Below are 72,089 nucleotides of genomic sequence, written 5' to 3'. Positions count from 1 at the left end.
CGACACATTTTTGCTTGCAGGGCATCACCTGTGAAATTTCATTTGAAAAATATCCACATATGAAACCTAATGTGAAATATAAATCACATGTAAAGTGTTCTAAAACCACATGGTTTAATATATGATTTCACATATGCAAGATTATGTGATCACGTGAAACTTCATGTGAAATATCATCATGTGAAGTTTTACAAAACCATATGGTTTCACATGATTTGCAAAACATGCACATGAAAAAGATCATGTGATTTTCCACATGTGAAATCATTTGGCTTTTCCTTAAGGGATAGATTTTGGTAGAGACACAAGCTACATGGACATACTTCAGAGGTGGCTTTCGCTTGTTCATGCATCCCTCAAAAACAAAGCCTGCCTTTTTTAAATTGACCCCAATGGGTCTTCAGCAGCTCAGTCAGACCAAAATCAAACTGATTTAGCCTACACATTTATTTAAATGAAATGATCCTGACCTTGCACATTTTTGTTTCATAATCTTGACCCATAAACATGCCTTTTTTCGTCATGTCATATTTGTTCTAATAACTGTTATTTTACCTTTTTGTTTTAATTTCTATGTAATTCTTCTGTGGAAAAAACAGGTGCAAATTTTGAAATTAGATCTAACTCTTAGAAAATCAGACCTGTAGTATTTCAACTTCGTTGGCTGTGGGGCTATAGGTGATGGAACCAACAGCATGTAATGCAACACAGTAAATAAGACAGAAACAGGACTATGAAAGGGGAGTAGTGGAATATGGAGTGTCTGGATGATGGCTGTGAAAGTGTGAAGGAAGGCCTGCCATGCTGCTGTGGGCTTTGGGAGCAGTGGGCCGGCCGGTGTGGCTCGTCTCTGGCTGCAGACAGCTGCAGCTCACACATAGAGATCTGTGCCAGTCACACCTCTACTGCATTTGTGTGGAAGATAGAATAGCCAACAGCTGCACCAGAAGCTGAACTGCTTTATTGAAGTTATGTGTGACAGCCAATGATACAGTAATGATGTGTGTGTGTGTGTGTGTGTGTGTGTGTGTGTGTGTGTGTGTGTGTGTGTGTGTGTGTGTGTGTGTGTGTGTGTGTGTGTGTGTGTGTGTGTGTGTGTGTGTGTGTGTGTGTGTGTGTGTGTGTGTGTGTGTGTGTGTGTGTGTGTGTGTTTGGTGCGTGTGTGTGTGTGTCTGTTTGTGTAGTCTGTGTGCATGTGCGGTGCGTGTGTGTGTAGTCCGTGTGTGTGTGGTGCGTGTATGTGTGCGTAACCTTGAATGAAACAAATCAGAGTGTGGACGTAACAATGTCACACTGAATACATTTTCCTCACAACCTATTGAGACAGAATGGCTTCTTATACAGCAAGAGAGAGATAGAGAAAATAAAGAGTCTAGTGTTAGAATCAAGGTTTCTCATGTTGTCTGTGTATGTTACTGTAAGTAGCATAGCTGTGTTATATACTGTAAGCATGAGGTCTACTTTAAGTAGCATCCCACTGGGCACAGACATCAGTTCAACATCTAGTTTTGATTTACATTTCATTGAGTTGTCAACTAACAGTGAATTCAACAACAAATGTCACCATGTCATTGGATTTTAGGTTAAAAGTTGGTTGAAATAAAGACAAAATGCCCTTACGTTGATGAATTTTTGCAAATCCAATCAGTTTTCCATGTTGATTCAATTTTATCACATTGAATTTGTTGGATGAAATGATATGGAAACAACGTTGATTCAACCACTTTTCACCCAGTGGGATGGCTGTGTTATAAGATTCCCCAGTACTTGATCACTAGGGGAATGAATGAGTCAGTGGGAAGAAGCAGTCTGTCCCACCTGGTGTTCTGCTGAGATCAATAGAGATGAAAGGGCTCTCCGACTTGACAATTATCACCTACGACCACTGGGGACTATCAGGAGAAATTACCCATATGCTCCTCTCAGCCTCTCACAGAGCTGCTATCAGGCCTCTGGTACTCCCCCATGACATAATTTTCCAATGACATCCTCACAAAGTGAGGTGAGAAAAGAGGAGGAGGGTGAGATGGACCACAGAGAGAAAGAGAGAGAGATGGATGATGGAGAGAGAGAGGGTGAAAATAGAGAACGGGAGAGACAGCGGAAGTGAGTGCTGTGAGAACAAATTATTAAGTCAATGAGGGAGGGACGGAGGGAAAGAAACCAGGGTCCCAGCTACTAGACCAGGGACAGGAATGGGGAATGGGGTGGGGGAGGCAGCAAGGTTCCCATGCCCCGGGGGCCCCAGGGGAGTAGCGGTGGCAGATGTGACGTCTGGGGCCCAGCTCAGGTCTCTTGCACTGGGGATGACAGTCTGCAGTCTGGGCTGAGACCAGAGGCTCTCATCCATCACCCTCAGACGACCAAGGGCCTTTCTGTATAAATAGATAGAAAGAAGACCCAGAACAGCCTCTTATTGGACTCCACTTAGGGCTAGCCTTGGGCCTCCTCCAATCACAGTTGGGCATCTTGTCTCTGCTACGTAAAAAAATATATATATATATTATTACCAAGAGCCCATCACAAATCCCAGGTCAAGAAGTCATCTAGTTTGTTGATGTTTCATCTTATTTTGGGTAGCTTAAGAAAAATAACGAAATATCTCAATCTTGCCTAAAGTGTCCGCATGCTTCCCAGCTATAACAGTTCGGAAGAGTTTGTGCATATACATTATACATGTATGAGCTTATACATTATACATGTATTGAGGACACCTCTTCAAATTCATGGATTCAGCTATTTCAACCACACCCGTTGCTGACAGGTGTGTAAATCGCAGCCATGCAATCTCCATAGACAAACATTGGAAGTAGAATGGTCTTACTGAAGAGCTCAGTGACATTCAACGTGGCACCGTCATAGGATGCCACCTTTCCAACAAGTCAGTTCTTCAAATTTCTCCCCTGCTAGAGCTGCCCCGGTCAACTGTAAGTGCTGTTATTGTGAAGTGGAAACGTCAAGGAGCAACCATGGCTCAGCCCTGAAGTGGTAGTCCACACAAGCTCACAGAAAGGGACCGGCGAGTGCTGAAGCGCGTAAAAATCGTCTGGCCTCGGTTGCAACACTCAATACTGAGTTCCAAACTGCCTCTGGAAGCAATGTCAGCACAATAACTGTTCGTTGGGAGCTTAATGAAATGGGTTTCCATGGCCGAGCAGCCGCACACAAGCCTAAGATCACCATGCGCAATGCCAAGCGTCGGCTGGAGTGGTGTAAAGCTCCCCGCCATTGAACTCTGGAGCAGTGGAAACACGTTGTCTGGAGTGAGGAATCGCGCTTCGCCATCTGGCAGCCCAATGGACAAATCTGGGTTTGGTGGATGCCAGGAGAACGCTACCTGCCCGAATGGATAGTGCCAACTGTAAAGTTTGATGGCGGAAAAATAATGGGCTGGGGCTGTTTTTCATGGTTCAGGCTAGGCCCCTTAGTTCAAGTGAAGGGAAATCTTAACGCTACAGCATACAATAACATTCTAGACGATTCTGTCCTTCCAACTTTGTGGCAACAGTTTGGGGAAGGACCTTTTCTGTTTCAGCATGACAATGCCCCCGTGGACAAAGCGAGGTGCATACAGAAATGGTTTGTCGAGATCGGTATGGAAGAACTTGACTGGCCTGCACACAGCCCTGACCACAACCCCATCAAACACCTTTGGATGAATTGGAACGCCGACTTCAAGCCAGGCCTAATCGCCCAACATCAGAACCCGTCCTCACTAATGCTCTTGTGGCTGAATGGAAGCAAGTCCCCTCAGCAATGTTCCAACATCTTGTGGAAAGTCTTCCCAGGACAGTGGATACTGACTATTTAATACTGACTATTTTAACCGAAGGTCTTTTAAGGGAGTATGCGAGCACACTCGTTTGTTTCGGCTAGCCGAGTTCGACAAGGCGCCAGCCGAACTGAAGCATGCTGACGCCTTAAAACCAGCTCAATGGTCAGTAAGAAGCCAGGAGTCAGAGCTGAGGGATGGAAGGAGGGACAGAGAGAGGAGGAAGGAGCCTCCCAGAGCCGTTTTCCAGGAGGCTGTCAGCGTGAGACAGCTGTGAGGAGAGGCCTTTATCTCCTAATGCACTGTATTACAGAGTCCTTGGAAAAAGCCTTGTCTCTGTGAGGGTGGATGAAAAAGATTCGGATCGGATCCCGACTTTAAATAGATTAGGACTGCAAGCAGTCACACATCTGTAGCCGCCATTATCCCCCTTTGAAGCCCCATGAGTGGCTGTCGACACCCATCAAACATGGCGAGGGGTGCAGCCGTGCCGGCTGCCGCTGTGCCAGGGGAATCATGGGGGTTTGTCTTTAAGGTCTCTTCTCAAGCTCCTGATGATTTTAAATAAACATCTGTAAGCCCTGATAAGTACAACGCTTGGTTTATTCCTTGGGAATGACAAAAAAGGAGGTGAGGAAAACATAACAAATTAAGCAAGGACTTCCTGAATGAATCCGAGTAAACAACCGTGGGTTATTCAAAGACGATAGGATCAGGAATAGCACCACAGGAAATGACCTCAGAGGCCTAGAATAATGTCTGGAGAATTCAGTTGAATTCCATCAGAAAATCTATTTTATGTGGTTTATGTTATCTGTAGAAATCTAGATATGTCTACAAGGTTCAGAGTTGATCCAGATTGTGTGATCTGACCAGGATTGCTGACCAGACAAAATTCTGGATCTTAGGGTCAGGTCACAGCCTATTGCTATAATGTGTATTATTAACTTCACCATCTGCCCCATTGACTCTGAACTTTATTAACTGAATCATGTTTTGACCCACCTGTAAGGATGAATGTGAAAATGAAAGAGTGAGGTCTTACCTATTGGCCCTCTTCCTAGAGTAGACTGTGCTTCATTCACACTACTGGGATCCAGGTGAATATGTATCTCTGAGGGAGGACAACAAACCTGTTGGGAATCTGAGATTAATCAGACTGAATAAGTATTTATTTTTCCACTCCACTGGTCTTATCAATGAGCTGTGAAATAGTCAGATACAGTAAATGAGGAAGATGATTGCATTATTAACAATTTGACACGTATAGCGGCACATATTTACTTGGCTGTAAAGAACCAGAGCCGGCATTAACCTATGAAGTCAATCTACACTACTGTTGTTTTTTAAACAAAACCAATCCCACAGGAGACATTTTAGAAGTTAGATGATTCTGGGTGTGTGTTGTTAATGTGTCTATTGTGTTTCCAGAAAGCGCTCTATCCTTTCTATTTAAAGGCAAGACATTAAACCCTGTACTGTTCAGTAGAACTTCCATCTCTATGGATCCTTGGGGAGGACACATCCCTAAAGCACCTGTGACGAGAGCGAGAGAGAGACCTCCCTCCAACTAACCAACTGTCCACATAACACAATACAGATAACAATAACTCTGAAACACAACACAGGGACACAAGTCAAAACATTAACAACCCATCTATCTCCCAGTGGACCAACCAACCTGATAACATTATTGATACCTTTTATTATTTCTTATTTTTGCTGCATTGTCGAGAAGGAGCCTGCAAGTAAGCATTTTGTTTGACGGTGGATACCATGGGTATCCTGTACATACAACTAATAAACTTGAAACTTGTTAGGTTGGGTGTGGTAATGTACTCTTCACACCCACTCCCACACAAAGCTGTGCAAGTGCGATCTCCAGGCACAGCTGGAGTACAGGGCACTGACTGAGACAAAGGGCATCTTTCCACCACTGTTTGTCTTCCTCTAAATCCACCTAGGCTAGAGGATAGGGTTTTCCCCTCACACACTGACACTGACAAGTAACTCTGCTGGCAGACTAGCCTGAACAGAGGAGCTATACAGGCATCGTTTGAAAACCCTGATCTGGACTATTGTTGTGAAGCATCAATGTTTTGTTTGCTTCATGTTTTTTGTTTCATACTGTATGTTTGCTTTGTAAGGGTGATATCTGGCTACTAGAGTCTGTCAATTGACTTCACACACGTCATGCTGCCCGCTGGTCAATAGTGTAGGGAAAGGCATCCTCAGTAATAGCACCACTGCCCCCTACTGGGGAGAATAGCACATATTAGGACTGCCTCAAGCAGGTAAACAACAGTACATGTGTAGACTGAAGCAGATAGACTGAATAACTGTAAAAGTGGACCAAGGAGCATATTAGCTCTGGTAGCAGTGCATATGCTGAATGTAACAGGGGAAGATCACAGCACAACATTCTTATTGGTTCATTATTCATGTGACAAAGTCAGTTTCCATCCTCAACTAACAAGTTTAACATTATTTTCTTAATCTGGGTTCTCAGTTATTGTAGAATGGAGGCACTGGGGGTTTCGTTTTTAAGGTTGCTGGCTACAATTAGGAATCAATACCTGATACACTAAAAAACATTAGTTTTTCTCTTTTTCTATGTAACTCAGAAATAAAACAGTGGCTTGTACAATAGGCTTGTTTGCTTTTAGTGCTCTGGCCTACAAAGTATAAACATCTCTCTCACATTTACTATAAAAACATCATTACCTTTCAATTGTTTTCACACATTACTTGGCTGAGATTCTTTCCACAGTGAGTGTTGTGCCCTGTGAAGCGAGCTGGCAAGCACATGGTGAATCCTTTTCTCTGAGTAGGCTACACACTCACTCTGCCTGCCTGCCTGCCTGCCTGCAGCTGTGTCAACAACACAGTGAGTTGGGCGACTCCCTGACTGCAGACAGATAACTCATATCTATCTGCAAATACAGTCTCAGAGAAACATTATGATAACAAACATAGTTGTACCACATTTGTATAACCTATACCTTTTCATAACTCCTAACATTAATTACCTGATTTGATTTAATTATCCCTTCATTCCTGGTCATCCCAGCTGGTCATCTTCTCTTTGCTCTAGTGATCAAAGAGAAGAGACGTTTAATTATGAAACGGTGCGCTCCACTAAAACCTTGCCTGTAAGTCACCATATGGAATTCATCTCTTCAGCTCTTATTAAAGCGTCTGGCCACAGCAGAGCAGGGGTCAAAGGTGGCTGGAGGTCGGCAGGGTCCCATCACTGTGACCGCAGTCGGAGCCTATAGGCTGTTGAACAAACAAACGTCTGAGGTCATCACATCAATGGGCTTCAAGGCCGTACTTTAAAATGTAGGTTTGTGTGGGACTATTTTGGCCAAGCTAGCTACGTTAAAGTTGACCACATTCTAATCTCAACATTTACTTTTTTGTTGTAAATGGTAATATGAAATGACAAGATGGCCATTCTAATATCCATAAGTGCATGTTCGTATATAAAGGTACCCATTCTCTTTTTTCCACTAACATACTTTAAATGTGTTCTAAACCATATGATTTTAACAGGCTTCCCTGTTGTATGAGTGCTTTGGGCTACTGGTGCGTAATATTTACTTTTTTTCAAGTTGCTAAGCACCATGGGAGTCATGGGTCAAAGGTTAGCTCAATAATAGTTGAGCTTCTTAATCTAAGGTGCCAAAAGGGTCCACTTTAACTCCCTATACTTCCCTACTCCTCTTACCTCCACTCTAAACATACTTCACCTTAGGGAGTCAAATTATTTGTGTGTTTGCCTGTGTGCATGAAATTAATAACCATTACAGCTGATCATGAACTCACCTTCAGTTTGAATTAAAGCATGTTAATTTGATTGCTATAATTTATTCAAGCTTTGCAAATCCAATATATCCTAGCTGATGATGATTGCATAAGGACCGCTTGGTCAGGCCATAGGTCTGAGGTAAAAAACTGAGCCCTCTGATTGGACCAGTGGGAGGACACAATAGACCCAGCGGTATCACACTACTACCACATCCCCTCTCCATTTACCACTTCCTGCCTGGGAATCAGGGCTTTACATCCCTCACGGAATTCCACCGTTTGTTTCTTTCCCAAGACTTCCAACTGCAACAAACAAAGGGAGGTAGGAGAGAGAGGACAAACACAAAGGGAAATATTCTGCAACAGACCAGAGCACACGTTCCAATAGCAAGGTCATCCCCACTACTGGGGCTGAGGACAGTGGGGAGATGCAATGGACAGAAGGGCGAGAGCAGTAGAGGAAGGTATGGTTATTGGTGTTGGTGTTGGTGTTTCTAGAATACTCTCAAAGTCATGCTATTAAAGCTATTCAATATAACAGTGCTATAAAGGAAAAATCCAAATGTATATAATAAAAATATTAACTATATTCTTGTATGAACACACATCTGTTTGTTTTGCTTATGTCAAAAGAAAGCCTCGCACATGCACTGTGTAATCTGTAGATCTGAACTGTAACATCTCTCTCTTTCTCTTTCCCCTCTCTTTCTAATAACAGAAAGTGCAGGCACAGGCACCTGAAAGGCAGCAGCAGTGTTTGTGTGTGTGCATGCGTGCTGTCGTCACGGCTGCTTGTGGCAGTTCGGTCGGCCTAGTGTCCTAGACTCTAATCTGCTGGAGATGCTATCATGTGTGATTAGTGTACAGGGTGTTTACTGGCACATGCTCTCTCTGATTGCAGTTAAGCTGCTACCACAGTTACACAGTTACACACACAAACACACACACACACACACAATATACCCCTAAGGAGAGAGGCCTGCACCTGCTCCTCTTTTTGCCCAGTGTAAACAGAGCAGGGGTAAAGCTAGAGGGAGGAGGGGAATGGGAGGATGGAGAATGGGATGAAGCATTAATAAAGGCATGTTCAAGTTGAGGTTCCCTCTGATTCCATTATCTTAGCACTAAATGCTAAATAGGTAGGATTTGAGGTAGGAGTATTTACCAAGCAAAGTTTAGGTATTGGTGAGTGTGGTTGTTGGTGGGTTTAGGTGTTGGGGTGTTGGTTTGTTGGTTTGTTTTGGTGTTGGTGTTGGTGTTGGTGTTGGTGAGTTTGGGTGTTAGTATCTTTGGGTGTTAGTGTGCTTGGGTGTTGGTGTGCTTGGGTGTTGGTGTTGGTGTTGGTGAGTTTGGGTGTTAGTATCTTTGGGTGTTGGTGTGCTTGGGTGTTGGTATGCTTGGTTGTTTGGGTGTTGGTGAGTTTGGGTGTTGGTGAGTTTGGGTGTTGGTGAGTTTGGGTGTTTAGATGTTTAGATGTTTGGGTGCTAGTGAGTTGGGGTGTTAGTATCTTTGGGTGCTAGTGAGTTGGGGTGTTAGTATCTTTGGGTGCTAGTGAGTTGGGGTGTTAGTATCTTTGGGTGCTAGTGAGTTGGGGTGTTAGTATCTTTGGGTGCTAGTGAGTTGGGGTGTTAGTATCTTTGGGTGCTAGTGAGTTGGGGTGTTAGTATCTTTGGGTGCTAGTGAGTTGGGGTGTTAGTATCTTTGGGTGTTAGTGTGCTTGGGTGTTGGTGTTGGTGAGTTGGGGTGTTGGTAGGTTTGGGTGTTAGTATCTTTGGGATTTGGTGTGCTTGGGTGTTGGTGTGCTTAGATGTTTGGGTGTTGGTGAGTTGGGGTGTTAGTATCTTTGGGTGTTGGTGTGCTTGGGTGTTGGTGTGCTTGGGTGTTGGTGTGCTTGGGTGTTGTTGTGCTTGGGTGTTGGTGTGCTTGGGTGTTGGTGTTGGTGAGTTGGGGTGTTGGTAGGTTTGGGTGTTAGTATCTTTGGGTGTTGGTGTGCTTGGGTGTTGGTGTGCTTGGGTGTTGGTGTTGGTGAGTTGGGGTGTTGGTAGGTTTGGGTGTTAGTATTTTTGGGTGTTGGTGTGCTTGGGTGTTGGTGTTGGTGAGTTGGGGTGTTGGTAGGTTTGGGTGTTAGTATCTTTGGGTGTTGGTGTGCTTGGGTGTTGGTGTGCTTAGATGTTTGGGTGTTGATGATTTGGGGTGTTGGTAGGTTTGGGTCTTAGTATCTTTGGGTGTTGGTAAGTTAAGGTGTTGGTGAGTTTGGGTGTTGGTGAGCTTGGGTGTTGTTGAGTTTGGATGTTGGTGTGTTGGTGAGTTGGGATGTTGGTAGGTTTGGGTGTTGGTGGGTTTAGGTATTGATGAGTTTGGGTGTTGGTGAGTGTAGGTGTTGGTGTTGGTGAGTGTAGGTGTTTGGGTGTTGGTGAGTTTGGGTGTTGGTAAGTTTGGGTGTTGATGAGTTTAGGTGTTGAGCAATGTTTATGCCCTGGGGACCTGTAGACCTGGAACATTCCTAACTCAAATTGAGAATGGGAGCATAGATAAATCAAATCAAATCAAATCAAATGTTATTTGTCACATACACATGGTTAGCAGATGTTAATGCGAGTGTAGCGAAATGCTTGTGCTTCTAGTTCCGACAAGATATGAAGCAAACAGGGGATCCGAGTGGATTACACACAGCATGTTTGAGCAAAAACCTCCTCTCTAGGGAGATATGCCACAGTGATTGAGTGTAGGGATCTCTAACCCGTTCTTCCACAAGACCATTCACTTCCCTAAAGACGACAGCACATAGTACACATTGCATGACATTTCTTTCTCCAATAAACTTCCAATAAGCAATGATGTTGTTTTTCCCCATGTTTTGACCCTCTGTTTGGTGATATAAATGACAAACTTCCTTGCTCACTCGATATGTATGCACAGACATGGCTCAACACTCATAAAAAAACACAATCAGCAAAACTATTGCTTAATGAAAATACGATGGTTTCTGGATATGGATACAAACAAAATGAACATGCTGGGCTGTACTTTGAATAACGGTTGTCTTTTTTTTGGTTCTGCTTGGTAAGGCAGTGTTTGCTGACGCAGAGATATAAATGAGGCATGCAGAGTTCTCACTGTTTTGAAAATGAATACCTTAGAAGTGATGAAGAGACATCTCCAGTAACTGACACTCATATCTATGCGAAGGGGACACTGGGTATTTCAAAACTACTGGCACATATTTGTTGCGACATCGCTACCTGTATAGCAACTGTCCCTTTGGGTTTATCAAAACGTAAATACATTTCCATTCAAACAGTGCTCATACAGTGCTCATATATTTTACAAAAATATTTTACAATTCATAGTTGACTACAAAAATATTGCCAGTGCTGGTCCATTGTCAAGATAATTATGAATTACACCTTTTCAGTCTTTTAAAGACAGTTTTTTCAACTTATGTGCAGTGATTTTCAGGTCTCTAGGAATAGAGCATTAGAAGGAGAGGAAATGTAGACTCTGCCAAAAAATAAGGAAAGAAGGGCTCTTGATGCTGATATTCCCCCTCAGGTCAAAGGACAATGAACGACAAATGCCTTTGATCTCCATTCATACACACACAGAAAATATCAATGTCTCCCTCTGACCCTACCTAATCACGTCTGTGCTGCATTACTGTTGTGCTATGGGGTTTTAGCAACTCTGGCCCTTAATGAGGTTTATGTGTTATGTTTTGTCCCCCCTCCTCCTACTCAGCTGTACAACACACTGAGTAAGAGGGAGAGTTATTTATGATGGCTGGGCTTTAGCTACATCAAACCTTCTGCACTCCTACACCAAGCTAATTATCCTCTCCCCACACATGAATCATTGCACTGCACCACCTAAAGAAAGAAAGAGATTAATTTCTCTCTCTTTGAGCGCATAATTCAACATTAACCTCCTTCATTAGTGTAAATTGGAGTGTGTGTGTTGGTCGGCAGGAATGAATGCCCTTGATGTCGATAATCCGGTTTTCACACAGGGTTTGGCTGCTGTTTTCATCCACTGGGCTTAACAATATTGTTCTAATGTTGTAGTACAATAGTTTTTGTCTGACCATGTGACCTGAGCTGACTTTTTCCGGTCAGGGAGGGAATAATGTAGGTAGTAAAGATCATCAATACACACACTTCCGTTAGGACAACTGACACCTCTTTTCCCTGAAATTTGAACTGGTCACAAGGTAAATATCAATCAACAACATCCCCTCTGGACATCGTAAGATGCTCGATTCACAAGGGTATACCTTGCAAAGGTAATTCCAAAGCTATGTGGTTAGACAGGTTCGATTTCATAGGTTTGATTGATTTCAGTGGTTCTGTCAATATGTGTAGTCTACATAATGTCACATTACAGGTGTCATATTTGTTTTGAACACCATTCATGTAGGTTACTCTCAACATTGGGTTTCTTTTGGAAAAGCCTATATGTCTGACTACTAATATCACACTGTCCAAGGTCATACAGTAAGTATTACATGACTCAGAAGAGTGTCTCTTTACTTCTGACCAAAGCACAGCCAGTCTCAACACTCCAACTCCATTATAACATTTCATTTCTTATCTCTGATAAAACAATACGTCTGGGTCCCAGTCCCACACTGGTCCGGAGTTATTAAGCATATGTCTCATTTTCCATTTCAGTTCACTGATACTATAAGAAGTGCACACAAAAGCACTATTTTCACTTCTATTCTAAAAGTCTAATGAGGGGATCAAATATAACTGACACTCAGAGAAGACAAAGAGAGCGTGGCCCTCTGTGCATGATGGGGAGAACAATGCAAGGGGAATGTGCCGTGGCTGCAGAGGTAGGAACACTGAATGCAGATTGGCCTGTAATGAGGGATTAAGGTGGTATTATGGGCCTTTATTAAGATGTTTCTGATCCTCATTAGACAATCTCATATCAGCACATTGATTCCCGCTCGCTCGCTCTACACTCTCTCCCTCTCTCTCTCTCGCTACTGCACTGCTGTACAGCATGTACAATATAGAAGTTAAATGAAAAACGTTGTCCTTTTCTTGTGGAATGTAGTGTGTGGCAGCTAGTGTGAGTGTGTTTGTGTGTGTGTGTGTTTGTGTGTGTGAGACCACTGATGCATTACTGCGCTGCTCTGTTATTGTTTTCATAATGAGAAATGGGAAAAAAGGAAATGTACAGTCTGGAAAAGATAGAAGAAGACATCAAGTGACCGAAGTCAATATTTAGACTGCATGGCAACTTTGAATAGGAGTCAATCAAATATTGCTGATGTTAGCATCAACAGCATTTGGTTGACTCCTATTCAAAGTTGCCAAATAATATATTCCAATATTTATAGAAGTCAGCACAAGTTTACAACATGACACTACAGACACAATGTTTAAAATTACAATTAGTAATTTTACAACTTTCTCTGAACCATGGTTCCTGACAAAAATATGACTCCAAAATCTATGAAAAATCTACACTATGATTCAAAGAATGGATCCACAGTTCCAATGTTATATGAGGGAAGGTGGATCAGCTGTCTCTTGGTGAGAGGAGATCTGTATCTGCAGGTATACTAGAACAGAAGATTAAGACAATGGAAAAGCCATTCCGTGAGCAGGCCCTGATAACTTTTCCATTGTTAAACTTGATAGGTATCCCTTGAGCTTTCAGATCCTTTTCATTCCCACGCCTGACCACCCTGTACTCCTGTTGCAACATGCAGCTGCCAGTTTCACCAAGGCTCTCTCTCTATGTGGCAGCTCTATAAAATGTGTCTGGAGCAATGGGAGAGAGAGGCAGGTCTGAACACAGTCCTGTTTGGGATTCAGAGTGGAGACGTTTGGGTCCACAGCAACAGGCTATGTGTAGGTGGTATTCTCAGACATGGCTGAACTTTGCAAAGGGGTAAATCCATTTGAATTCAATCACTTTTTGACAGCACCTCTTTTGATTAGAACAAATCCTTCCATACATATTTGCCCACTGTAGAAGTGCTCAGAATGTGATTTTTGGACCTGTATGCCAAAATGTTCAAGAGATAAAAGGTGCTCAAAGTTGTCCTATTTTACATACCCCACCATACCATGAGATATCCATGTCTTCATCACTGGAAAAGATCAACGGTTGAGATTGATATAATTTAATCGTTTTCAAACAGGGTTGTCAAACTATTCTATAATTTCTGGGAGAAAACATATATACACTGAACAAAAATATAAAATGCAACAATTTCAAAGATTTTACTGAGTTACAGTTCATATAAGGAAATCAGTCAATTGAAATACAATCATTAGGACCTAATCTATGGATTTCACATAACTGGGAATACAGATATGCATCTGTTGGTCACAGATCGCTTTAAAAAAAAAAATAGGGGCGTGGATCAGAAAACCAGTCAGTATCTGGTGTGACCACTACTTTCCTCATGTAGCGTGACACATCTACTTCACATAGAATTGATCAGGCTGTTGATTGTGGCCTGTGGAATGTTGTCCCATTACTCTTCAATGGCTGTGTGAAGTTGCTGGATATTGGCGGGAACTGGAAAACGCTGTCGTACACGTCGATCCAGAGCATCCCAAACTTGCTCAATGGGCGACATGTCTGGTGAGTATGCAGGCCATGGAAGAACAGGGACATTTTCAGCTTCCAGGAATTGTGTACAGATCCTTGCGACATGAGGCTGTGCATTATCATGCTGAAACATTAGGTGATGGCAGCGGATGAATGGCACGACACAACGGTATCTCTGTGCATTCAAATTGCCATCGATAAAATGCAATTGTGTTTGTTGTCCGTAGCTTATGCCTGCCCATACCATAACCCCACCGCCACCATGGGGCACTCTGTTCATCTCATTCCCTGAGATGTTGTCTGACAGTTTGTGCAGAAGTTCTTCAGTTGTGCAAACCCACAGTTTCATCAGCTGTCCGGATGACTCAGGCAGATAAATTAGCCGGATGTGGAGGTCCTGGGCTGGCATGGTTACACATGGTCGGCAGCTGTGAGGCCGGTTGGACGAACTGCTAAAACAACGTTGGAGGCAGCTTGTCAGGTGGATGGATTATCAGGTACCGTATATATATATATATATATATATGTATTTATTTATTTTTAAATATTTTTTTTACCTTTAACGTCAATAATCAAAAAATGTGTAAACTCAGATTTTTTAATTTTCACATATGTTGCAGCTTAGACCCTACTTACATCATCAAAGGTTTTTGTGTTATGCCCACCCTCAGTTGAGACAACATTCTCTTGAATACAGGGTGGAATAAAATAGAGATGTAACGATTGTCTATTTCGTCCTCCTCATCGGACGAGGAGAGGCGAGAAGGATCGGACCAATATGCAGAGTGGTAAGTGCTCATGATGATTTATTAAAACCGAACTGAACACTGAAATACAAAAACAATAAACGATGTGCAGAAAACCGAAACAGTACCGTGTGGTGAAAAAACACTAACACGGCAACAAACACCCACAAAACACACGTGAAACCCAGGCTGCCTAAGTATGATTCTCAATCAGGGACAACGATTGACAGCTGCCTCTGATTGAGAATCATACCAGGCCGAACACAAAATCCCAACATAGAAAATCACACATAGACAACCCACCCAACTCACGCCCTGACCATACTAAATAAATACAAAACAAGGGAAAACAGGTCAGGAACGTGACAAGAGATGTCAACTTTCAAATGGTACGACAAAGATGGTTAGAGGTCCACACATCAGAGAATATTGACTTGAATGGGAATATCTGTTGTTTCAAGTTATACTGTCAATCCTCCATAGGAAACATATTGAAATCATAGAAATATAGATAATATAAATGACCATTTAAGTTGAAATTCGATGATGGGTGGACTGACGGTCAACTTTGTGTTAGTTATTACAATTGAACATTTCAATACAATTTCCATTTCAATGGTGCACCAGCTAAATTGTAGTGGTCTGAAGTGATATAAATATAATTCATAGAATGGACTTATGATTGAAATGACACCCACCCTGTATTCAAGACCATGTTCTCTCTCAAATGATGGCGGCACAACACAAAACCTGAGATGATATGAAATAGGGTCGAAGCTACAACATTTGCGAATATGAAAAAATCTTAGTTTACCCATTTTTAGGTAATTGACGTTAAAGATTTAGTTTGAAAACACTGTTTGTAGGCTATTAAATTACATCAAACTCAAACGTTTATCTTTTCCAGTGATGAAGACATGGATGTCTCATGGTATGGTTAAGGGTATACAAAATGGATCAACTTTGAGCACCTTTATCTCCTGAATGTTTTGCCATTCAGGTCCAAAAAGTGACTTTCTGACCACTTCTTCCATGGGCAAACATGTATGGAAAGTTTTGTTTTAAACAAATGGGATGCTTTCAAAAAGTTATTGAATTCAAATGGATTTACCAAAGGATCATTCTCAATAGCAGAGATGAGGAAGCCTGGTCCCCCAGATCATTAGTGTCTACTGTACATAATTAGCTCTGGTATAGACGCTTCAGAGTTTATAATCATTTAGTGACATCATTGGGAGGCTTTTTCAAATCAAATCAAATTGTATTGGTCACATACACATGGTTAGCAGATGTTGTTGCGAGTGTAGCGAAATGCTTATGCGTCTAGATCTGACAGTGCAACAGCATCTAACAGGTAATATCTAACAACTCCACAACAAAACCTAATACACACAATCTAGTAAAGGAATGGGATGAGAATATATAAGTATACAACATATGGATGAGCAGTGACAGAGCGACTAAGATGCAATAGGTAGTAAAGAATAGATAGTGAAGGATACAGTATATACATATGAGATGAGTAATGCGAGATATGTAAACATTATTAAAGTGGCATGATTAAAGTGACTAGTGTTCCATTTATTAAAGTGGCCAATGATTCAAGTCTGTATGTAGGCAGCAGCCTCTCTGTGCTAGTGATGGCTGTTTAACAGTCTGATGGCCTTGAGATAGAATCTGTTTTTCAGTCTCTCTGTCCCAGCTCTGATGCACCTGTACTGACCTCGCCTTCTGGATGGAAGCGGGGTGAACAGGTAGTGGCTCGGGTGGTTATTGTCCTTGATGATCTTTTTGGCCTTCCTGTGACATCGGGTGTTGTAGGTGTCCTAGAGGGCAGGTAGTTTGCCCCTGGTGATGTGTTGTGCAGACCGCACCACCCTCTGGAGAGCCCTGCGGTTGTGGGCGGTGCAGTTGCCTGTAAAAGATAGTGAGGGTTTTAGGTGACAAGCCACATTTTTTCAGCCTCCTGAGGTTGAAGAGGTGCTGTTGTGCCTTCTTCACCACGCTGTCTGTGTGCGTGGACCATTTCACTTTGTCAGTGATATGTACACAGAGGAACTTAAAACTTTCCACCTTCACTGCTGTCCCGTCGATGTGGATAGGGGGGTGCTCCCTTTGCTGTTTCCTGAAGTCCATTATCATCTCTTTAGTTTTGCTGACATTGAGTGAGAGGTTATTTTCCTGACACCACACTCCGAGGGCCTTCACCTCCTCCCTGTAGGCTGTCTCGTTGTTGTTGGTAATCAAGCCTACCACTGTAGTGTCGTCTGCAAACTTGATGATTGAGTTGGAGGCATGCTTGGCCACGCAGTCATGGGTGAACAGGGAGTACAGGAGAGGGCTGTGGGGCCCTTGTGGGGCCCAAGTGTTGAGGATCAGCGAAGAGGAGATGTTGTTTCCTACCTTCACCACCTGTTGGCGGCCGGTCAGGAAGTCCAGGACCCAGTTGCACAGGGCGGGGTCGAGACCCAGGGTCTCAAGCTCAATGATGAGATTGGAGGGTACTATGGTGTTGAATGCTAAGCTGTAGTCAAAGAACAGCATTTTTAATCTTACAGCGATGAAAGAACAATAGAATAATTTAATAAGATTTATATGGAAAGAACAGTGTTTACTGTGCACAGATGTCCTAGATTATGGAACCCACTATTGTCAAGATTCTCAGAATCTCTCTACCTTAGCCATCTCGCTTTCAGCTGTGAGAGGGAACCATGAAATGCAACGATACCAAATAGGAGCAGAGTTGCATGAAACTTCCATCTGCTCTTTGCCAGGGTGTGACTCACTGTCAGAGAGTTTGCCCACCCACAGATAAAGCACTGTAATTCACTGGAGAACACTTCTGTGCTGCAGCATCATTGAATGAGAGCCAGTAAACATCTTAAACATGAGTGAACACAGGAACATAACAGTTATCAAACACCTCAGATAATGTTATGTGTATTTACTCTGGGTAAACAGCCTCGTTGACCTATGGTGAGGCATCACATTGTAGATGTAAAAGCCAATAATTGAGTTGAATCAGATGTATTTCATATTTTATTGTGAATCAAGCAGGCACACTTGATGCACTTACATAGCCCTATAATGACACCTTCTGGTTAAAAGTGTGTGTGTGTGTGTGTGTGTGTGTGTGTGTGTGTGTGTGTGTGTGTGTGTGTGTGTGTGTGTGTGTGTGTGTGTGTGTGTGTGTGTGTGTGTGTGTGTAAAACAGACAGACAAGTATATTTTGTAAATCATCACAGTTGATATACCTTACTTACTAATACTGTAAGGAGGTACATAGAGGATACATTACACACGCACTGTTTTGTATGTGGCTGTGAGTCAGAACAGTTTCAGTATATTACACACAAACAAATTACAATGTCTTTTTATGGTGGAATAAAGGCCTCGGGATTCTAAACAAAAATCACTCCTGCATTCAGAATGTTCAAACTAAAACATGTTGAGCTTATCACAAGCTCTCAAAATCCAAGGCTTATACTCACTCTAACCCACTATAGTAACTCCACACCTTGAAACCACCCCAAAATAGCTCACTAAACTAAAGGGTTTGCCTATGTTAATAGCCTTATTATTACCATAACTACCACTACTGCATTTGTAGTAGGGGGCGCTACAAGTACAATGCAAGCAGCATGTGTTTTCTCGGTAACAAAACTGCTGTCAAGCGTTACTAAGGAAGTGGAAAGTTTGCTTAGCGTTCGGAGCTAACCAGCTAAGCTAAAGATAGCTAGCTAGCTACCTCAATAACGATGTATTCTCACAACCCTGCAATGGACGAAACTTGATTTTGCTTTCCCCCAGGTATCTAACGATAATCATTTGATTAAATGAAGCGTCATGTCTAATGCATTTGTCTTTCCCAGACTGCCAGGTTCCTAGCTAACTAGCGTTCTGCTGTCATAGATTAGCTAGCACACAGCTAACATTAGTTACGTTTCTCAAGCTAGATTGGACGCATAGTAAGCATTAGCTAGCTATCTCTGCTAGCAGAACCCATAACTAGGAGCATAACATGTTAACGATGACGTAGCTATCTAGTTAGCTAGCCTTAAAAGTGATCAGCTAACGTTAGCTTAGCTAGCTAGTAAATGTAGCACCCAGTTAACGTTAGCTAGCTGCCAACAGAGCTGCCACTTTCAGGCAGTAATTTAGCTAGCTAGCTAGCTACCTACCGATAATGAGTCAACCATATGTGCAGTTTACTAGCTAACGTTAGCTAACTAGTTAGTTAATCAAATTAATCGTGCCTAATGATGTAATACCTATCTTAACGTTATACCTTGTGTGAGATCAGTAACAGGGCAACATATGGAGCTAATGTGAAGTATGAGTTAAGGAATAGAATTGAGCAATCAAAGATAATTATACATATTATCAATCAATTCTCAATAATAGTAGCTAAAGTAATTGTTTTCTAGATTATCTCCTTCTAAGCAAATGGAGTCCCCATGCACCTAGAAGGTGCAGCCTGCTATGAGGATGACTGAGAATGGGGAGGACAGCAGCCCCTCTCAGCCCGTTGGTGGAGTGTTACCTGGTGGAGTTCCTGGTGGGAAGGATCCAGGAGGAGTAAGTGGTGACAATAGGCCGGTGAACCCCACTACAGAGGACAACAAAACCACAAAGCTCCTCAACAACACCATGAAATTCCCTCAGGATGTACGAGACCAAAGCAGCAAGACCAGTCCCTACCAGCCCCGACCACCCCTGCTGCCAAAGCCCCCTGCACTGTCAAAGGGAGGGAACAGTGATTCGGTGGAGGAGAAGGTGAGAAGCATGAGACTGAAGAACAGCCAGGAGAGTCTGACCGACCCAGCTGAGACCGGTTCCTCCACAGAATCTCTTAAGGAGGACTCAACAGTTACAGGTGTGTTCACCTTGAGCGGTGCTGCCACCTTGAGGAACGGACAGGGCTCTGTCGTTGGACCCCAATCGGCTCCATCAGGGTCCCCCGTCTTCAGAGCCAGGGGCAAGAGCCTTTCAGAGTACGAGCGGGGGCCCCACGACCACCACAGTGACCCTGCAGAGCAGCGGGTGAGGTCCTCCAAGGTACGCCTCTCTCCCTTACAGCCCTCGGGTCCATTTCCTGCTCTGGAGCAGAGCTTGGCTTCCGCATCCTTAAGGACGGCTAATCGGATTGACAGGGATTGCGTGGATTATGGCATTGTGCCGGGGAGAGCTGGGCCGGAGAGGCTGCAACTGCACAGGAACCTGAGCGACAGCCGGCTTCTGGATAACATGGTGTCGGACAACATCTCTGTCAACTCCATGAAGTCCACCTTCAGCGTGTTGAACCCCATCAGACCCAGGGATGTCAGGAACAGGTATTTCAACAATACTCTCATTCAGGATATCCTCTCCAGATTACTGACCAGATACCTACTGCAGGAGCCTTCTCTACCTGTATTGGATCATTGACTCATACTGGTATCAGAGTGCTATTAGAAGTCTTCATGGCTTTGATGCTGTATTAGATTAACATTCTGTATCTAAATACAGTGTATATAGTATCCTTTGAATGTTTGATGCACCTCTAAAATGAAGATAGCCATGCTTCGGTGATATTCCATTGCATTGATAACGTAATGCACTTCCTGTGATGTGGCACATGACATCCCATGATAAGAATTGATGTGGGCCTTGAGTTAAATATGCCTGTATTCTGCATGAAATACAGACCGGCATTTGAGCTATTGTAACCTACTGTGAACAGTCTCACAGTCACCATCAGCTTTGAATCGTAACCAAGAAGACTATGCTGCAGGCTAAGGCTAATTATTACCATGGCACATCTGCAGTTGGTCCCGTGTGGCTCAGTTGGTAGAGCATGGCGCTTGCAACGCCAGGGTTGTGGGTTCATTCCCCACGGGGGGACCAGGATGAATATGTATGAACTTTCCAATTTGTAAGTCGCTCTGGATAAGAGCGTCTGCTAAATGACTTAAATGTAAAATGTAAATGCAGTTAGAGCATTAGCATTGATGTGTGCTCTCGCAACACTGGTGTCAGCTATACTTTAATGAAGGCCTCAGAGGCTTATGCTATGTAAGTGCTCATTCAGATAGAGGAAAGTGTCAAGTGAATCAGCATAGCTTTTGCCACCATTCAGGGAGCAAAGATGGGTCTCAGTACGCTACACACATCATGCCTCAGCAAGGAGCTGTTAAAGGAATCGGGGGATTTATCTGAAATGTTTCAGTGCGATATCAGCTATGGAAGAAGCCTAGCCTATGTTTTGAAATGTGATTCAGCGCCAATAATATGCAGCCTTCTTTAAATTGTGTGTGTGTGCATGATACTGACATTTTATAATGTAGTCTACCAGACATTTTAAATGGGTTTGGTTCAAAGTAGCCAATAATATTTCCAATCAGGAAAAAACTATCTATACCTCCCGTTATTAGCCTAAGTGTTCATTTCCTCATTGTGTTCCAGGAGTTTTCTGGAGGGCAGTGTGCTGGGTAGTGGTGCCCTGCTGGGGGCTGAGGAGCTGGACCGCTACTTCCCAGAGAGGAGAGTTGGCATCTACATAGCCACATGGAACATGCAGGGAGAAAAGGTGGGGCCGATCCTACTGTTTACCATTAGGCCTAGAGCATGAACGTATGTTTCTACACATTCTACACTCACTCTTTGATAAGGTGTGTCCTGGTATTCTGTTATGAAGGAAAATGACCGCTTCCATATGCTTTTCAGGGACTTCCAAACAACCTAGACGATCTGTTGCTCCCGACGGACTCTGAATTTGCTCAAGACTTTTACATCATCGGAGTCCAGGAGGGATGTCCAGACCGGTATGAGATGACTCTGTATGAGTGCATAATAAAATTATATCAATGAAGTCTTCAGTACTCTATGCTGATGTGTGTCTGTGTCACAGGAGGGAATGGGAGATCCGTCTTCAGGAGACTCTGGGGCCGTACTACGTCATGCTCTACGCAGCCTCCCACGGGGTTCTCTACCTCACTGTGTTTGTCAGGAGGGACCTCATTTGGTTCTGCTCAGGTCTGTCCTAAATGGCTCACGACATTTTCAGAGGAAAATGAATCAGTCCTTTACCATCAACAAATCTCAGAATGTTGTCCCTTATTGAAATGTTGTAAGAGAGGCAATGTTATAAGGTGATCTCTGGCTACCTACTGAATATTTTGTGTACAGTACATTATGTGATTTGGTCCCTCTCTGTACCCTGTAATTATCGGATCTCCTAACAGAAGTGGAGCATGCCACGGTCACAACACGCATCATGTCTCAGATCAAAACCAAAGGAGCTGTGGGGATCGGCTTCACCTTCTTTGGCACTTCCTTCCTCTTCATCACCTCCCATTTTACCTGTGAGTGACACGTCTGTTGTTCAGGAAGTGATGTCAATACATGACGTGAATGTAAACAGGAAGTGGAAAGCCTTTGGATACAGTCTCACTACTAACTAGGGGTGTATTCATTATGCCAATGTTTAGTCTGTTGCTAAATGTTTTGCAACAGAACCCGTTTACTCCAAATGGAAAATGTTTTGCAACTAAAACAAGTTTTTATTGGACAAATTCTGGTAGGCCCCTCCCAGTTTCATTCTGTTTGCTCTGTTTACTTCTGTTTGGTTTTTAAAATATAAATGGTTTCCATTGCAAGACGTAATGAATACACCCTAGGTCATTTAATGTCCTTGTTTTCTAGCTGGAGATTCCAAAGTGTACGAGAGGATTCTGGACTACAACAAAATCATTGAAGCACTTGCTCTTCCTAATGGTCTTCCAGACCCTTACCGCTCCACATCCTGTAAGTACTCCTCAAGACAATAGTTGTTCATTGCAGTATTGCTGTTACATCTAGAAGAGCATGCTTATTGTGTGATGAGAAATGATGGTATTTCCTTCATGTAAGTGAATAAAAACACCAGTGTAAATGTACTTATCATTTCTGTTTCATATCTTTCAGCGGATGTGACAACACGGTTTGATGAGGTTTTCTGGTTTGGGGACTTTAACTTCCGTCTGAGTAAAGATCGTGTGGGGGTAGAGGCCATTCTAAACCAGAACCCGAGTGTGGACATGGGCCCTCTGCTCCACCATGACCAACTCTCCAAGGAAATGAAGGATGGTATGTCTACATGGAACAAAACAATATTAACACGAAGAACCAGACAGGTTTAGGCAAATATTACATGTATTAGATTGTGAATGATATCTCAAAATGTATTGTTACCACGCTCACTGTGACAGATATTTCAAAATATAATACAAATGTATTATGCTCTGTTCTAGGTTCCATCTTTAAAGGCTTCCAGGAAGCACCAATTCAGTTCTTCCCCACCTACAAATATGATGTCGGCTGTGACATGTACGACACCACCTCCAAGCAGAGAACTCCCTCATACACAGTATGTGTCAGCATCAGTCATATCCTGTGCCATTCGTTCAAGCAAGCCTCTTTTTTTTATGATGGTTTGTTTTAAACACACAAAATAACATTTATATTTGACTGTTCCTCTGTGTGCTATAGGACAGAATACTGTTCAGGAACAGGCAGGTGGATGACATCAAAGTGATAAAGTACACCAGCTGTTCAACGATAAAGACGTCAGACCACCGGCCTGTCATCGCCATGTTCCAGGTCAAACTGCGTCCCGGGAGAGACAAGTAAGTCCCACCCCTTCCTCTCAGCTGTTCCAGCAGCAAGCTTTTTTACACCTCTCATGTACACTGTAGTACAATTATTAGTAGTAATAGGTGTCCAAAAGTGCAGTCAATGAAAATCTGAGTTTATCTAGAACAGTTTGTTAATCCTGACTTTTATTTGTTGTTCTCTGTCTGGTGTGTTTCCCAGTATTCCTCTGGGAGCAGGCCAGTTTGACAGGAGTCTGTACCTGGAGGGCATCAGGAGGAGGATCACCAGAGAGCTGAAGAAGAGAGAAGCCATGAAGAACCAGGGCAGCAGCACCATCTGCTCAATCTCCTGAACCTGGACCGGACTTGACTGGACCGGTCCTCCCTCCAGAATCACTCTGACACAGTCGTGAGGGACAAAAGGGAACCAGTCTTTTGTTGCCACTTCCAGCCCAGTCTGTGTGTGGGTCATGGAAGTCACAGAAACTGATCTGTGAGCACCCCCTACTGAGAGCTGTTGGAACTGTCACTCATGGTTTATGGGGGGCTGAGGTTGTAGCTGTGGGGCTGTTCTTGAGGGCAGGGACCTTGAATTAATGACAGATACCAGCCTGCAGACTCAGCAGTTAACTGGTCTATTTATACAGCCCTTCCACAAACAAGACTGAGCTGAGGAACGTGCCATTGAAGATGACCTTTTAGTTAGTCAGTCACATCTCCATCTGTGCGCTGGCTGGCTGAAGCGAATGCTTTATGTAAACTGTACTTTAAACATTTTTTTCTAATTGTTTTATTTAACAAGCCAGGTTGATATGGGCTATGTAATGTCACCTTTTTTTACTTGGTGTAACAGTATTCAAAGGCCTTGTAAATGCATTTTCATCAAACAGTTCTTACAGATGTTTAATAGTATACATCACTTTCGGTTGATATACCAAAGCTCAATTCACTCCAAAACTTTTGTGTTTTTCGTGGATTTACTCAAAGAAAAAACGAACCAATGTGATTTCACAGAAATTGACTTGTTATTCGTATCAACTTTATAGGAAATGTCAGTGCTTTTGGTGTTGCTTTGATGCAAATGCATTCCCTGCAAGTACGGTACTTATTGAAATAACTTAATACATGGTCTTTTCTGGCATTGTATAATACCAGATGTATGAATAATATCTTTCAAATATTTAACTTATTTACATATTGTATAATATCTCACATAATAGATACAGAATCATATTTTGCAATGGTGATGTTGATCGTGTTGGAGGGGTTTGTTTGACTGTACTCTGGTTCATTGCCTTAATGTCATCTGTCTTGACTAAATGAAATACACTGTCATGTAACTTATTCAAAAATTACTTTCCATACTTTATTGTGCTAACGAAGGGAAGATAATTAATTTTATTCTTGCATGAAGATCAATGGTTCTGGTGTAATGGTGAATCATGAGTTGTCATTACGCGCTCATGGCAAGTGCCTGTGATCTTGTTTGTGATTTCCTCAGGACTCCATATCTGTGCATCTTTTATAACACATGCTTTGTGATGTAACATCACATAAAAAAATGTTTGGTATATTTGTTATTGGTTTGTTTTATTTCAAAAATGTAGCCTTTGTCATCTGAAACAACACCTCCTCTTCGCTGATCCACAACACTGGGGCCCCACAAGGGTGCGTGCACAGCCCCCTCCTGTACTCCCTGTTGACCCATGACTGCGTGGCCAAGCACGCCTCCAACTCAATCATCAAGTTTGCAGACGACACTACAGTAGTAGGCTTGATTACCAACAATGATGAGACAGCCTACAGGGAGGAGGTGAGGGCTCTGGGAGTGTGGTGCCTGGAAAATAACCTCTCACTCAACGTCAACAAAACTAAGGAGATGATTGTGGACTTCAGGAAACAGCAGAGGGAGCACCCCCCTATCCAGATCGATGGAACCGCAGTGGAGAAGGTGGAAAGCTTCAAGTTTCTCGGCGTACACATCACTGACAAACTGAAATGGTCCACCCACATAGACAGTGTGGTGAAGCACTGCCAACAACGGCAAAGCTTTCCAGAGGGTGGTGCGGTCTGCCCAACACATTACCGGGGGCAAACTTCCTGCCCTCCTGGACACCTACAGCACCCGATGCCATAGGAAGGCCAAAAAGATCATCAAGGACATCAACCACCCGAGCCACTGCCTGTTCACCCCGCTATCATCCAGAATGCAAGGTCAGTACAGGTGCATCAAAGCTGGGACCGAGAGACTGAAAAACAGCTATCTCGAGGCCATCAGACTGTTAAACAGCCACCACTAGCACATCAGAGGCGGCTGCCTATAGACATAGATTAGGAATCACTGGCCACTTTTAGAAATGGATCACTAGCCACTTTAATAATGTTCCGTATCCAACATTACTCATCTCAAATGTATAAACTGCACTCCACACTATTCTACGGTATCATAGTCCCTTTTAAATTGTGTTTACATATTGCATCACCTATTTCACATGTATATACTGTATTGCATTCCATACTACACCACTGACTGTTAAACAGCCATCTCCAGCACATCAGAGGCTGCTGCCTATAGACATAGATTAAGAATCACTGGCCACTTTAAGGAAATTAAACACTAGCCACTTTAATAATGTCTCCGTATCTTGCATTACCCATCTCATATGTGTAAACTGTACTCTATACTATTTTACGGTATCTTAGTCACTAATTGTTTGTAAATATTGCATCACCCATCTCATATGTACAGTTGAAGTCGGAAGTTTAGATACACTTAAGTTGGAGTCATTAAAACTCGTTTTTCAACCACTCCACAAATTTCTTGTTAACGAACTAGAGTTTTGGCATGTTGGTTAGGACATCTACTTTGTGCATGACACAAGTAATTTTTCCAACAATTGTTTACAGACAGATTATTTCACTTAAAATTCACTGTAGCACAATTCCAGTAGGTCAGAAGTTTATATAGACTAAGTTGACTGTGTCTTTAAACAGCTTGGAAAATTCCAGAAAATGATGTCATGGCTTTAGAAGCTTCTGATAGGCTAATTGACATAATTTGAGTCAATTGGAGGTGTACCTTCAAACTCAGTGCCTCTTTGCTTGACATCATGGGAAAATCAAAAGAAATCAGCCAAGACCTCAGAAAAAACATTATTACTTGGGAGCAATTTGGGAGCAATTTCCAAATGCCTGAAGGTACCACGTTCATCTGTACAAACAATAGTACTCAAGTCTAAACACCATGGGACCACGCAGCCGTCATACCGTTCAGGAAGGAGACTCGTTCTGTCTCCTAGAGCTGAATGTACTTTAGTGCGAAAAGTGCAAATCAATCCCAGAACAACCGCAAATGACCTTGTGAAGATGCTGGAGGAAACAGGTACAAAAGTATCTATATCCACAGTAAAACGAGTCCTATATCGACATAACCCGAAAGGCCACTCAGCAAGGAAGAAGCCACTGATCCAAAATCGCCATAAAAAAGCCAGACTACGGTTTGCAACTGCACATGGGGACAAAGACCGTACTTTTTGGAGAAATGTCCTCTGATCTGATGAAACAAAAAGAGAACTGTTTGGCCATAATGACCATCGTTATGTTTGGAGGAAAAAGGGGGATGCTTGCAAGCCGAAGAACACCATCCCAAACGTTAAGCACGGGGTGGCAGCATCATGTTGTGGGGGTGCTTTGCTGCAGGAGGGACTGCTGCACTTCACAAAATAGATGGCATCATGAGGCAGGAAAATTGTGTGGTTATATTGAAGCAACATCTCAAGACATCAGTCAGGAAGTTAAAGCTTGGTCGCAAATGGTTCTTCCAAATGGACAATGACCCCAAGCATACTTCCAAAGTTGTGGCAAAATGGCTTAAGGACAACAAAGTCAAGGTATTGTAGTGGCCATCAGAAAGCCCTGACCTCAATCCCATAGAAAATTTGTGGGCAGAACTGAAAAAGTGTGTGTGAGCAAGGAGGCCTACAAACCTGACTCAATTACAGCAGCTCTGTCAGGAGGAATGGGCCAAAATTCACCCAACTTATTGTGGGAAGGTTGTGGAAGGCTATCCATATATGTTTAATCCAAGTTAAACAATTTAAAGGCAATGCTACCAAATACTAATTGAGTGTATGTAAACTTCTGACCCACTGGGAATGTGATGAAATAAATAAAAGTTTAAATAAATTCTCTACTATTATTCTGACATTTCACATTCTTAAAATAAAGTGGTGATCCTAACTGACCTAAAACAGGGAATTTTTACTCAGATTAAATGTCAGGAATTGTGAAAAACTGAGTTTCAATGTATTTGGCTAAGGTGTATGTAAACTTCCGACTTCAACTGTATATACTGTACTAGAGGTCGACCGATTATGATTTTTCAACGCCGATACCGATTATTGGAGGACCAAAAAAAGCCGATACCGATTAATCAGACTTTTAAAAAATATATATATTTTTTTAAATTATTTATTCATTTGTAATTATGACATTTACAACAATACTGAATGAACACTTTTATTTTAACTTAATATAATACATCAAAATCAATTTAGCCTCAAATAAATAAACATGTTCAATTTGGTTTAAATAATGCAAAAATATACTGTTGGAGAAGAAAGTAAAAGTGCAATATGTGCCTTGTAAAAAAGCTAACGTTTAAGTTCCTTGCTCAGAACATGAGAACATATGAAAGCTGTTTTTTCCTTTTAACATGAGTCTTCAATATTCCCAGGTAAGAAGTTTTAGGTTGTAGTTATTATAGGAAGTATAGGACTATTTCTCTCTATACCATTTGTATTTCATATACCTTTGACTATTGGATGTTCTTATAGGCACTTTAGTATTGCCAGTGTAACAGTATAGCTTCCATCCCTCCCTGGGCTCGAACCAGGAACACATCGACAACAGCCACTCTCGAAGCATCGTTACCCATCGCTCCAAAAAAGCCGCGGCCCTTGCAGAGCAAGGGGAACAACTACTTCAAGGTCTCAGAGCGAGTGACGTCACCGATTGAAACGCTATTAGCGCGCACCCCGCTAACTAGCTAGCCATTTCACATCGGTTACACCAGCCTAATCTAGGGAGTTGATAGGCTTGAAGTCATAAACAGCTCAATGCTTGAAGCATTGCGAAGAGCTGCTGGCAAACGCACATAGTGCTGTTTGAATGAATGCTTACGAGCCTGCTGCTGCCCTACCACCGCTCAGTCAGACTGCTCTATCAAATCATAGACTTAATTATAACATAATAACACACAGAAATACGAGCCTTAGGTCATTAATATGGTCAAATCCGGAAACGATCATTTAGAAAATAAAACGTTTATTCTTTCAGTGAAATACGGAACCGTTCCGTATTTTATCTAACGGGTGGCATCCATAAGTCTAAATATTCCTGTTACATTGCACAACCTTCCATGTTATGTCATAATTACGTAACATTCTGGCAAATTAGTTCGCAATGAGCCAGGCGGCCCAAACTGTTGCATATACCCTGACTCTGCATGCAATGAACGCAAGAGGAGTGACACAATTTCCCTAGTTTAATATTGCCTGCTAACCTGGATTTCTTTGAACTAAATATGCAGGTTTAAAAAATATATACTTCTGTGTATTGATTTTAAGAAAGGCATTGATGTTTATGGTTAGGTACATTCGTGCAACGATTGTGCTTTTTTCGCAAATGCGCTTTTGTTAAATCATCCCCGTTTGGCGAAGTTGCAACGAGCTAGGCGGCCCAAACTGCTGCATATACCCTGACTCTGTTGTACAGAACGCAAGAGAAGTGACACAATTTCCCTAGTTAAAATAAATTCATGTTAGCAGGCAATATTAACTAAATATGTAGGTTTAAAAATATATACTTGTGTATTGATTTTAAGAAAGGCGTTGATGTTTATGGTTAGGTACACATTGGTGCAACGACGGTGCTTTTTTCGCGAATGCGCTTGTTAAATCACCCGTTTGGCGAAGTAGGCTATGATTCAATGATAAATTAACAGGCACCCGCATCGATTATATGAAATCAGGACAAGCTAGATAAACTAGTAATATCATCAACCATGTGTAGTTAACTAGTGATTATGTTAAGATTGTTTTTTTATAAGATACTCCTTGCTGCACTCTCATAACAGGTAGTCAGCCTGCCACGCAGTCTCCTCCTGGAGTGCAATGTAATCGGCCACAATGGGTGTCCAAAAATGCCGATTACCGATTGTTATGAAAACTTGAAATCGGCCATTCCGATTAATCGGTCGACCTCTATAGTGTACTCTATACTATGCCACTGTATCTTAGTCCAATGCCGCTCGGACATATGCATATATATGTTCTTAATCCATTCCTTAGAATTACATGTATATGTTGTGAAACTGGTAGATATTACTTCACTGTCAGAGCTAGAAGCACAAGCATTTCACACCACCCGCAATAACATCTGCTAAACACGTGTATGTGACCAATAACATTTGATTTGAAGTGGACATTGAATATCCCTCAAAGACAGAGTATCAACTTCAGACCTTAAATCATTGGCAGTCCAAACATAAGACTTAAATATTTTATGGCAATATTAACATTTATTTACCGGAAACAAATTGGGCTGAATATAGATACACATGTGTGTCTTCACATTCAATAGGTTCACTTTCTCTCCAGGACCCAGAGAAATCTTGGTTTGAAATAAAATAGTGGCAGTATCCTGATATGAAGTGTCTTGATGAAACACAAATAGTGAAAAAGCTGTGGATACATTATTACAATATAGTTTTGCAACGGAGGAGAAACAAATGTTAAGATTTTCTGGCACCTGAGAGGATATCAGTACACACATACAGTACTACTTACATACAGCGGTCAAAACTGTGTTGGAATGGGTTGAATGAAAAAAATGGAGCGCAAGCAGAACACTGAGAATACTAAAACTAACTACACAACACTATCTTATTTCAGTCTGGTTAAGTGGAGATCAATGTGTATCTATCTACAAGAAACAACAGTCGCATGATTGGTGACACCAATCCAAGCATTGCCCAATGTGATTTTATCATCGCATTATCTCCTGTGCGGTAGAGGTGACCAACTCAACTATGTGTGTGAGAAGGGACATTGACAGAAGTGCTAGCAGTTAGTCGGAAGAGTCTCTTATAGATTTAAGTCACCCTCTGCTGAAGATGACAAGGCCTTAGGTGAGACTTCAGCCTGTGAAATCTGATAAAAGTGTATGTAACATTGAAGGAAGTACCTGTATCAACTGTGAAAACAGCGTAGTAGGACATTGCAAGGCCTGTTTGCTATCCTAAATGCTAGAGAACAGAATCACGACCCTTAAGGTCATTTGTAGGTCACCCTGCAGATCAAGCAATGCAGCACTCGAGCCATATTCACCCACACTCATTCAAACATACTTGGAATTAAACCCAAAAGCATGCCAACCGTCCCAGCCAACGTGGGTCTGGTAAGACACTGAACAACAGGAAATGAAACTTCCTCTGGCAATAAAATGTAACTCTCCAAATACGCAGGGAGGGGTATTTCCTGACTGAATAAAATGTAGTTAAAACCACCACTCTCTCAGTACTTTTCTTTTGCAGTTGAGGTCCAAACATTAGTCCTCTCCCAGAGCTTAGCACAGCTCCATTGCCAGACCACTAGTGTAGGCCAGTGTCCGGTATATACAGTGATGCCTGGGTAAACAAACGCGAGGGGGTCTATCGGAAGAGGCGGTACATGCGAGGCAGGTGTCCATCCTTGCTGGACAGGGCAGCTTGGATGTGCTCATAGGAGGGCATCTCTGTCAGGTCTCCTAGGGCTGCTACTGCTGGCTTGCTGCACAGCATCTTTGTTGTGACCCGCTTGATGTCACTCGCTGTAACGTTACCTGGAAAGAGTGAAAAGTCAGCATACAGAAGTACTGATTTGTCACGACAGTTATGTTTAGCCTACTCCCTGAAGATTATTTTGACAAATGTTTCATTCTGGGCTCGCTGATATCAATATCCGCTATTATGATCGAGGGCACTAGTACTCACTGATGAGGTCACACAGCTCGTGTGGCAGCTTCCTCTTCCCTGTGGCTAGAACCTGTCGGCCGACATCCTCAAAGATAACCGGCCGCGACTCCAGGTTCATCATCAGCATGGACTTGAGCTGCGTTTTCGCTCTCTCCAACTCCATCTGAGTACGGAAAGAGATGCAAAGTTTTGAAGTCCCAAGAAAGAGAGTTTAAAGTTCAGAAAGCTTTCTCGCTTTTGTGACATAATTTCCCCTCGCAGCCTTACCTCTCCTGCTGTCCCAGCCATCTGAATGAACTCTCTGGTTAAAATCTCCACCATTTCCCGAACCTTGATAAACGCAAGATGTTGTAATCAACAACTTTGGAATGGCAGCAGGACTTTCACAACTTCAGAGAACACGCATACAAAGTAAAATATTATTTTTCTTTTGAACAGTTCACCTGATGTTATTCTCTAAGCATATGTCAGCTTTGTATTAGCCCTTCATCTACAGTATAAAGTCCTGCCTTTGCATGGCTCTCCCAAATCCCCTCTCCCTACCTGTCTAGGGTCTGCGCTGGCATGGATACACAGCAGGCCAGTGTCCTCATAACTGTGATGGTATGAGGTGGCATTGTACATCCAATGATGCCTGTAGAAAAGAAAGAAAATCAATAAACAGAATCCACAAAATACAATCTTAAGTACTTTAATTAGAATTGTGAATGTTGCATCATGCTTACCTGTTGAGCACATTCAGGTAAAGTCTAGTGAACATGCCTTTCCCAGGACCCCCGGCTGAGAAGGACCCACCTCCACCCATCATCATATTGAGGACGGCAAAGGGGATAAAGTCATCCTCCTGTAACACAAAACATGCATATATTATACATAGAACATCCAGCTACAGGATAGCATAGAGCCTGCAACAGATCCTCCACACCAACCAATCAAAGTGGGCACCCACCAGGAAGGAGCAGCTCTCCAGGCCAATCATGATATGTGTGAGCTCAGGGATGGGGGTGGGGCCAAGGCTCACATCTGACATGTCCTTATCCATCTGAGAGGATCAAAAACAAAGGTTTACATTCTGATTTAGTAAAGAAAATATTTTTAAAAGAAAGGAAAAAGCAAGCAAAGGGAAAAATACTTACCCTTACGATTCCACCAGTATACTGTGCCACAGACAAGTCGACATTGGTAGGAGTACAGGCACCCCATACTGGCTTTACATTTAGCAGATATTTCCTGGCACAGGCCACCAGTTGTTCATGTTCGATGCCCACTCCAGCTAGCACCATACGCTCTGGGCAGTAGTAGCTCTGCAGGTACATGTGTAGCAGTTTCTTGTCGATCTTCTCCATGCTCTCTACTGGGCAGAAGCGAGGCAACCCAACGGTGTTCCCCCGATATGCTGCCTTGTTCACAGAGTAAGTGTTGTGAAACATTATGTATCGCCATAGAAATGTGTCAACAAATGGCGCAATTGATTATCTATGCACACTGCAGAGGTGGGGGGCCAAAGTCAATTAGAAACAGTGCAACAATGGATTTCATGCAGCTCAAGAGTGTTGTAATTTTCTGTCACTTAAATGGATCAACCAGTCACATGACTCACTGCATGGATCATCTCTGTCAGTAAAGGTTCAGGGTCAGGCCTCATGCTCAGATCCTCCAGCTCAAAGCGCACAGCCATCCTAGTCATCTCAATCTCCTCATCTAGTAACCCAAAGCAGAGCAATCCTTGATGAAAATATACTCCCACAAAAACATTTACCAGTCTGTTACTTTGTAGACAATTCAATTAAGTAGTAGTAGTCATTAAGGGAAGCATCATTAAACATGACAGATCTGTCACTCAGTGTTGACTCACCTAGTAGGCGTGGCTGCAATACAGCGTCAGAGAGCAGGCTGACTACCGTGTCCAGTCCCTTCACCTCGGCAGAGACTGCATACATGGTTGTGTCTCTGTGAATAGAACCTTTGGCGTCACACAAACTGACTGAATATCTTCATCCCCTTCCACAAAGCAGTACTGAGATAATTTATACAGTACCTTCAGAAAGTATTCAGACCCCTTGACTTTTCCCACATTTTGATACGCTACGCCCTTATTTTAAAATGTATTAAATATGAATTTCTTTATCAGCAATGTACACACAATACCCCAGAATGACAAAGTGAAAACAGGTCTAGACATCTTTGCAAATTTATTACAAATAAAAAACAGAAATACCTTATTTAAATAAGTATTCAGACCCTTTGCTATGAGACTCAAAATTGAGCTCAGGTGCATCCTGTTTCCATTGACCATCCTTGAGATGTTTCTAAAACTTGAGTGGAGTCCACCTGTGGTAAATTCAATTGATTGGACATGATTTGGAAAGGCATACACCTGTCTATATAAGGTCTCACAGTTGACAGTGCATGTCAGAGCAAAAACCAAGCTATGAGGTCGAAGGAATTGTCCGTAGAGCTCTGAGAAAGGATTGTGCCAAGGCACAGATCTGGGGAAAGATACCAAAACAATTCTGCAGCATTGAAGGTCCCCAAGAACACAGTTGCCTCATTCTTAAATGGAAGAAGTTTGGAACCACCAAGACTGTTCCAAGAGCTGGCCGCCCAGCCAAACTGAGCAATCGGGGGAGAAGGGCCTTGGTCAGGGAGGTGACCAAGAACCCGATGGTCACTCTGACAGAGCTTCAGAGTTCATCTGTGGAGATGGGAGAACCTCCCAGAAGGACAACCATCTCTGCAGCACTCCACAAATCAGGCCTTTATGGTAGAGTGGCCAGCCACTCCTTAGTAAAAAGGCACACGACAGCCCACTTGGAGTTTGCCAAAAGGCACCTAAAGGACTCTTAGACCATGAGAAACAAGATTCTCTGGTCTGATGAAACCAAGATTGAACTCTTTGGCCTGAATGTCAAGCGTCACTGGAGGAAACCTGGCACCATCCCTACGGTGAAGCACGGTGGTGACAGCATCATGCTTTGGGGATGTTTTTCAGCGACAGGGACTGGGAGAATAGTCAGGATGGAGGCAAAGACGAACGGAGCAAAGTACAGAGATCCTTGATGAAAACCTGCTTCAGAGCGCTCAGGACCTCAGACTGGCACAAAGGTTCACCTTCCAACAGGACAACGACCCTAAGCACACAGCCAAGACAATGCAGGAGTGGCTTCAGGACAAGTCTCTGAATATCCCTGAGTGGCCCAGCCAGAGCCCGGACTTGAACCCGATCGAACATCTCTGGAGAGACCTGAAAATAGCTGCGCAGCAACGCTCCTCATCCAACCTGACAGAGATTGAGAGAATTTGATGAGAGGAATGGGAGAAACTCCCCAAATACAGGTGTGCCAAGCTCGTAGCGTCATACCCAAGAAGACTTGAGGCTGTAATCGCTGCCAAAGGTGCCTCAAAGTACTGAGTAACAGGTCTGAATATTTATGTCAATGTGATATCAGTTTTATATTTTTAATACTTTTGCTATAAAAAACGTTTTGATTTGTCATGATGGGTATTGTGTGTAGATTGAGGGATTTTTTTGTTTATACATTTTTGAATAAGGCTGTAAGGTAACAAAATGTGGAGAAAGTAAAGGGGTCTGAATACTTTCCGAATGCACTGTACATGCCAACTACGTACTGTATCTACAACATCAAAAGGGATAAAGAGTACCATGACTCTACACTAGGGTTGCACATTTTGGGGAATATTCAGAGGCGGAAACTTTCCGTGGGAATTAACGGGAATATATGTAAATATGTAAATTAATACAATTTAAATGTAGATGTTTTTTGCATTGGATATATTTACCATATCATATGGAGATAGTAACAAACATTTTACCTTATCATAAGTAGACAATTGCAAATGATTAAATCCTTCCAATAGAAATAAAAAACGATTTAGTTACGAATTGAACATTAATTAAATGAGTTGACTCTTCACATGGGATGACTTCAATGAACAACAAAAGGGAATATTGAATGATCCATCGCATCCCCCAAAAATCTGCAAAATGATAGTCTAGAAACTAAAGCTTTGGTTGTCTTCCTCTCAGGTTTCCATGTCTTCTCCCTGGACATCCTCAATGTCCACCTCCTTGAACACCAGACTCTGAGGCCTCATCTTCACTGTCACTTTCCAACCTTCTTGAGGATGGCTCTTTGTCAGACTAAAAAAGCCTCAAATTTGCCTGGATGCCACCAATTTTTCAACCCTTGTATTGGTCAGCCTGTTGTGTGCTTTGGTGTGTGTGTTCCCAAACAAGGACCAGTTGCGCTCTGAGGCAGCTGATGTTGGTGGGATTTGGAGGATGATGGAGGCAACAGGGGAAAGAGCCACAGATCCAAAGTCCCTTCCATCAGGTGGCTGTTGAGATATGTTGGCACGACTGCCATATGGCAGCTCCATCCCAAAGCCCTTGCTTGGAAGTGTACTTCGCCAGACTGCCAAGAACCTTGCCCTCATCCAGGCCAAGGTGGCGAGACAGGGTAGTGATGACACCATAGGCCTCGTTGATCTCTGCACCAGACAGGATGCTCTTGCCAGCATACTTGGGGTCCAACATGTACGCTGCGGCGTATATTTGCTTCAGGCAGAAGTCTTCACGCTTTTTTATGTATTTCAGAACTGCAGTTTCCTCTGCTTGGAGCAACAGTGAAGTGGGCAGGGCAGTATGGATTTCTTCTCTTACATCTGCAAGCAGAGCCTGAACACAGACAGGATGGCATTGTCTCCATCAATACGTGCAATGGCTAGTGCTATAGGTTTCAGGAGTTTCACGCTGCTTACCACTCTCTCCCAAAATACATCATCCAGGAGGATCCTCTTGATGGGGCTGTCCATATCGGCAGACTGTGATATGGCCATTTCTTGGAGACTCCTTCCCCTCCAGGAGACTGTCAAACATGATGACAACACCACCCAACGGGTGTTGCTGGGCAGCTTTAATGTGGTGCTCTTATTCTTCTCACTTTGCTTGGTGAGGTAGATTGCTGCTATAACTTGATGACCCTTCACATACCTAACCATTTCCATGGCTCTCTTGTAGAGTGTATCCATTGTTTTCAGTGCCATGATGTCCTTGAGGAGCAGATTCAATGCATGAGCAGCATAGCCAATGGGTGTGATGTGAGGGTAGGACTCCACTTTAGACCAAGCAGCCTTCATGTACGCAGCATTGTCTGTCACCAGTGCAAATACCTTCTGTGGTCCAAGGTCATTGATGACTGCCTTCAGCTCATCAGCAATGTAGAGACCGGTGTGTCTGTTGTCCCTTGTGTCTGTGCTCTTGTAGAATACTGGTTGAGGGGTGGAGATGATGTAGTAAATTATTCCTTGCCTACGAACATTCGACCACACATCAGAGATGATTGCAATACATTCTGCTTTCTCTGATTTGCTTGACCTTCACTTGAACTCTGCATCCAGCAAATTAGTAGATAAAGCATGTCTGGTTGAGGGTGTATGCTGGGCGAAGAACATTCAGAAATCTCTTCCAATACACATTGCATGTGAGCATCAGAGGTGAACCAGTTGCATACACAGCTCGAGCAAGACATTCATCAACATTTCTCAGACTACGTTCCTCCATTGAGTCAAAAAAAACTTCAGATTCCAGGATGACCATGAGCTGTTGCTATCGATAAGGTGTCTGATTCATCATTTTCACATTGAATAGAAGTAGAGGGACTTTTGTCAGAGGTTGCTTGTTGTGAGCGCTGAGGGAACTTTATGCACTTGGCCAGATGATTCTGCATCTTTGTTGCATTCTTCACATATGATTTGGCACATTTACACAGCTTTTCCTTCTACATTAGCTGCAGTGAAATGTCTCCACACATCAGATAGTGCCCGTGGCATTTTCCTGTAAAGATTAGAAAAAATGAGGAAAAAAATATATATAATAATATTCCATGTACAGATAATTAGTTAAGCAGTTAGATTAAATAACTGCTTTGTAAGATAAATGTTTTAAAATGAAACATGTATGGAAACAGGTGAATTAACACTCAGTTAGCAGGCTCAAGCGAGCTAAAAACCCACATGGTAGCAAAAACTAACTAGCAGAAATGTTTAACAAGTTAGAAATGATTTAAACACACTTTGCTGTAGGCTACTATTTACTAGTTAACAAAAAAAATCAGGTATGTCATATATTCACCCAGTATTGTAATCAAAACTTACCAGAAAGCATGTAGTCCTTGGCTCAAACAGTGTAGTTGTGTGGGCTCAATAGGATCTCATTAGTGTGCAAGATCTTGAGAATCAGCTGTACATGTGATAGAAGAATGCACTGTGCATGCAGAGGGTTGCAAATCCATTGAATTGGGGAGTTTAACCAAAATATGCCACAAGACCTAGAATTGCCTTATGTGTATCCCACAAAAAAAAGTTCACTGTTATAAGCAAACTTTTTGATGATTTTAAGCAAAATTCCCCAAATTCCCAGGCTTAACTTCCCATGGAAAATTTACCGGAAAGTTTCTGACCCTTAGCAATAGAGGTCGACCGATTATGATTTTTCAACGCCGATACCGATACCAATTATCGGAGGACCAAAAAAAGCCGATACCAATTAATCGGCCGATTTGTTTTCATTTTAAATTTGTAATAATGACAATTACAACAATAGTGAATGAATCATCAATAAAATACATTTAGCCTCAAATAAATAATGAAACATGTTAAATTTGGTTTAAATAATGCCAAAACAAAGTGTTGGAGAAGAAAGTAAAAGTGCAATATGTGCCATGTAAGAAAGCTAACGTTTAAGTTCCTTTCTCAGAACATGAGAACATATGAAAGCTGGTGGTTCCTTTTAACATGAGTCTTCAATATTCCCAGGTAAGAAGTTTTAGGTTGTAGTTATTATAGGAATTATAGGACTATTTCTCTCTATACGATTTGTATTTCATATACCTTTGACTATTGGATGTTCTTATAGGCACTTTAGTATTGCCAGTGTAACAGTATAGCTTCCATCCCTCTCCTCGCCTCTACCTGGGCTCGAACCAGGAACACATCGACAACAGCCACCCTCGAAGCAGCGTTAACCATGCAGAGCAAGGGGAACAACTACTCCAAGTCTCAGAGCGAGTGACGTTTGAAATGCTATTAGCGCACACCCCGCTAACTAGCTAGCCATTTCACATCGGTTACACCAGCCTAATCTCGGGAGTTGATAGGCTTGAAGTCATAAACAGCGCAATGCTTGAAACATTGCGAAGAGCTGCTGGCAAAACGCACGAAAGTGCTGTTTGAATGAATGCTTACGAGCCTGCTGCTGCCTACCATCGCTCAGTCAGACTGCTCTATCAAATCATAGACTTAATTATAACATAATAACACAGAAATACGAGCCTTAGGTCATTAATATGGTCAAATCCGGAAACGATCATTTCGAAAATAAAACGTTTATTCTTTCAGTGAAATACGGAACCGTTCCGTATTTTATCTAACGGGTGGCATCCATAAGTCTAAATATTCCTGTTACATTGCACAACCTTCAATGTTATGTCATAATTACGTAAAATTCTGGCAAATTAGTTCGCAATGAGCCAGGCGGCCCAAACTGTTGCATACACCCTGACTCTGCATGCAATGAACGTAAGAGAAGTGACACAATTTCACCTGGTTAATATTGCTTGCTAACCTGGATTTCTTTTAGCTAAATATGCAGGTTTAAAAATATACTTCTGTGTATTGATTTTAAGAAAGGCATTGATGTTTATGGTTAGGTTCACGTTGGAGCAACGACAGTCCTTTTTCGCGAATGCGCACCGCATCGATTATATGCAACGCAGGACACGCTAGATAAACTAGTAATATCATCAACCATGTGTAGTTAACTAGTGATTATGATTGATTGATTGTTTTTTATAAGATAAGTTTAATGCTAGCTAGCAACTTACCTTGGCTTCTTACTGCATTCGCGTAACAGGCAGGCTCCTCGTGAGGCAGGTGGTTAGAGCGTTGGACTAGTTAACCGTAAGGTTGCAAGATTGAATCCCTGAGCTGACAAGGTAAAAATCTGTTGTTCTGCCCCTGAACAAGGCAGTTAACCCACCGTTCCTAGGCCGTCATTGAACTTAAGAATGTGTTCTTAACTGACTTGCCTAGTTAAATAAAGGTGTAAAAAAAAGAAAAAAAGGCAAAATCGGCATCCAAAATTACCGATTTCCGATTGTTATGAAAACGTGAAATCGGCCCTAATTAATCGGCCATTCCGATTAATCGGTCGACCTCTACTTAGCAACTCTACTCTACACTACACCTTTCCATCAGTCAGAGAGAAAACATACTGTGCCTGGACATTTAAAGCCAAATCAATTATTCATACCTGGATGTTTGGCAGTCACAGATCCCTCCATGTTTTTCGAGTGTGAGAAGAATTTCATCTTTACTGCCATACTGGGCTGTGGACTGAAGATGCAGAAGGTGTTGTCATCATTTGCCAAAAACATAGCAATCAATTTGCTTATGCTACAAAATGACAACATAATGAATGAAAAAAACGGTGGAACATATTTTGTACAAGGTGTTTGTTGACTAGCAAGACGTCTCAAAACAGGTGACACTTACAGAAAAGGCAAGTTTCTCCAAAAAGTGTGCAATTCCACTGGGGTATTTTGTCTCATGTCTAGAGCCTGAATTTACTAAAACTGGAAGGAGAGAGAAACCAAATTAATATTCAGTCATACTTTATTGATTATGCGACAAGAGACGGTCTGAAATAGAATGATAAAGAAAGATCAGCTCTATTCAAAATCTGTAGCAACTTACTTCCAACTGTGCAGAACTGACCAAACTTGTTTTGAGATGCTACTTTAAGGCCATTTTCCAAAGTAGTGATTTTAGTCTCGCATTGTTCATGGCTGTCCACTGCCGCAAACACTGGTTTGGGGATCCCTGGTAACGGTGCAGAGAGTGAGATATTGGGATATCCACTGCCACTGCTGCACTTTCTATACGCTGCAATTCCAAACCTGTAAATGCAAAAATGTAGGTTAGTTTATGGATTGCTGCAAACAACAAGTCTTAACAGGTGAACTGAACTCTCACAAATGAGTACCAGATTCACCTACCCACATGATACAGCTAGCACCAGATGCTAACCACTGATGATGCCAAAGTGTGCTTGTCCAGAAATCCAAGTTGCCAGTGTCAGTGTACGCTAACGTTTGGGATGTTGAACATTCAGGCTACTCCTCAGACTATGGAGGCTTTAGTCTAGAGCAGGGTTTCCCAATATCTTTGGTTTGGTACTGTTGATTTAAATCATACGCGCCTGTCCATCGCAGGATTTAGAACGCAGTTGATCATTTTCAAACTCAATGGCAAGGAAAAAAAATCAAGGTGCTCTATTTATAATAGCAGCACCCACCCGTAGCACGCGCTCCAGCAGGTATATTTCACTGGTCACCCCCAAAGCCAATTCCTCCTTTGGCCGCCTTTCCTTCCAGTTCTCTGCTGCCAATGACAGGAACGAATTGCAAGAATCACTGAAGATGGAGACTCATATCTCCCTCACTAACTTTAAGCATCAGCTGTCAGAGCAGCTCACAGATCATTGCACTTGTACATAGCCCATCCAACTACCTCATCCCCATAGTTATTTTTTTTGCTCCCTTGCACCCCAGTATCTCGACTTGTACATTCATCTTCTGCACATCTATCACTCCAGTGTTAATTGCTAAATTGTAATTACTTCACCATTATGGCCTATTTATTGCCTTACCTCCCTAATCTTACCTCATTTGCACACACTGTATATAGATTTTTTCTATTGTGTTATTGGCTGTACGTTTGTTTATTCCATATGTAACTCTGTGTTGTTGTTTGTGTCGCACTGCTTTGCTTTATCTTGGCCAGGTCGCAGTTGTAAATAAGAACTTGTTCTCAACTGGCCTACCTGGTTAAATAAAGGTGAAATAAAATAAAAGTCGCTGGCCACAAAGACATTCACGGATTTGACAGTCATGCCATCACTCCCGCCGTAACTGGATCCTGGACTTCAACACATCTACCATGCTGACCCTCAATGCAGGGGCCACTCAGGGGTGCGTGCTTAGTCCCCTCCTGTACTCCCTGTTCACCCACGACTGCGTGGCTGCGTATGACTCCAACACCCTTATTAAGTTTGCTGACCACACAACAGTGGTAAGCCTGATCACCGAACACGATGAGACAGCCTATAGGGAGGAGGTGAGAGACCTGGCAGTGTTGTGCCAGGTCAACAACCAATTTGACAGAACTTGAAGAATTGTTTTAAGAATAATCCAGGTGTGAAAAGCTCTAAGAGAAACTTACACAGAAAGACTCACAGCTGTAATCACTGACAAAGGTGATTCTAACATGTATTGACTCAGGGGGTTGAATACTTATCTAATCAATATATGTTTTATTTTTCATAAATTCTTTGCAAATGTTTGAATTTTTATTCCACTTTGACATTAAGAGTACTTTGTAAAATGTGAATACTTTCTGAAGGCACTGTATCTACCTTAAATACCTCGTACCCCTGCACATGGACTCGGTACTGGTACCTGTATAGCCAGGTTATCATTACTCATTGTGCAATTATGTGTTATTCCTTTTCTAATGTTTCTCCAATTTCTTTCTCTGCATTGTTGGGAATTGCCCGTAAGTAAGCATTTCACTGTTAGTTGTTGTTTACGAAGCATTTGACGAATAACATTTGATTTGATCAACTGAAAGCCAACCCGTCACTATGTAGAACCACCAGTGAGGTGATGATTTGTTTAAATTATACTGTCAAAAAAAGTGTTGCTTTAACTTTTTCGTATTGGCCATCTACTGTATGCATTGTGGCACAAGGAGATGAAATGATAAATGTCTACTGAACTTTTTTATTTTGCATACGCTGTTATTCAGAACGACTTACAGGAGCAATTAAGGTTAACTGCCTTGGTCAAGGGCATGGACAGATTTCTCACCCAGTCGGCTCGAGATTTGAACCAGCAAGTTAATTGGTCTTGTACACAGTTTTGCGGACGTTATAGCGGCTGCAGCGAAATGCTTATATTACTAGCTAGCGTCTAACAATGCAGTAAAATGTCAACAAATACAAATACAAATCTAAATCATTTTCAACTTGTGCTTTAGGAATATAAATTATAATTAACATTATTTTTCTATAGGATTCTACTAATCGCGAAAAAAACTACTGAATGAGCCCAAAATGTGCTTTGATTGGCTTCTAAACAACTTCTACCCCGCCCAAGCCATGAGACTAATGAACATCTAATTAAATGGCTACCCAGACTACGTTACTGTCAATAATGCTATTCGGTTTGAGACGACTATAGATACAAAAATATCTAGTTTTCCACAACATTGTTTTGTTTGACTTTGATTGTCCTTAGCTCCACGACGAGCAACGTTACTAGCTTGTTTGCATGCTAGCTAGCTAGCTAGGCTATACTTGGCCAGCTAGCTTACCACGAAAGGGTACATACATATTTCAGTAAAGTCAGTGCAATCACAGATGCAACTGTTTTAAGATGGACGTGAACATTACCTCTGAACGCGGCCCCAAGTTCTGCACCTCGACATGTGCGTTGCCATATTGAATTATCTGAGACCACTAATTCACCCGGATGATGCTGCAAAACACTTCCTCTTTCGACTATTGCCTAGCAACGTCAAACCAATTTCCAACCAGAGAAACTTTTGAGGAGATGGGAAACTCCATTGGAATCGTATTAAGTACCATTGTGTACGTTGCCCATGCTACGTCAATGGGTCGCGCGGTTCATTCTGGGCAATTCTGGCACAAGGAGAGCTCTCCTTCAAGGAGGGAATGGGAGTCAATTTGGCGCTAGTTCTAAACCCCAACATTAGCATCAACAAGTACAACATTACAAATATTTTCCAAAATGTGAGATCATTAACTTGCTCTCTGTAATATTGTATAGCTTTGGAATTGTGACATTACGTACTTTCGAGGAAAATACGCACGTTTGTCGACTAATGTGCCACGTTCAAAACAACTGGGAACTCGGAAATCTCCGACTTCCGAGCGTTCAAAACAACTGGCAGCATGACCGCGATTGGTCAACAGTCTGTTGGGTGTGGCGTTATAGACCCTTTTCCAGTAAACGACACACTGACGTAATGCAAAGATGCGCGAGACTCTTGGCGGCAGTAATAAATCATCTCCATCTCTGCCCATTCAACATAGTCTACATTTACTTTTTTATTACTTCTAAACAAAATCACCTTTTTTTGGGTTTCTCATATGCTTACAATGTTTTGAATCTTGCTTGAACAGTCACTATATTTGGTTGTGATCTTTGCAAAATAACTACTTTGGATGCAGCCGTTGTTAACTAGAATGCTAACGCTCATTGACATAGGCTGTAGCAAAAGCTAACCAAAGAGCCATTTTACTGGTTGAAGTTTAAGTGTTTTTTTAAAAGTATAATGCAGTTCACTTGTGATGATGACACACACATTATATTAAACAGGACATTCATAATCTAAAAGTAATGTGAAATTCACTCATATGCTAAATGTAAATAGAGGATTTTTTTGATGGCGTACTATAAGAACTCCCCTTTGTTCTGCCACCAACTTGCGAGCATCACACACATGCGGCAATGCTTGTAACCACAGAAAGGGGTCTAGTCTATACAGTCCTCCTTTTTGTCAATCGGATTCCCATCTCCTTTATCTAATATCTCTGGTCCAACCTTTGTCGTCGTCACTAGTTACCACACACACAAAGTCATAAACCCCGCCTATTTCTACAATTTCTCTTCTTAAATTCAGATTTTAAACCCAACTCTAAATTTAACCCTAACCTTAATCCCACTGCTAATCTTGTGCAAAAAAAGCATTGCTTTTTTTCACTATATAGCCACATACTTTGTAACTAGTGACAACCAACTTTTGTCAGCTAATTGTGAACGTCAGCAGAGGAGGAGGTGAAGCGAGAGGGATAACTGGACCCAAAATCTGTCTTCTCCAGCAGGTGTCGTTTTTCGTTTTTTTTCCGCTCACCAAGCCCGAAGTTTTATTTATTTTACTATGCAAGTTGTCCTTGATTACCAACATTTTTTGATGACTTATTTGTTACCAGTGGCGTATTTGATCAAATAGAAGTTTCGTAATGTTTAGGTTAAGTAGGACACGTGACATTCCGGCAACTTTGAGAAACCCCATTCGGAGTTGTCCTGTCGTTTACTTTCGTATCTGCCCTCTCATTGGCTAGAATGGTCCTGATCATTTCTCCTCGACTGCCTTCCATTTTTAAATAAATTGATTTTCATTGTTAGAGCAACCACATGGTTATCTGGTCAATACAATGGATAAAACAGTTATCGCTCAGCCCAGTCAAAACGGTTCGCTGCTCTGGCACCCCAATGGTGGAACAAACTCCCTCACGACGCCAGGTCAGCGGAGTCAATCACCACCTTCCGGAGACACCTGAAACCCCACCTCTTTAAGGAATACCTAGGATAGGATAAAGTAATCCTTCTAACCCCCCCCCCCCCCCCCCCCCCCTTAAAAGATTTAGATGCACTATTGTAAAGTGGCTGTTCCACTGGATATCATAAGGTGAATGCACCAATTTGTAAGTCGCTCTGGATAAGAGCGTCTGCTAAATGACTTAAATGTAAATGTATCTGTGACCTCAGTCATTGCTTTGAAATGCAACCCCCCAAAACGCAAATGTATTGAGCCCTGGATGTGACATTAATAACTGAGATTTTTTTTTAAACAAGCTCACAAATTATAAAACGTGCTCATGATTTATAAAACGAGCTCATGAATTATAAAACATGCTCACAAATTACTAAAACATGTGCATGAATTGATATAAAACATGCTCATGATTTATGAAACAAGCCCACAAATTGTAAAACGTCCCCAAATGTCTAGGGAGACAATATCAACCACCCATTCAGACCCCTTGACTTTTCCCACAATTTATTACAATAGAGCCTTATATCCCATAATGACAAAGTGAAAACAGGTTTTTAAAACAGATACCTTATTTACATACGTTTTCAGACCCTTTGCTATGAGACTCGAAATTGAGCTCAGGTGCATCCTGTTGCCATTGACCATCCTTGAGATGTTTCTACAACTTGACTGGAGTCCACGTGTGGTAAATTCAATTGATTGGACATGATTTGGAAAGGCACAGACCTGTCTATATAAGGTCACATAATTGACCGTGCATGTCAGAGCAAAAACCAAGCCATGAGGTCAAAGGAATTGTCCGTAGAGCTCCAAGACAGGATTTTGTCGAGGCACAGATCTGGGGAAGGGTACAAAAAAATGTCTGCAGTATTGAGGGTCCCCAAGAACACAGTGGCCTTCATCATTCTTAAATGGAAGACGTTTCGAACCACCAAGACTTAAATTAGGTGGTCAAAACACACCTGCTCCATGAACAGCTTCCGTTTCTGACAGTTATTGTGGCATCCCCTTACCAAACATAAAATGCCTGTTTTGCGTGAATCCATGTTTGGGAAGTTGTGAGAAGTGATAGTGAGCTAGTTAACTAGCTAGCTGCGAGCTATTGGCCGGAAGTGCTTTACTGGAAGTCCCCCACAAATAAACCTAAACAGACCCCCTCCATATTTCCCTTGAAAATGAGGTGAATACAACCAGCGGGTTTTACAGTTCATCGAGCAGATAGGATGGTGCTCTCTCTGGCAAGAACAAAGGCAGAGGGACCTGCTTTATGACCAATAACAAGTGATGCGACAGGGGACACGTACAGGAACTTACGAGCTTCTCCTCTCCCAACTTGGAATACTTACTCATCAAATTTTTACTTTCTGAGAGAGTTCTCAGGGATTATCGCCATGGCTGTGTACATCCCTCCCCAAGCCGCCACCAAAAATGCTCATAAAGATCTGCATTGTACCCTGAACAAACTGGAGACTGCATACCTGGAGGCAGCGTTCATTATCACGGGGGACTTTAACAAAAGTAATTTGAGAACCGTGCTCGCAAATTACTATCAACACATTGACTGTCCAACTTGCGGAGATTCTATGCTGGGCCCCTGCTACACGCCTTTTCGACACGAGAGTAAGGCCATCTCCCGTTCTCCTTTTGGCAAATCTGGCCATGACTCCATTTTGCTCCTCCCGACCGACAAACAAAGACTCAAGAGGGAAGTTCCAGTGGTCAGGTCTGTACAACGCTGGTCAGACCAATCAGAATCCATTCTCCAAGACTGTTTTGATCACTTGGACTGGAATATGTTCCGGGTCATTTCTGGGGATAACATCAATGATGTCTTCTCTGGGGATAACATCAACGTACCGAGGGCCCTCACAGTGTTCTAAAGTAGCACCATCAGGATGTAACGACTGTCTAATTCCTCCTCCTCGGATGAGGAGAAGGAGTAAGGGTCGGACCAAAACGCAGCGTTGTATGCAGACATAAAGATTTATTTACAGAACGACGAAACACGAAAACTCTTAAACAAACTACAAAACAATAAACGACGTAGACAGACCTGAACATGAGAACTTACATAGACACGAAGAACGCACGAACAGGTAAGACTAGCCAAACGAACTAACAAACGAAACAGTCCCGTGTGGTGCAACAGACACAGACACAGGAACAATCACCCACAAACAAACAGTGAGAACAGCCTACCTTAATATGGTTCTCAATCAGAGGAAACGTCAAACACCTGCCTCTAATTGAGAACCATATCAGGCAACACATTTAACCCCACATAGAAACACATAACATAGACTACCCACCCAGCTCACGTCCTGACCAACTAAACAAAGTTAAACAAAGGAAAATAAGGTCAGGAATGTGACACAGGAGCATACTGCTGGGCTGCATCACAGCCTGGTATGGCAACTCCACCGCCGCTGACCGCAAGACACTACAGAGGGTGGTACGCTCAGCTGAACACACCATTGAGTGCACACTGCCTGCCCTCCAGGACACCTACAACACCAGGTGTCACAGGAAGGCTAAAAATATAATTAGATCACAGCCACCCGAGCCACGGCCTGTTCTCCCCTCTTCCATCGCTCAGACGCAGGCATTGCAGGAGCATCATTGCTAAAACTAACATACTACCAAATAGCTTCTACCCCCAGACCATCAGGCTGCTGAATAGCCACTTGCCCCCTTCCTGACCCCCCGGACTTCCTACCTCCCCCGCTGCGCCCCCTTTGGACATCCTCCCTCCACAGACAACGATCTTGCCCCCACCCCAATGGACATTTATCATACGAATAGCTACCACAACTACTACCCCCCGCTGCTCCCCCTATGGACATTGAATATCCCCACCACCCCCCCTATGGACATTGAACATCCCCCCTCACCCCCCCTCAATATTACCCTGCCCACACCCCAATGGACATTTATACAATGAACAAAAATATACATGCAACAATTTCAAAGATTTTACTGAGTTACAGTTCATATAAGGAAATCATTAAATTGAAATAAATTCATTAGGCACTAATCTATGGATTCCACATGACTTGGAATACAGATAAGTATCTGTTGGTCATAAGATAGCTTAAAAAAAAGGTAGGGCCGTGGATCAGAAAACCAGTCAGTATCTGGTGTGACCAACATTTGCCTCATGCAGTGCGACAGATTTCCTCAAATCAAATCAAATTATATTGGTCACATATAGATGGTTAGCAGATGTTATTGCGAGTGTAACAAAATGCTTGTACTTCTAGTTCCAACAGTGCAGCAATATCTAACAAGTAAAATCTAACAATTCCACAACAAATACCTAATACACACAAATCTAAGTAAGGAATGAAATAAGAATATATAAATATATGGATGAGCAAATGTCAGAGTGGCATAGGCTAAGATACAGTACAATATAATAGAATATAGTGCAATAGATATTATAGAATACAGTATATACATATGAGATGGCTAATGCAAAATATGTAAACATTATTAAAGTGGCATTAAAGTGACTGGTGTTCCATTTATTAAAGTGGCCAATGATTCAAGTCTGTATGTAGGCAGCAGCCTCTCTGTGCTAGTGATGGCTGTTTAACAGTCTGATGGCCTTAAGATATAAGCAGTTTTTCAGTCTTTCTATCCCAGCTTTGATGCACCTGTAATGACCTCGCCTTCTGGATGGTAGTGGGGTGAACAGGCAGTGGCTCGGGTGGGTATTGTCCTTGATGATCTTTTTGGCCCTCCTGTGACATCGGGTGCTGTAGGTGTCCTGGAGGGCAGGTAGTTTTCCCCCGGTGATGTGTTGTGCAGACCGCACTACCCTCTGGAGAGCCCTGCGGTTGTGGGCGGTGCAGTTGCCGTACCAGGTGGCGATAGAGCCAACAGGAACCTCTCAGTTGTGCATCTGTAAAAGTTTGTGAGGGTTTTAGGTGACAAGCCAAATTTCTTCAGCCTCCTGAGTTTGAAGAGGCGCTTATGCGCCTTCTTCACCACACTGTCTGTGTGGGTGGATCATTTCAGTTTGTCAGTGATATGTACGCCAAGGAACTTAAAACTTTCCACCTTCTCCACTGCTGTCCCGTTGATGTGGATGGGGGGTGCTCCCTCTGCTGTTTCCTGAAGTCCAAGATCAACTCCTTTGTTTTGTTGACGTTGAGGTTATTTTCCTGACACCATACTCCGAGAGCCATCACCTGCACCCTGTAAGCTGTCTCGTTGTTGTTGGTAATCAAGCCTACTACTCTTTTGTTGTCTGCAAACTTGATGATTGAGTTGGAGGCGTGCATGGCCACACAGTCACGGGTGAACAGGCAGTACAGGAGAGGGCTGAGCACGCACCCTTGTGGGGCCCCAGTGTTGAGGATCAGCGAAGTGGAGATGTGGTTTCCTACCTTTAGGACCCAATTGCACATGGCGGGGTTGAGTCCCAGGGTCTCAAGCTTAATGATGAGCTTGGAGGGTACTATGGTGTTGAATGCTGAGCTATAGTCAATGAACAGCATTCTTACATAGGTATTCCTCTTGTCCAGATGGGATAGGGCAGTGTGCAGTGTGATGGCGATTGCATCGTCTGTGGACCTATTGGGGCGGTAAGCAAATTGTGGGTCTAGGGTGACAGGTAAGGTGGAGGTGATAGGATCTTTGTCTAGTCTCTCAAAGCACTTCATGATGACAGAAGTGAGTGCTATGGGACAAGAGTCATTTAGTTCAGTTACCTTTGCATTCTTGGGTACAGGAACAATGGTGGCCATCTTGAAGCATGTGGGGACAGCAGACTGGGATAGGGAGAGATTGAATATGTCTGTAAACACACCAGCCAGCTGGTCTACGCATGCTCTGAGGACGCGGCTATGGATGCCGTCTGGGCCGGCAGCTTTGCTAGGGTTAACACGTTTAAATGTCTTACTCACGTCGGCCACGGAGAATGAAAGCCTACAGTCTTTGGTAGCGGGCCGCATCAGTGGCTCTGTATTAGCCTCGAAGCTGGCAAAGGTGTTAAGTTTGTCTCGAAGCAAGACGTTGGTGTCCGCGACGTGGCTGGTTTTCCTTTTGTAGTCCGTGATTGTCTGTAGACCCTGCCACATATGTCTCATGTCTGAGCCATTGAATCTATACTGATATTTTGCTTGTTTGATTGCCTTGCGGAGGGAATGAGTACTCTGTTTGTATTCTGCCATATTCCCAGTCGCCTTGCCATCCCAGTCCATGTGATCAAAACAATCTTGAGGCGTTGAATAGTCCTTAACACAGGTACTTCCTGTTTGAGTTTCTGCCTATAAGAAGGAAGGAGCAAAATGGAGTCGTGGTCAGATTTGCCGAAAGGAGGGCGGGGGAGGGCCTTGTAAGCATCGCGGAAGTTAGAGTAGCAATGGTCCCGTGTTTTTCCAGCGCGAGTGCTACAGTCGATATGCTGATAGAATTTAGGTAGTCTTTTTCTCAAATGTGCTTTGTTAAAATCCCCAGCTACAATAAATGCAGAAATATGGTTTCCAGTCTGCATAAAGTCCTGTGAAGTTCCTTGTGGGCCGTTGTGGTATCGGCTTGGGGGGGGGGGGGAAATTCTCTTGGGAGATAATACAGTCGGCATTTGACTGAGGAATTCTAGGTCTGGTGAAGAAAAGGACTTGAGTTCCTGTATATTGTTACAATTACACCATGAGTCATTAATCATGAAACATACACCCGAGAAACAGAGTATGTTGCAATCCCTGATGTCTCTCTGGAAGCAACCCTTGCATAGAGTTGATCAGGCTGTTGATTGTGGCCTGTGGAATGTTGTCCCACTACTCTTCAATGGCTGTGCGAAGTTGCTGCACATTGGCCGATACTGGAACACTATGTCGTATATGCCAATCCAGAGCATCCTAAACATGCTCAATGGTTGACATGTCTGCTGAGTATGCAGGCCATGGAAGAACTGGGACATTTTCAGCTTCCAGGAATTGTGTACAAATCCTTGTGACATGGGGTTGTGCATATCATGCTGAAACATGAGGGGATGGAGGGGAATAAATGGCACGACAATGGACCTCAGGATCTCATCACGGTGTCTCCTTGCATTCAAATTGCCATTGATAAAATGCAATTGTGTTTGTTTTCCGTAGCTTATGCCTGCTCATACCCCACCGACACTATGGGGCACTCTTTTTCACCCTGGTGAGGAAGACGAGCGCGCAGATGAGTTTCCCTGAGACGGTTTCTGACAGTTTGTGCAGAAATTAATTGTTTGTGCAAACCCACAGTTTCATCAGCTGTCCGGGTGGCTGATCCCACATGTGAAGAAGCCGTATGTGGAGGTCCTGGGCTTGCGTGTTTACACGTGTTGTGCGGTTTCAATTGGACATACTGCCAAATTCTCTAAAACGACTCGAGGTGGTTGAGAAATTAACATTACATTCTCTGGCAACAGCTCTGATGGACTACAACATAGCTATCTTCATCACTGTGATGCTGGTCAGGAAACTGGTGTTGACCATAGTGTCAGAGGTACTACACTTTCTATCTCTCTCTATCACTACAAAAAAGCTATTCAATTATTGCCAGATAATACATTTTGGACTAGTCATTAATGGGCTAGTCATTGTCCACTCCTGGTTTAAGTATGTCCTGTCATCTTTTTAACTGGCAGTATTCTTCCATCACATTCCTCTCTCTCCACTCCCTTTCTCTCTCTCTACCCCATCTCTTGTTCCCAGGGGGACTAGTTGTGTTGTTGCTAATGAGAAAGACCTTGCAAAGACCATCCAGACCCATCTCATTCCTCAACCTGTTGTTCCCACTGGTAGTACCCCTGTCCACCCTCCCCTCCTGGCAGGGGGAGATTCACGTCTGGGCCCTAGTCAGTTGTACAACTGAATGCATTCAACTGAAATGTGTCTTCCGTATTTAACCCAACCCCTCTGAATCAGAGAGGTGCGGGGGGGCTGCCTTAATCGACATCCACATCATCAGCGCCTGGGAAACAGGTTAACTCAGTGGCAGAACGACAGATTTTTACCTTGTCAGCTCAGGGATTTGATCCAGCAACCTTTCGGGTTACTGGCCCAACGTTCCTACCCGCCAGGCTACCTGCCGCCCCATGAACATGGTGGTGTATGTGGGAGACAGCAGCAAGGGGCATGGTACGACCAGGACACAATGACACCACCTATTTGTTCTCAACATTTAATTCCCTTTAGTAAAAAAAATAAATATTCAGCATTAAAATGTATTGTTGCTATGGATTTATAAACTGAAGGATGCCTAATGGCATGCGCATGTTTGTGTTAGTGCACACGTGCATGCGTGTGTGTGTCCATGTCCATTTTCTATGATTCAGTTTATTTTGAGGGAAAACACACTCCACCAGTGATCTAGTTTGTTATGATGTCAGAGCAGAAGTGTAATGATGACACTGAATGAAGTGATGAAAACATGAGGGTGATGTCTCTGGCAGCCCCTGAAGTACTGGCTCAGAAACCCTACAGCAAGGCAGTGAACTGCTGGTCCATCGGAGTCATCAAGATGTTGAGGCCGCTGGATGACTATAGGGTTACCACCACAGGGTCCTGTTGATATTATGTACTGTGGGTGTCTGTCTGTACTACAACCCACCCAGAGACGTGGAGGTGGCAGGATGACTGTAAGGGTACCACCACATGGTCCTTTACATGTTGACGTACTGAATGAACAGTGCCACCAGCAGGTAGAGGAAGAGCAGAAACGCAAACAGCAGGCTGCTGTCCAATGGGTTCCAGTGTAATGGGGTTAAGGTGTGTGAGGGTGTGTATGTGTGTGGTGTGATGAAATGAGGGGCGAGATGGGCTGGGCCACGAGGAATGTGTGTTAAAGTGTGTGTGTGAGAGAGAGAGTGTGCAAAAGAGCATGTTGTGGCAAGAACAGAACAGTGGAAGAAATCTCTCCTCCTCTGTGCCACACCTTCTTGCCCCTCTGGAAATATTTCAGACAAGGTAAAGTATGTAAAGTATGTCTATATCTGTCTATACCTTTACTCCCGTCAGTTACATCACTGATTTATTTGACTAACCTAACTGCTATTATGTTAAAGAGAAAATGGGAGAGAGGATTAAAATGACAGGAAGAAAGAAGATATGACCGTCTAATTTCTTCTCAAAAGGGGGTTGGATCAAATGGAATGAGCCTTGTGTAAATAAGCAACGTGTGTGTGCATGTGTGTGTGTTTGGGGAGGGGATGTTAAGCATGCTTGTTGTAGTACAGTTCTGTACCCTGTCCGTGTGTGTGTGTATGTCTATATCTGTGTGTCGTCCCCAGTCATCCATTCCTCACCTGTTCTTTGGTCCGTTGCTGAGCCTGCCTCCTACCAGTGTCTGTAGGGAGGGCAGAGCAGAGCGGCTCAGCTGCTATCTAACTCGGTCATCGCCTGCCACCGGCATCATCTCAACACCCACAGCCACTCCTCCACTGCAGACTCCTCCTGCCTCTGCCTCTCTGCATAGTACAGCACCTAGAGCCCACAACCACCACCTCACAGCCCAGCCCAACACAGCCAGGCCACTAGTAGTCTGTCAATACAACAGACCACTACAGAGATGGACAGAGAAGATGTCAATAAAGTAATGTTCATAAGGCACAACACGAAAGAAACTGCAATGAAATGGGGAGGTAGAATACTATCTGAACTTGTGCAATATCAAATGCTTGTTTTTGTATATTTCGTTGCAACACGTTGTTTATGGTGTGTACTCTAATGAGCATAACCTAGCTCCAATAAAGAACATGTTCAAATCAATAGTGGACAGCATCAACAGGGTTGAATTCAGGTGTGCAACAATGTACACGTTGAGTGTTTGTGTGTTTTTGGGTGAATGAATGAATTGACAATGGATGAGAATCCTAGGCTGGATGCCTGGCTGGACATAATGTAAAGTTTGCGGGAACAGTACATGCACAAAGCCTCTCGATTAAGTGGACACAACGCAAATGAGTTAGTGAGAGCTACACAACGGACACAACCACAAAACAAAGCCAGGTAGCTAACTAGTATGCCCAGGCCTATACCTTAGGGAGGGTGTGCAATTTATTTAACAGTAGAAGGGGAGGGTCATGTGAAAATACGTTTAACGTTGGGGAGGGCGGGGGCATTTCTTTTCATAACATCTTGAGTTACCCCTCCAAAAATAGCACATGGCTAGCATCACATTTGCTACCAATTTAACTAGGCTAGCTAACTAGGTTGCCGGCCCTTAGCTAATCTAGCTAACATTAGCTAATGTTGGTGATTATGTCAATCTGAAATAAAAACCTTAACTGCTTTCGGAAATGAAGTCTTTCAATCATTAGATGGAAAGTTCAATGTAATAGCCTACAGCACCTAGAGCCTACAGCACCTGTCCACTTGTGAACAGGCATTATGATTCAGCTGGTGCTGTCTGGGCAAAGCTAGTAGGGTTCGGTGTGGACAGCAATGGGTACACCAGGCGGGCCTGTACACACTGGCTGTATGGGTATCAGGGGGTGAGGCATATCTGAACCAATCAGCAGCAGAGGTTGAGCTTGGGCTACCCATGGCAAAGGCAGCTTAATGAGGTGGTTGTATCATCTTTGGTGAGCTGCTACTGGGCAGGAGTGTTTGGAAAGGCCTAGGTTGTCTGTGGTGAATGCCTGACGTATCCCATACTTCTTGAAAGGTTTGAGCAGGGGGGGACACATCAACGATAACTGAGGCACCTTGCTGTTGCACAATGTCTTGTCGAACTGTCCTGAGGGTGAGGGTCTCAGGCTCAGAAGTGAGGTTTAGTTGTTGAAAAGCCTGTGGAAGGATGATGCTACGAGCCATCGTCAAGCACGGTGTATGTCTCCAGGGCTCGGTCTCTTGTAAAGTAAGACTTTCACGACCTTAAGCATTACTTTGCCAATTGGTTGGGTCTGTCCAGGTACACCTTGGTCGTAGGGACACAAGCTTTTCCATGAAGGCACGGTGGTCTTTCTTGAATGGCTCAGGCATATCACCTTGATAGAGGGCTGCGGCTCTGCTTGATATGCGCTTAGCCCAGGACTTCTTCTGCAACCAGGCTGCCAAGTCATGTAGGGTGTACGTCTGGTCTGTGCCAGTCCAGAGGATGCTGCGATCGGAGCAGTACTCAATGAATTCATCCCGGTAGCTTTGTGGCATCTTGCTCAAGAGCCGGTCGACGTGGGAACCACATCTGAGCTCATAGCCGTTCTGCCCCTCAAGTGTCCTGAGCATGCCTACCAGTGAGTGGATAGACAGGGCAAGGTGTAGAAGGCTTCTCAGAACCTGACGGCTGGGGAGTTTAGGATGTTAGCTAGCTCACACTGGATGAGTTGGAGGAGCTGAACTTACTTGTCCTGCATGGCTTGTAAGGCAGCAGTGTTAAGGTCTTGGGTCGTGCACGTAGGCCTTAGCGAGCTTGACTGCACTCTGTAGTTTCACATGGGCCACGAGCACTTGATACTTATACTGCTCATTTAGGTGTCTGTGACTGCCCATCAGGTCATTTAGGGCCATCTTGAGGGCAAAGTAATACTTTCTACCGCTCTCAAAGTAGGGCAACAACGGCTTCGGAATGCAGTATAATTAGGCAATCAGCTGATCCATGCCAGGTGGTGGAGCAGGCTCCTGGTAGGGTGCCATCTGCCCCGGGGAAGGATATGCTGCTGCTGGATTGGGATAGGGCATGCCTAAGCCTGGATGGAAACCTAGTGCTGCTGGAGCTGAATAAGGGATGCTTTGTCCTGCAGGTAAGTAGGGTTTACCTGGAACAGGGTATGGTGTAAATCCTGGTGCAGGTTGTGGCACTGCAGATGCCTGCGGCTATGGAACCCTGACCTGTCCACCGGACGTGCTACCTGTCCCAGACCTGCTGTTTTCAACTCTCTAGAGACCACAGGAGCGGTAGAGATACTCTTAATGATCGGCTATGAAAAGCCAACTGACATTTACTCCTGAGGTGCTGACTTGCTACACCCTCGATAACTACTGTGATTATTATTATTTGACCATGCTGGTCATTTATGAACATTTGAACATCTTGGCCATGTTCTCTTATAATCTCCACCCGGCACAGCCAGAAGAGGACTGGCCACCCCTCATAGCCTGGTTCCTCTCTAGGTTTCTTCCTAGGTTTTGGCCTTTCTAGGGAGTTTTTCCTAGCCACCGTGCTTCTACCCCTGCATTGCTTGATGTTTGGGGTTTTAGGCTGGGTTTCTGTACAGCACTTCGAGATATTAGCTGATGTACGAAGGGCTATATAAAATAAACTTGATTTGATTTGATTTGGTCCAGGGTATGGAGCTGCAGGTGCTGGTCCAGGTATGGAGCCTCATGTGCTGGTATGGGGTATGAAGCCGCATGTGCTGGTTCGGGGTATGGAGCCACAGGTGCTGGAGCTGGGTGAGGAACCACGGGAGCTGGAGCTCGGTGCAGAACCACAGGCGCTGGAGCAGGGTACAGAACCACGGGAGCTGGACCAGGGTGCGGAACCACGAGAGCTGGAGCAGGGTGCGGAACCACGAGAGCTGGAGCAGGGTGCGGAACCACGAGAGCTGGAGCAGGGTGCGGAACCACGAGAGCTGGAGCAGGGTGCGGAACCACAAGAGCTGGAGCAGGGTGCGGAACCACGGGAGCTGGTTCTCCTACCTTGGCGTGTTGTTGTTTTCAACTCTCTAGAGACAGCAGGAGCGGTAGAGATACTCTCAATGATCGGCTATGAAAAGCCAACTGACATTTACTCCTGAGGTGCTGACTTGTTGCACCCTTCGACAACTACTGTGATTATTATTATTTGACCATGCTGGTCATTTATGAACATTTGAACATCTTGGCCATGTTCTGTTATAATCTCCCCCCGGCACAGCCAGAAGAGGACTGGCCAGCCCTCATAGACTGGTTCCTCTCTAGGTTTCTTCCTAGGTTTTGGCCTTTCGAGGGAGTTTTTCCTAGCCATCGTGATTCTACACCTGCATTGCTTGCTGTTTGGGGTTTTAGGCTGGGTTTCTGTACAGCACTTTGAGATATCAGCTGATGTAAGAAGGGCTGATTTTTTTTTTTGATTTGAAAAGTGCCTTGGGTAGGCAGGGAGAAGACGATGTGAGTCTTCATTGTCTCTGCCTCTTTCTCCTAGGTTGGCGTGTTGTGGTTGTGTCAGTGGGACAAAGCTGCCACATGATTCATCAGATAGTGCTGGTGAGGGGCTCCTCTGCTCTTACTGAATTATCTGGGTTCTGGCTGCATCAACACTATCCTTTTATTTAAGAAAGGATGTCACAAGCTTGGCTAGCTCTAGCTCATTAGCTACCTTCTGTAAATGCTGCTGCCTGTTCAGTTGTGTAGCTATTGCTTCTCGGTCCTGGTGAACTTTCTCCTGTCGACGCTGCGCTTCTTCCTGTTGTCGCTGAGCTTCTCTGGCTTCGCTGCTATGCGTTGACACTCTGTTGACGTTGTGATCTTGCTCTAGCTGACGTTGTAGGTTATTAAATTCCATGAGCTTCATTCTTTCCTCTAACATAACTGTTTGGAGGTCGGATAGGTCTGGGATGCGACTCACCGATGAGTGGGCACTATATCTGGAGCTGGTAACACTCCTCTCTGAACGGATGTCTGCTCGACTACTCCTTTGTCCTAATGAGGGGGGTGCCTGGTTGGCTACTTTGAATAATCTCAAATATAAAATATATTTTCATTTGTTTAACACTTTTTTGGTTACTACATGATTACATATGTGTTACTTCATAGTCTTCACTATTATTCTACAATGTAGAAAATAGTCAAAGTGAAGAAAAACCCTTGAATGAGTAGGTGTATCCAAACTTTTGTATGTTAAAGCATTTGTTTCATTAATAGGGCCTTAATATGTTGAAATGGAACCAAATGGTCTATTTTTGTCTTCAGTCCTTTTTAAATAGGATAGATGGGCGATATGGGCTATGGTATAGGTCGAATGTGATAGTCTGCCTATAACCAGCCTGAGTTGGCCTTTAACTTAAATCCTATTCTATTCAGACTTTAATCAAATTGGAAATTAGCTATTATCAGGCTGGTTCTCGAGTGTGGGAAAAATCCACCCGCACTAGACACCCCCCCACCTATTCAGCCAGTCAGGAGCCAATACTTCTTTTTACTAAACGTATGTGATAAAATAGTATGCAACGATGTGTACATAGTATGCAGTTTAAGTATTGTCGTGGAAAATCATTTCAAATACAACGCTTATTAGAACTTGTAAATTCAAACATGCTCTTTATTACAACTGTACAGCCAACTGGCATGTCCCCGCGGAACACACCCCGCCCCCCCCAGAAGTCCATTTCCTATATTTATACACACATAGTATTATGTCCCTCCCCTATGCAAATGAAGTTTCCTTTCTCAAGTCATTCCCCACCATCATCCTTTAGTTCAAGCTTCCTACTTGTTCACGCCCTATAACGCCATCTGCTTTCAATTAGTTTATAATGGTGGCTGTTCTCTTAGGCGCCTACATGTCTAGTCTCATGCACTTAAGGGAATCAGCAGACTATATATCTAGGTGTCCAATTTCCCTAGGCGCCTACGTGTCTCTGGTATGTGTCCTGAGTGGAATTTGTCAGACTATATGTGTCTGTTCTAGCATTAGTGTGTCCAGTTGCCCTTTGTTCTGCTCTCCCCTATCCTTAGTGTGTGCAATTGTCTTAGAAGTCTATTTTTAATGTTCAGCTAGCTTATGTTACTACTACAATCCCCCCTCTGGGGCTATTAAGCCACATAAATGATACAAATAAGACTATGGGATAGTAAATGAAAAAACCTATGATAAACAAGAAAATACAAAAAATAAAAACAAAGTGAAGCATATAAACCAACTAGACCAAACATCTCCAATATTCATAAGAGTAAAAGATTCAATCAGAAACAGTATAAAAAATAAAAATAATACAATGAATATAATAAGAAATTGAATATGACATCAGCATTAGCCTTTACTTCTGCTCGTAATCCTTTGAGTTTGGCCATAGCAATATTGTGAATAAAGGTGAAACAGTCATCCCCAAACATGACACAAACTCCACCCTTCTCCACTAAGAGCCAATTAAGTATAGTTAATGAATCCCTGTTGGTTATAGCATATATAATTAATCTATTCTAAGTTCTTATTTGGTGTTATCCACAAAAATATAGATTCAAATCCTGATTTAACCTCATCTCTGGCCTTGAAATCCCTAGGTAGACCTCTAAGCAGTCCAATTGCATTAAGGTATACCTCAGGATCCTTCTCATAAGCCCTTTTAACTCTAGGTTTTACATAGTCATCATGGGGTGATTTAATAATCGTAACCTATTTAATTGCTCTAACTAAGGCACAAAGACCAATCCATCCATCAGGCAATACATTCAACAGTTAGTTTTTTCCACACATCCATAAACTATCAGCAATACCTCTGTCTTGATTTTTCAACATAGTAAGAGATGGCGCAACCTGAGTTATGTGACCACACAACCCTTTTCTATTCATAATCAACCCTTTATCATTATTTTTATGAACTCCCACATTCTCTAACACCCAAATAGTATCACATTCTACAGTGGTGTTTCCTACATCAATTCCTTCGGTGTCATGGCTGTAAAAACATTCATATTTTCCTTTAACCACGGTACCTCTGTCTAATTGAGGTACATTTAATTCAGATCTAATATTATAGGCAACACAATCATTGTCTCCCAGCATGGTCTCATTCAACATAGTTTTACCCCTAGTACTTACCCAGAACAATCCTACATTTTATGTCACACAAGGGAATAGAATACTTTCTATTGGTACAATAGTCATTTTTACAACTTACACAGTTTTTACATGATGCTGGTTCAGAGACTATTAAAAGATCAGACAAAGGTGATTTTCTTCACAAAATACAATTGTCCATTCTGTGTCTGTTTGCCATATACTTAGCCCATTCGTATCACTCCTTCTTCACTACTTCTTCTCATGTAGTGTCCTTGAGTGCTTCTGATTCTGATATATCTAATTCTGTTGCTTTTTCAATGTTCTTATCTTGAGGTAGATCATTAGAGTTTATCAGAAAGTTTCAAATATCAGTAAAAACTCTCCTGACTGATGTCTCAGGTTGCTTTGTTGGCACGGTGGTCTGCTTGGTAAGGGCAGTCGATGTCATCTAGTGGTGCTACTCCCTTCGGTCACTGTTGTTCTTGTTATTTCAACTATTAATTCTTCACCTTCAACTGGTTCAATCTGATTCATGATGAGCACCCTCTCGTCTTTTTCTTTGATTAATGTCAGATCACATCCTTTCGGATCCCAAACGACTTGTCCCTTTGTTTGGTGATATGTCCATCCACAGAGTGCCATCTCCGATAAGGGTTTGATCCTTATGATTGAGATAGACTTCAGTTCTCCTGCTTCTGTTATAAATTGAGGTGGAACATAGATTCTAACCTTGTCAGTCTTTTTGGATTGTTCGGCTGATTTCATTCTTCTCTTCCTGCTCCCACCATACATCTTGATTGTGCATTAGTCTGTTGTTTCTATACTAGCATTCACTGTTACTTCTGTTATGTCAATGTCATTATTCTTTTGTTGTTCTAACATCAATTGTCTGTAAAGGAGGCCATTCAAAAGTTTAAAAGTCAATTGTGGGGTAATCCCCATTTTCTTCAGCTTGCGGGACTTTTCCTCCTCTTTCTTCACCTGAGGCTCCCTCCTCAGGCCGGACTTAGCTTCCATCTGGAAGGCTTTCAATTTTAGGCAAGAAACGTTCTTATTCTGTTCCTTGTGAGGCCTCTCCTCCTCTTCTGGGTGCATTAGTCGGTGCACGTGTCATATTTTGGCTTTCACTTGATTTGCTGTTTTCTTGGCTCCTCCCTGGCGTCTCAATCGTTTCCGCTGCTCCTGCTCCCTCCAGGCTCCCTCCTGGTGAATCAGCATCCTCTGTGTCCTCATCTCTATGTGGTTGTATCCTTCTCTCTGTTGGGACTCAGCTGCAGTGGTTCAGATGGTACCACGTCTGGCTTCTTTTCACTTGGACGGCCGTTCTTGTTGCTTTGGCCACCTCATAGGGTCCATCTCTCCTCGGTTGATCCCACTTCCTCCGGATCCCTCCAACGTGGACTAGATCTCCTGGTATCACTGGGAGAGGTCCTTCGGGTCCCCTTGGATCATCAAACACAGAACCTCTCATCCTGGTTCAGGTTTCTGCCTACTTTCTGTGAAGCATTCATACTTAGAGACTTATGGCCTCTGTTCTATGATTGCACCATACATCCTCTTACTTCCATCACTCATCACACAACAAACAGACATTCCAGCTGAAGCTGGCGAACCCCTCTCCTTCTGGTTTCCTAAACATAAGACTTGGAAAACAACAGACAAAACATAACAGCATTGACAATGTTATGTGTTATGCATAAATATATTCATGCAAACTGAAATCTGAGACCATGACAATTCCCACTCTCTCTTTACCTGACTCTATGCCTCCAGGATACTTTTCTGCTGGACTCCACAAAAATAAAAGCCCTAAAAAGCTTCCTCATGCTTCCACCCAGTCTTCCCCTTTCGGCCACAGGTTCTGAGAGGTGTTCCCAAATCATGTCATTTTTACTTAGTTTCCCATCTACTCCATTTCAACTGATAATCATGTGCATAACCTACAATTAACATTCTCTCTTCTTGAATTAATTCAACACTCTATATGCTTTCATATCAATCCCTTTAACATGTTTGTTTAGAGTATAATATCCTATCATCCATTCTCTTTCACATGATGTATTAAAAATAAAACAAGTAGCCTCCAAACTCAACCCAGTATGTCTATAGTGGAATCTAGTCTCTCTCTCTTTCTCTCTCTGATTCCACATCCTCTGTCATGGTGTTTTCAAGCTCACCCATTATTCAGCTGGACCTTACTTCTCGTGAGACTTATGCACCCACCAAAGAGAGACATGAAGAACTTTACCACTGCAGTGTTGTAAGAAGTATACCACCAGCCTGGTGTATCTTGATGTACACTCAGTCTCCAGAATGCAGCCCAAACCCTTCCATTTCTGGCTGTTTTTTCCTGAGGACATACACACTAACACATGGGTTATTTCCTGACAACAGACTTTTCTTGTTATAGCAATATCACTAAATCTTAATTCTTAATAACAGCCCTATGTAACCATTCTGCCTCAATTACCTGGCCTCCTGCCACAGAAATATTCATAATAGTCAAATGATGTTCCCTACATCAACTGCTGTACAATAACATGTAATCAGTCAAATGTCTTCCAGTTGGATTAATATCCAATCCTATCAAAACTAAGTAATAAGTTTCTTAAACTTTTGCTCTAGTGTTCAAAATGCCACCACTTATTCTTTTTACCATATCTTTAGATATGTGAATTGTTCTATTTACTTTAGAATTGTCCCTATATTTTACACAGCCAGCTGTCTTTCCTTTTCTGTGAATTATCTCTATTATTATACATAGTTTCTAGAAATAACACCCCTTCACTATCATTACCAAATAACACCCCTTCACTATCATTACCTTCATTTATGAGTCCCCTAACCCATAACAGCCATTGTTTGATACATACTTAAAACATCCTTAAGTCAATTTATATATCATTTATATCAGTATCAGTCCCTCCTCAGGAACATATACACAACCTTATGTTCCTCAAAACAAAAATAAATTGACCAAACGAGAAAAAGAGAAAAATTATAATAATTACACATTTGCAATAAATTTCCACTATTCGTAATGTAATTAAACCTGGAGAAAACGTCCATCTGTTTCATTCTATGCCCATGTTATTATTGGTCTCTTTCTTCTTCATTCTTGGGTATCATCGCACAACAGACTATCTTTTTATTCAATTAAACATTAGATTTTATCATTCCAATTCCAATGACATTATAAAACAAAAAAATAAAAAAATAAAAAACCTTTAATCTAATATTCTGTAAGTTTTGTCAACCACCTTGTCTCAGGATTAGTTTCCAGAGCTTCCCTAGGCCTATTAAATTTAAACAGTTCTATATCTAAATAACTAAACAGTTATTTCTTAAATACATTTTCCAACCCAATATTCAGGATAACAGTCCTTAGTGTTTACTTTAACTCAAATTTGACCTTATCTATTCAATACACAACATCCCTTTAATAATTAACATTTATACTAAACACTTTAAATACCAGTATTATCTATTTTCCAATAGCCCCGTTGTCTCAGTTTTTCTCTCATTTGTGGCCTGATAATAAAAAGATCAGTACCCCAATCCTTTAAGTCATTACTCTCCCTGGCCCATATCATTTCAGCATGTCTTTTTTTAGATACAGTTCACAGGTCATCAGACACAGTTGTCCCTCACTGTTCAGTCAGTTAGGGTGGGTTTGATCTCCACACCCACTTGTGGTGATATTCTCTCCCATGCCTTAAAGCATTCTGACGTCACCTTCTTATGATAACTCCCTTATTCCACCAGTGTTCTCTCAGATGAATTACAGATGATGTATTTATCAACAAAACCCTCACAAACCCACACTCCAATAAACCCTTTGGAATAACTTTCAACACTTTTTATATGCATAATGAACAAAACACATTTGTGTATTTACCCAAAGACCATAACCCCAAGGAACTGATAGTTTTACCTATGAACCCATGTTATATCAAAAATAAAAATTAAAATAAACCTATTCGAATAACTTATTCAATTTAAGGGTACAACTCTTCATAATTTTCCCAGAGACATAATAGATTTTCAAAGTAATTATACAGTTTGAATAGAGTCTGGTGTCTTAAACATTTTATAAGTAAATCCCACCTGTTCCAACAATTTCTAGTAAAAGGTGATCAGTCTTTCACAGGAAATTCCTAGGATTCAGGGCATTTTGACACCATTAATATGTTTCCACTCCCCCTTTCTTTAGGTACAACTTAAATACATTTTCAAAAACATGTCCATCCTTTTGCATACCCAATTTGAAACTGAATTGGAAAAAACCCTTCCAATAAATCTACTAATGCATATTCATTCCCAGTACATGGTGTACTTACTAGTGAACCATAAGCCAATAATCGCAAAGGGACTGGACTCACTCATCCAGAACTCCATGTTTTAGCCTTATCCAGATATTTTTATTTTTAAAGCGGCTGACTTTAATTAACTGCTTTCCACAGTAATGCAGTCTCCAATGACATTGTTGACCAGAGAAGATTAAAAAACCCTTTTTTTTTTTTTTCCTTATTCTTTCTGGAAAAGAAAGTGTACATATCGTTAATATTCACAATGTTACCTTTTAGTCAGCAAACCAATAATTTTACTTATCCATAGATTTTATTCTAAAGCATCTTTAACAGTTCCAGAGAATTGTGGTATAGAATGTCTAACAATTAAAATTCCATCGTTACTCTACTAGATGTCAAGTCAAACGTGATCTAATACTTCTCCTTGACCACATATAAACTGTAATCTCTATGAAACACTCATTGTTCGCTCAGAGACTATACACCGACAAGTAAAAAATTCCATTCTCACTAACCTCAAACCGATTAGTTGTTTGTTATTTTGACAAGGATATTAACTCTTGTATAGCGGCATTTCCTACTACCGCACTAAGTTCTAATGTCACATTACACTAATTTTTCTCATACCCGATATACCTATATCCAGAACAGAGAGCTATTTTCTTATTGGTTCTTAGATCTTGTCAATAGTTCTGCCAATCACCCGCACGTCTGCGAGGACTAGAGGAACCACACACACAACCCCATCGCAATGTATTTTCTGATGATAGAATGTTGACATCAGAACGCCTGCAAATCGAGCTTCACATTTTGGTCCCATGTGACTGTTTAATTCCCTTGTCCTATTTATCCTGTTTATCAGGTAATAGTGTCCTTCTCTCCCTATTCTATGGAAACAGTCATTTTGTTGTCATGCCACTAATTATTTATTTATTTTTCCTAAATACTCCCATGTATTATACACCTTTTATTTACTATTTTTCCAAGGTAGAGCGAATCCCCTTTCCAATTAAAAATTCATTTGTCCCATCACTTAATTTCTCTTATCAAAGCATGCTCTATATAGTACAGACATTATTTCTGAATACTACAGATGACTTAATGTCTTATTCTAGTACAATACTTCAAATATCACTGTGTTTTTCCCTTTACAGATATCATTATTTATTCATTTTATAGTTCTAATCAATTTTATGATTACATTTACATTACATTTAAGTCATTTAGCAAATGCTCTTATCCAGAGCGACTTACAAATTGGAAAGTTCATACATATTCATCCTGGTCCCCCGTGGGAATTTAACCCTCAACCCTGGCGTTGCAAGCACCATGCTCTACCAACTGAGTCACACCAGTCCACTGCCCGCTCCGTTAAGATCTCTATCTAACGTCTTACTTTTACCTTTATTAATTTATTTTGTCTATACTTTCTTACCTATTCTCTATATTCTTATTATTTCATTGTCTTTTATCCCATTTTACTGTTTAATTCCCGATTCACGGTTTTAGTGAAACAAACCTCTCATATTCTGGTCTCTGTCCTTCAGGCTATTTTTAGACCGCAGTCTCTGTGGGTACAGAGTGATCGACGGCCTGTTTTTTTCCTCTTCCTTTGTTACACCGTTCGTGAATCCTTAATCTGTCCTGAATTTCACTATTTATCACTATTTATCTTAACTAACCTAGATTCGTTTTTAACTTTATAGTACAATTTCAATTTATCGACGATTCTACTTTCTGTTTTGTTACACACTATTTGGTTTAAACCTCTTTTATTATCTTTATGGTTATTTATTTTAACTCCTTTTTTAGTATTCTACTATGGTCGCTTATTACTTTATCACATCAGTGTTTTTATCCTTGATTATAACTTATTTTACTTCGATGTTCCTTAATTTCATTTCATCTGCCTAATAGCAGTTAACTGCACTCTCCTTCTCAAATTACCCTCAGTTAACTGTCAGAGAGGCTTGCGCATGCCTCTTCCTACCAGCAGTTGGTCACAGACACACACACACACAACCCATCCTTCCTTTCTTCCTAATGTTCTCTCTACACAGATCTACTCATTTCTTACAACATTATCATTCATCCTTTTATGTTTCATCTGTTCATTCAATCCCTTTGTTTTTACCTCAAAACAACTTAGTCTTTCTTTATTGACTTAATTCACTTCCTCCTACATAAGCCTAGACTTCTAGGATTTCTACAATATGACGAGACTACTGTCTAATCGGATCAGCTTGTCTTCATATTCTATTCACCCCCCCAATACTGATCTTTACTTCTATTATTAGAGTAGTATTGTGGCGTGACCTACTGAATTACAAAACCCTGTTAGCTAGACAGAGCGGTTTTTTATTCGCAGGATTTCTTTTGCATTTGAACGCCGCACAATCGGGCAAACGTCCTAAATATTCATCCGTACAGTCCCCCTTTCGGGGCGGTAACCATGAATATTTATTTAACTACTGATTTATGTTTTGACCGTATAAACTAATTTTGCAGTTGAACGCCGCACAATCGGGCCAACGTTTTCCTGCAACCTAATATTTCACCCGTACAGTCCTCCTTTCAGAGCGTTAACCATGAAATATTTATTTAACTACTGATTTATGCTTTGACCGTATAAGCTACTTTTGCAGTTGAACGCCGCACAATCGGGCAAACGTTTTTCCTACAACCTAATATTTATAAGCTACTTTTGCAGTTGAACGCCGCACAATCGGGCAAACGTTTTTCCTGCCTTCTAAATATTCATCCGTTCAGTCCCCCGTTCTGGGGCGGTAGCCATGAAGTATTTATTTACTAAATATCCACCCAATCAGACCTCTTTAAAAATGTTCCTTTTTTAAAGAGCGGTGGCTTTCTAACTACTTATTTATGCAGTTCTCTGTTATCTTTAGAGCCATTATTCATAAGTAACCTGTCCAAGCATTCCTTCTACTAATTTTATTGAAGAGGTATCACAGGATTTTCTACCTACATTATCTGTTTTTACCGTATGAGCTGTCCCACATTATAGCCAGCCATCTCAGCCAGATGGCGCAAACAAGCACATCATTTAAGCTACACATTCGAACGGTCTAATCAGAACGAGCGCATGCTCCACTAAACACCTAACACAAGCAAAGTTCACATCGCCTATTCACTCATTCTCTATACATGCGCATGCATTTATATTTAATACAATTCCCCAAATTACACATACATGCAAATTTATTTGAATTCAAAAGTTCTTTCGTTTTTACTGGTTTCTTTTTAGGAAATTTGAAAGAGAGACTTACATGGCGCCCCTCTCGCTGAGACAGGATCTCTGAAGCAATCCATACAAACATTTCAACTATGTAAGAACAAGCTTACCTTTTTATAGTTGTGGCCATAGTGTTTGCAAGATTGTCCAAAGAAACTATCTCCAGCCCTGGACGCCATTCCTCAGTCCCTGTCCCTCCTGGCTCAGCTCGCCAAATATGTCGTGGAAAATCATTTCAAATACAACGCTTATCAGAACTTGTAAATTCAAACATGCTCTTTATTACAACTGTACAGCCAACTGGCATGTCCCCGCGGAACACACCCCGCCCCCCCCAGAAGTCCATTTCCTATATTTATACACACATAGTATTATGTCCCTCCCCTATGCAAATGAAGTTTCCTTTCTCAAGTCATTCCCCACCATCATCCTTTAGTTCAAGCTTCCTACTTGTTCACGCCCTATAACGCCATCTGCTTTCAATTAGTTTATAATGGTGGCTGTTCTCTTAGGCGCCTACATGTCTAGTCTCATGCACTTAAGGGAATCAGCAGACTATATATCTAGGTGTCCAATTTCCCTAGGCGCCTACGTGTCTCTGGTATGTGTCCTGAGTGGAATTTGTCAGACTATATGTGTCTGTTCTAGCATTAGTGTGTCCAGTTGCCCTTTGTTCTGCTCTCCCCTATCCTTAGTGTGTGCAATTGTCTTAGAAGTCTATTTTTAATGTTCAGCTAGCTTATGTTACTACTACAGTATGTAGCACGCGAGTATGATATTTGGACACAAGCCAGTGTCATTAGGGAACACAGAAGCACCTTTTTGTCAGGCAGTCTCCCTAGCCTAGATTAGTGATGCAGAATAGTACAATTGATCTCTGAGAGTTGCCCATGGCTGCCCACCACTATTGGACCCCAAATAATGGTTTGCCCTAGAAATAGGCAAGGACCTGAATGCTGCTATTTCCACATGCTTTTAGCTTGTTTTGGAACAGCTGAGCAGTTTTTCAGAACAGTTGCTGCAGTAGGGGTATTCAGACATTGTTGACAAAGCAATGAAACATTAAGCTGATTTTGCCAGACATAATTGCTATTATCTTTTGCTATTATGGTCTTGAGGGTAACATTGCTGCTCACTGTGCAGGTGGCTGTGATGTTCTGGACTATCTCTATGTTGCCACGCATTGGCTCTAGTTATGAGCTCCAGGATACCATTCATGCTTTGAAAGACGAGAATGTCCACCTTCACCTCCGTCTGGAGAATCTCACCCGCGCTCTCCGCAAACTGAAGCATCTGCTCTTGGATCACTCAAGAGGTGAGCACTTATGGATTCAAGTTTGTTAAGTTTATATTCATATAATTGTACAGTAGGTGTGTGCCCACATTTAGTGCTTACTTATCTGTCATAATATAAGCCTAAATTCCAATTCCATTCCACACAGACACTGGAGGACAGCATGACAACTCACTGCATGCCTTGAATGAATGGACACAACATGGTAGTATTATATTTACAGGATACAAAAAGTATCACGTTTCTATGATGCAATTAACCGCTGGCAATACTACATCTGTACCAATCTCCTCAATCTTCCTGGTTTTCCAGGTATCGGTCCTGAGAAACATCACCTGCTGGAACAGGCTTTCTGCTGGCCTGATCTCCAAGGAGCTGCCAGTCCTATTTTCATCGTACCTGCCCTCTTCCTCCTTACTCCAATCATTGTCTGGTTGAGCCATCTACTTTTCTGACTTCTGTGAACTTGAGAATACAGAAATCACTATTGTTAGCTTGGTCCCAGATCTGTTTGTGCTTTCTTGCCAAATCCGCCAACTCCTATGGTCAGTGTCTCACGCATGAGTTAGTGTAGGATCCCGTATTATCGGCATATTAAACAATGTTTAAGAAATATAATACCTTCAACAGTGTTATCCTGTGATCAAGCCATCAATGTTTTGTGATTATTGGTGTTGCAAAAATGTTATCTATCGGGTTAGCAATTAGCATGTTTGACATTTCAGTGGAAATACTACTATTATCAGTTTTTTGATAAGCGATTTAGCTAAAAAATGCATTGCGTATTATCGGCATACGGCCCCCAGTTATTGGCCACCTTACTATTTTGTTCAATTACAAGATAGATCCATTTCATTTTGTTAAAAAAGAAACACCAACCTTGTCTCTGAAGTGTTTACTAGATAGTTGACTAGTTGGCTAGCCTTCCGGTTAAAAAAATGTACTTGCCCGTCAACTTTTCATTGTGTTGGCCGGTGCGCCTTCCTGTGGACTCCTAAAAATGGTTCTTCACCAACATCTTCTTCAGTGTTGTAACCAAATAATGTCTCATAATTTGTTTTACAGATGAATCTTATGTTTTGAGAAAGTAGATAACAGTTTAATACTAAAATATAAATGAGTATGAATAATTTACATCAAATAAAACTTTAATTTCAGTGATGTGCATTGACATAAACAATGAAGACATGTTTGGAGTTTGTGTTGCAGAAGAAAAAATACACAAGATGGGTTGAATAAATATATGTATATTGTATTTTAGACATGTCTTTTTTTTAAACAAATAAATAATTGCATATGAAAACAAACAATTTAATCTCGACCTCCATCCCTATATTGTCACAAAAATCCAGCTCCACCACCACCTCTAGATCCCATTGCACTCACCTGCAGTGGAACCAGTGCTGGCAGAAGTCACAGCACACCCAATGGCACCTCTGACTCACACTCCTGCGGGGAGATTGCAGGCGGATCACGTTCCCTGCAGCGAATACAGCAGGTGGTGTCTTCTTTTATTAAAAAAATAGATAAATAAAAAATCTAATTGATTAACATGGTTTGCAAATGTTGAAGGACTACAGCAACAATAGTAATTGATACAACTGAGAGAAAAACAAGCAGATTCTGAAGTACCTGAGGGTGGTGCCATTGGTGGCGTGACAGAGGTGGCTGGTGGAGCTTTTTTCTACTTCTACTTTTTTAAATCAATACCACTAGAGGAAGCTGCAGAAGTTTTGGAAGAGGTGGACATGCTGGTGCTATGGACTATAGATATGTAAAGAGAGAGAAAAATGTTTTAACATTTGCAGCTTTATTAAACTGTTTTCTTTTCATACTTTAACATGTGTTTACCTTAGGAGGTGGCTGTATTCGAATTGCTGGGGGCAGGGACACCAGACAAGGCTGTTGTGGTGGTGTGACCATGGAAGATGGAGGAGGCAGTTGGACTGGAGCAGGGGCTGGGACTGGAGCAGGGCTGGGACTGGAGCAGGGGCTGGGACTGGAGCAGGGGCTGGGACTGGAGCAGGGGCTAGGACTGGAGCAAGCGCTAGGACTGGAGCAGGGGCTGGGACTGGAGCAGGGGCTGGGACTGGAGCAGGGGCTGGGACTGGAGCGGGGCTGGGACTGGAGCAGGGACTGGAGCAGGGGCTGGGACTGGAGCAGGGGCTTGGACTGGAGCAGGCCTGGGACTGGAGCAGGGGCGCGGACTAGAGCAGGGGCTGGGACTGGAGCAGGTGGTTTGTGGGTGATTGTTTATGTGATGTTGCATGTCTGCACTCGTTATATTTAGCTTCACGTTTGTTTTGTTATTTTTGTATTAGTTTGTTTATTGTTCTTCGTTATCATTAAAGAAGATGTATTCACATCACGCTGCGCTTTGGTCTCCTTCGTATGATGAACGTGACAGAATCACCCACCAAAAAAGGGACCCTGGGCACAGGCTGGGGAATATCGCCGCCCCAAGGAAGAACTGGAGGCAGCGAAAGCTGAGCGGCGGCAATATGAGTAGGTAGCACGGCAGCGCGACAGGCACGAGAGGCAGCCCCACATTTTTTGGGGGGGGAAGCACACGGGGAGTTTGGCGGAGTCAGGTTGGAGACCTGAGCCCACTCCTCGTGCTTACCGAAAGCAGCATTGTACTGGTCAGGCACCGTGTTATGCGGTCAAGCGCACGGTGTCGCCAGTATGCGCTCATAGCCCAGAGCGCTATAGGCCAGCCCCCCGCAAGTGCCATGCGAGAGTGGGCATCCAGCCAGGGCGTGTTGTACCGGCTCAGCGTGTCTGGTCTCCGGTACGCCGTTTCGGCCCAGGGTATCCTGCGCCGGCTCTATGTGCTGTGTCTCCGGGGCGCTGGGAGGGTGCAGTGCGTCCTATGCCTGCGCTCCGCCCGTGCCGGGCGAATGTGGGCATTGAGCCTAAGGGAGAGGTGCGAGTAGTATGCACCAGATCTCCAGTGCTCACCCACAGCCTGGTTCAACCTGTGCCTGCACTCTGGAGTGTCCGGGCTAAAGTGGTCATCCAGCCTGGAGGAGTGGTGCCAAGGCTGTGCACCAGAGCTCCAGTGCTCCCCCACAGCCCGGTCCATCCGGTGCCTCCTCCACGCACCAGGCCTCCTGTAGGTCTCCCCAGCTGTGGCAGCTGTAGGTCTCCCCTCCTGTGGCAGCCCCACGCACCAGGCTGTCTCTCCGTCTCCTCCCTCCAGGTTCTCCCGTCTGTCCTGAGCCGCCTGAGCCGCCCGTCTGTGCTGAGCCGCCCTCCTGTCCTGAGCCGCCCGTCTGTCCTGAGCCGCCTGAGCCACCCGTCTGTCCTGAGCCGCCTGAGCCACCCGTCTGTCCTGAGCCGCCTGAGCCGCCCGTCAGTCAGGAGCCGCCTGAGCCGCCCGTCAGTCAGGAGCCGCCTGAGCCGCCCGTCAGTCAGGAGCCGCCTGAGCCGCCCGTCAGTCAGGAGCCGCCTGAGCCGCCCGTCAGTCAGGAGCCGCCTGAGCCGACCGTCAGTCAGGAGCTGCCTGAGCCGCCCGTCAGTCAGGAGCTGCCTGAGCCGCCCGTCAGTCAGGAACTGCCGGAGTCGCCCTCCTGTCCGG

The 72,089-nt window shown here is 42.8% G+C and overlaps 2 protein-coding genes across 2 annotated transcripts; one reads left to right on the top strand and one right to left on the bottom strand.

The window, feature by feature from the left end:
• The first annotated feature begins 18,577 nt into the window (after positions 1–18,577).
• Positions 18,578–25,078, top strand: LOC120058012 (phosphatidylinositol polyphosphate 5-phosphatase type IV-like). The gene is made up of 11 exons (XM_039006529.1): positions 18,578–18,711; positions 19,329–20,234; positions 21,346–21,469; positions 21,607–21,704; positions 21,791–21,915; positions 22,125–22,244; positions 22,585–22,686; positions 22,846–23,007; positions 23,172–23,287; positions 23,410–23,546; positions 23,734–25,078. The coding sequence occupies exons 2-11, from the start codon at positions 19,384–19,386 to the stop codon at positions 23,864–23,866; spliced, it is 1,968 nt and encodes a 655-aa protein (XP_038862457.1). The 5' UTR covers positions 18,578–18,711; positions 19,329–19,383; the 3' UTR covers positions 23,867–25,078.
• A 4,982-nt stretch (positions 25,079–30,060) lies between these two features.
• On the bottom strand, positions 30,061–43,164 carry LOC120057912 (mitochondrial-processing peptidase subunit alpha-like). The gene is made up of 13 exons (XM_039006425.1): positions 43,061–43,164; positions 40,303–40,505; positions 40,102–40,181; positions 39,860–39,942; positions 33,383–33,477; positions 33,128–33,228; positions 32,664–32,927; positions 32,477–32,569; positions 32,253–32,371; positions 32,071–32,161; positions 31,795–31,857; positions 31,546–31,690; positions 30,061–31,394 (listed from the first exon to the last, which is right to left on the bottom strand). Exons 1-13 carry the CDS (start codon positions 43,105–43,107, stop codon positions 31,225–31,227), a joined length of 1,554 nt encoding a protein of 517 aa, XP_038862353.1. The 5' UTR covers positions 43,108–43,164; the 3' UTR covers positions 30,061–31,224.
• Positions 43,165–72,089: the final 28,925 nt, after the last annotated feature.

The sequence above is a fragment of the Salvelinus namaycush genome, chromosome 1 (genome assembly GCF_016432855.1).
Source record: "Salvelinus namaycush isolate Seneca chromosome 1, SaNama_1.0, whole genome shotgun sequence".
NCBI classification, from domain to species: domain Eukaryota; kingdom Metazoa; phylum Chordata; class Actinopteri; order Salmoniformes; family Salmonidae; genus Salvelinus; species Salvelinus namaycush.
This window is presented reverse-complemented; position numbering and strand designations above follow the sequence as displayed.

Coding starts and splice junctions, on each gene's coding strand:
- LOC120057912 (XM_039006425.1), bottom strand. CDS start 43,107: ATGGCAACGCACATGTCGAGGTGCAGAACTTGGGGCCGCGTTCAGAG. Junction 40,182..40,302: donor TCAGTTCTGCACAGTTGGAA/GTAAGTTGCTAC, acceptor CTCTCCTTCCAG/TTTTAGTAAATTCAGGCTCT. Junction 31,691..31,794: donor TGGCTGGGACAGCAGGAGAG/GTAAGGCTGCGA, acceptor TTCCGTACTCAG/ATGGAGTTGGAGAGAGCGAA.
- LOC120058012 (XM_039006529.1), top strand. CDS start 19,384: ATGAGGATGACTGAGAATGGGGAGGACAGCAGCCCCTCTCAGCCCGTT. Junction 21,916..22,124: donor CCTCATTTGGTTCTGCTCAG/GTCTGTCCTAAA, acceptor ATCTCCTAACAG/AAGTGGAGCATGCCACGGTC. Junction 23,008..23,171: donor CTCCAAGGAAATGAAGGATG/GTATGTCTACAT, acceptor GCTCTGTTCTAG/GTTCCATCTTTAAAGGCTTC.